The sequence below is a fragment of the Anabrus simplex genome, chromosome 10 (genome assembly GCF_040414725.1).
Source record: "Anabrus simplex isolate iqAnaSimp1 chromosome 10, ASM4041472v1, whole genome shotgun sequence".
Taxonomy (NCBI): Eukaryota; Metazoa; Arthropoda; class Insecta; order Orthoptera; family Tettigoniidae; genus Anabrus; species Anabrus simplex.
This window is the reverse complement of record NC_090274.1, coordinates 117,983,264-118,055,352: the sequence shown is the minus strand read 5'-3', so window position 1 is coordinate 118,055,352 and position 72,089 is coordinate 117,983,264. Positions and strand designations below refer to the sequence as shown.

The following is a 72,089-nucleotide window of genomic DNA, read 5'->3' as shown; positions in this document are numbered from 1 at the left end:
TTATTTAAAATTTTAACTTCATGAACATTCGAGATCTTATGTCACTCTCACTATAAGAATCATGTTCGAATAACTAGAAGAACGATCACTTTAGGACATTAAGAATTTTTTAAAATCTATCTTCACACATTATGGAAGACAGACTAATAATGGTTTAAAATTTGCTTTAATTAGATACGTTCTTTAATTAGAAAAGCTCTGGGTTGTTGTGTGAACACTGAGAGTGATTATTATGTTAAACTGCTGTTGTTGCCACATATGCTCAGTGTTAGGAAAAATATTAGAAAACTATTAATTGATCGAGTTATGTTCCACCTCCACAGTAACAATCTTTTAAAGGACAACCAGTTTGGGTTCACAGCACAGAAGTCAACAGAGGATGCAATACGACTGGTAGTCGAATGGATAGAAGAGGTATTTGCAGAAAAGAAGACCGCTCTGCTGATCTCGCTAGATATTTCAGGAGCGTTTGACAATGCCTGGTGGCCAAAAATATTACATCAATTGAAGAAAAAATCCTGTCCTAGAAACTTTTATATAATAATCAGAAACTACTTTAATAATCGAATGGCAAAGCTCACAGTGGGCAGTACTACATTTACCAAAACTGTCACAAAAGGCTGTTCTCAAGGTTCTGCATGTAGTCCAGGATTTTGATTTACTGACTTTGGAATTACTTACTGACTGTCACATAATTGCTTATGCAGATGATGCCCTTCTCTTACTTAAAAGTGATGATGTTCCAAATTTGGCTTTTCGAGCTAATACAGCGCTGAATATAATTTACAACTGGGGATTTGAAAATAAATTGGAGTTCAACCATCAAAAAACGTGCGGCATGTTCATTACGAGGAAGAGGAAAGCTGAAACACCTGTAGTACACATGAATGGACAAGTTATAAAATTGGTGGACCAAATGTCATACGTAGGTAACTAACACTTAGAGCTCATTTCAATGCTCTGTCTACCAAAGCTAGCAAGTTGCTCTCTGGCTTCACTATTGCTACCGGACTGACATGGGGTCTTAATCCAGAACTATTATTATTGTATGGCTCATCTGCTTATCGTAATGTATTGAAAAGGAAGTGGGTTCAAGCCAAACTAGCCCAAATTCAAAGAGGTTTTGTACTCAGAATTATTCGTGCGTACCGCACACTATCCACGGAAGCAGCCCTTGTCGTGGCGGGAATCCCACCTCTGTATTTAACAGCCATTGCCAAAGCTGAGCTCACATTAACAAAAAAAGATGTTTTGTATCCTGATAGGATATTAACGGTCACTCCTGAACTGCAAGCTAATGCATTGACAGCAGGTCACCCAAGTAAATTTGCCAATAAACTTGTGCAAGAAGTGTGCAACACACAACATCATTACAAGATTTATACGGATGGAACCCGGATTAGCAAAGAAAAAGTTGGCTGGCGTGTAGGATGTCCTTTTGTAGTGTTACAGAATAACAGTGAGGTGCATGCTGAAAAATTTAGACTACCTTCTTCATGTTCAGTCTTTCAAGCCGAATTGTGCGCTATACAACAGGCAGTTATGTATGTGGATTAAAAAACACAGTTGTGATGCGCAAATATTGAGTGACTCTCAGGCAGCTTTGAGAGCAATCCAAGAAAAACATAACTTTCATCCGGTAGCTGTTAATATAAGATCACACATATTAGGCTACAGTAACCATACCTGCATGAAATGGGTCCGAGGTCATGACGGAGTAGAAGGAAATGAGAGAGCTGATGAACTTGCCAAAGCAGCTACTACTTCTTCTGACACCTTGTTGATATATGAAAATTCCCCTATGTCTCATGTACAAAAGGAACTGAGGGAGTATACACAAGATATTTGGAACAACCAATGGATCACCAGCACTAATGGCCGGCTAACAAGAGAGTTGTTCTTTCCAAATATTCAAGACAGACTACAAAGTAGGTTTTTGCAACATGAACATATCATAACTCAGTTTTTGACAGGACATGGAAAGTTTGGATCATACTTCGAGAGGTTTGGAATCAGTATTCTGAAGCCCTACACTTGTACCTGTGAAATGCAACAAACTGTTCCTCATCTTTTATTTGAGTGTCCGATTTTTAACAGGAGTAGGTATAGATTATTAATGTATTTAAACATGTGTAATATAGAATACCAAGCACCTCTCACTATGGTATTTCAGAGAAGATGCTGTTGTTAAATTTCTCCATCTCATTTATAAGTCATCTCTATTTTAATTCAATTGTCATGTATTAACTTAGTCTCACTATCTATAGCCCTAATATGCTACTTGTAAAATAGGGTTTGCAATGGGAAATTCAATTATAATAATATACTCTCCATAATGCAGTATTCGTTGCTACTTCCTCAGTGAACATAAATATGACCTATGGCACCATTCTGTCACTTGACGAGGCTAGGCTATTTACATTGAGCACTATCTGCCTTCATAAATAGAGCATCCTAGGTCATTAAGGCCTATTATTAACACTCGATCATTTACATCCACGGTTGCTACTTTCAACATAACTTATTTTTATATCATAAGTTTAGTCCTTAATATACATGAATAAAATTTAGGTGACAATTTATACTTCATTGATGAAATTATGTAAGATGAGGTGTCATATTCTATAAACATTCACAAATAAATACATCGTATCCATCCCAATTAGTCTTTTAGGTTCTAAGTTAAACAAATTGGTTTATGATTTCTAACACTTGATTGCTAGTGCACTACACTGTTAATGAAATGCAAATAATTGATGTCTTACAATTTTAACACATTTTATCTTATAGAACTACACTCATGTTCGTACAAAGCAGAACACCTTGAAAGACTAGAACAGGAAGTTCTTATTCACAAGACATGTCCATTAGTATGTTCTGCTGAAACGATTAGCGTTTCAGTCACCCAGAGTCGGCATATGTCCCGTTGCCTAGTAGGCACTGGGTCCTCCAAGGGCACTGATAACTTATTCCATGTGTGATGGCATCGACAGGTATAAGGCGCGAATGGCGTCCTGGGGTATAGCCATCCATGCTGCATTACCTCGTTCCATAGCTCATCTGTGGTGGCTGGCATCAAGTCACAGCGAGGCACCCGTCCTTTCACCATACCCCACACGTTTTCAGTTGGCGACAAGTCCAATGATAAGGTGGGCCAGGACAACAGTCTGACATTGTCAAAACAAGAAAGCACCTGTTCGTGCAGCGATATGTGTCCTCCAGAAATAAGGTGTCTGGGGTGTCGTGCAGAAAGGGTATGTCATTCACGTAGGTCAAACTGGTAACAGTGACCTGGACACGCACCAACTGTGATTTGTGGTTGTTCCCAATAACACCCCACACCATAATGCTTTGAGTTGGCGCTGTATGTCTTGTGTGAATGCAGTCAGTGTGATGTCTCACCCCAGTCTGCGGCGAACGAAATTGCGGCCATCATTTTCAAACAGACAGAACCTGGATTCGTCCGAAAACACTCTCTGCTGCCATTGCTGTCCCCAGAGACGTCGCTCCATACACCATTGCAGTCTAGCATGTTTATGCACATTAGTCAAAGGTAGGGGGAGGCGTGGACAATGCGCCGGTAACCCAATTCGTAATAAACTGGGACGGACTGTCACTCCTGAAAGTACGATATGTTACACTGTTCCACTGTTGTGCCAGAGCCGAGGAGGACGCGTATTCTTGCTGCAATGCCATTCGGATTAGGTTTCGATCTTCTTGGGGTTTGGGGAGGGTTCTGGGCGGTGCGACCAGACCCATCTGGTCGTGTTCTATAGCCTTCTGTGAACGTTCTGTACACACTTGTTGCACTGCCGACACACTTCTTCGTATACGAGCTACAATTTCCCAGATAAATGTATCACGTTCTCTCATACCTCTTTTAAAATCACTCATCTGACAGTACTTTTCTTGCATACGTCTGCGAGGCATCCTGCACATTTGCTCAAGTCACACTGATCCAGTACCTTCGGTTTACTGCGACAATGAGAGCCGCAGGCAAAATTTACCAGTCAGTGGTGGTGCACACATATATCGATGTGGACCTTGTACCTGAGGTTCGACGTGGTTCAAATGCTAATTATTTCTTCAGAACATACTAGTCCACATGTCCTGTGAATATGAACTTCCTATCTCTAGTCTTTCAAGCTTTCCTGGATATTAAGGACATGAGTGTATTTCAGTCACCCATAAAATTTACCAACACCAATAAGTAGATGAGAAGCGATAAGAATCTGTAACAACACAAAATAATAGAAAACATTACTTCAAGAATGAAGTCCTTCTGAAAAGAAATTTAACATTTAAAAAAGGTATTTACATTTTTATGATGGAAGTTGATTCAGTCCTGGCTGGCGACGTCTCATGATTGGTCCCTTTACCACCCTTCAGGTTGTGGTGGGATCTCCCCTTTTAGTAGCACATTCCAGAAGGAATATCCCTTGCAAGGTGCACTGTGACGGATGTAGAGATTTCTGTTGCCAACAGCATGATGATTCCCCTTGTTCCTTGTGTTGCAGGCTTCCTTTAACAGTAGGCTTCCTCACACACATGCACATACACCCTCACACACACTGAAACTAAAACAGCACATTAATAGGTTCTCCAACCACACCTATTTAAATGTCAGTCTACACTTAACTTGCGGGTTCAGATGATTTAAGCATACCACACTTGTTCCGGAATTAATATTGTAGTGGTTATGTCTTGCAGAAGACGAAATAAAGTGTTCCCTTTGTAAGACATAATGGCTAATAAATGTCTGTTGGCGTAGAATATCTTGTAGGATTGTAGTGGGAAAGCGAAGCGAAGTTTTTGTCTAAAGTAGAGCAGTATGAAAGCAGTGGAGTAAGAACTGAGTAAATTGATCATCGATTACACTCAGCTTAGAACGTGTGATTAGTTGGAAACAAACCATTAAATTTATTCACGTCTTCTTTAAAAATCATGGTTCGAAACTGCTCTTGTGAAGAGTTTTGAAAACTTGCTGGCAGTGCTAGCCTTGAAAATGTTAGGTATTCATATCTGTCGCATGCAAAGCTCCTGACCAGTACGAGAAAAGGAACGGATCGCCACGCGGTCATGCAGCTAATGAGCTTAAAGGAGACTTGCTCTAAAGTTATCAGATCCTGGTCTTCACCGCAGATGTTATAAATGGCCCACTGACCGAATTAAATTTGGCTTTTGCGGCAGTCTCAATGTTAATGTAATTATGCCATATTCTGATACAATATGTTGTAGATGAAGAATTTCTTTCCACAGTATATACTAGTGTTTAAATGATACAGGAGTATTAAAATTGTATTATTTTGATATTTTGATGCGTTGATATTTTGTAGAAATCCTATGTGTGATGTGATAATTGCATTTTTGGATTAAGCTGTTGTGTAGAACTTTAAAGTGAAACTATCTGTAGATTTTTACAGTGCTTACGCAGTGTCAGTCTACATTATTAACAGTTTCTGAGATGCCCAGCTATCTTTTAGCTGTTAATTTTAATACGATAGTTGTTTTACAGTAAAATAGTGATAATCATTTCATTTACTATTTGTTAATTGATAATTCACCCAAGTGTCATTGAGATAAACTGACCCATGAGCGTTTCCTGTGCCTAGATACCTTTGATCCATGATTTCCATTTACAGCATATACCCTGCAATTTACTAGTGTTTTCTTACACTTCGCTGAGTGTCAGCTTCCAAATATTGCATGGAATAATTCTGGACGACGGTTTATCTTCAAACAAGTGTGTACATTGTTTCTTAATATGGATAGATCTGTGGTGATATAGGACAGTCAAAGTTCATAGAACTATTGTGATAAACCTATTTCTTGATTGTTGTCTCTTTTTCTCTGTACCTCAGAGGGAGAATTTGTTTGTTGTATCTTGTGGTACTCAATGTTCAAATTGTCCACTAATGTTAGTTGAATTGAATTGTTTGTGAGTGTTTCACTCTAACTGAAGTTCTGTTAGGTTCAACTTGCGTTAGTTTGATCACCTCAAGAATAATGTCTTCGCAGTTTTTTCTGAGTAGAGTTCTTTCATGCGGTTTTCTTCCGACTGACCTGCAAGAATATAAACATAAACTTGGAAGCGTGGTCTATCGTAATTACAATGCCGATATGCTTGACAAGACTCGTAAAGGGATTCTTGGTGAATGGCGTACAGAGGATCTGCGAAGAAGTAAGGGCTACCTCGATCGTAGAAACGAAGAACATAGGTAGCCAGCCCATCTTGACTTCAAGGGAGGAAAGCTCTGTATAGAATTTTGAAAGATGTGCACTTGGGTTTCTACTTTACTCTTTAGTTTACCAAGGTAACCCCATGTATCGTAAAATTTTGGACGTGCATATGAAAACTTATGTTCAAATGTGCATGTAAATATGGGGAACTCTAAACACCGATTTTTTAAAATAGAAACTTACTTTTAACATATTGTTTGACATTACATATAAAGATACTCTCACAATAAGTATTGGAAGAGAAGGAATTCAAGCAATTGCTTCTTTGTGGTACTGATCAACTGGCCGTTTAGCTATCGGCCTGCATTTGGGTGATGCTGGGTTCGAACCCACTGTCGACAGCCCTGAAGTGCATGTTTTCCATGGTATCACATTTTACAGCAAAGAAATGGTGCGACTGTACTTTAATTAAGGCCACATTTGCTTCTTTCCCACGCCTAGCCCTTTTTTACCTCATAATCGCCATACGGCCTATCTCTATCGGTGTCAAAGGGAAATGGTAGAAACCATCAAATAAACAAAATGCCGTAGGTTATGTTCAATTAACTTTCATTAATAAGGCTTAAATTTATGATAATAACTGGCCACTGTTCTTTGACTGATAATTTCATTCAAATTTTTCACCTTTTGTCCCTTTCATAAACCAAGAAAACTAAATGTTATGTACATAGTCAATGAAAAGTTACATTCTCATTAGTTCCATAGATGCATAGTTTAGGAATATTTGTTGCGTCGTTAAACTATTGTAAATAGGATACATCTAAATGTGGCTTAGAATTATTGTACGATATTTATTTTATTAAATATCATTCTTCTTCTTATTACTAAATTTTTCATTGTAGGGGAGAATTCTCCCGAGAAATTTAGTTCTCACTAAAATGCTATTATTCCTGTTAACCTTTTGTAATTAGGATAATGTAAGTCCGGTTTAGAATTGAATAGTAGCTATGTTAATTAGATAGTAAGTTGCTTGTTTTGGAAAGGCCAGAAATCTCATGACATCAGAGATGTCTATGAACGTATCTACCAGGTTACATCCGGCAAAAATGGTATTGACTTCATTGTGTGCGCAAGCCTACAAGATTCAGTTGCTGATCTTCAGCGCTATTCAGACAGCCTTATGTCAATTACACTCGACAGTGCATCCTCTCGAACTTGTATTTTCTCTGTCACAATCTGGCTGTGATGACCTGGATAAGGAACAACTTTGGCAGGAGCTACGAGATCATGTTGCAGCGTGTCCTGAAGATGTGTTTCTACTTCTCTGTGGTGATCTTAATGCGCATGTTGGTCACATTAAGAATTTTTATAGCTGCCACGGTGGTAATACCTTCGGTATCTGATATGATGATGGAACTCATATTTTATGTTTCGCTTGTGGTGACTGCAGCAACCAAATTGACCTTATCGTTGTTTAGCACCGTGATCTCGGACTAACAAGGGATGTGAATGTCATATCATCTGACTGTGTACCACCTCTGCATAAGGTAGGCATAGCGGATTTAAGGACCTCTATGCATCGTAGAAGTGAAGGGATAACTGTCCCCGAGAAGATCAAGTGGTGGAAGCTTAAAGACTAGGAGACCCTTGCACACAGCATAAATTTTCCTCTCGTTGATCTGAATGCAATTGACGACATGTGGACACATTCTACAGATATTTCACTGCAACCGTCACAGTAAACTTGGGTGCGATATAACCTAGTACCTAGTGTATTGAAAATCAAACGTTCTTTTGGATGATTCCAGTCCAAGAAGAGGTGTCTAAAAAGACAAAGACATACTCTATATAAATTGGCTTTCACAAAAGACTCCAGAACACAGAGAAAGAATTGTCTTTGCCGAATGTGTGGCTAAGAAACCTGTCGCTGAATCGAGGCGCACTCACTCTAATGACCTGTGTACAAGGTGTATCAGAACTGAACTGACAAAGAAATCAGGGATGCTCTTCGTGTAATGTTGAGGATGATGGTGCAGTTGGATTGTCGGGGAAATGTTTCTTTTTTAGGAAATGAAGTATTTACTGTATTTGCTATACCGGAGAGTCAGCCGCTGCCTGTTGTGCGTCAGAATAAGGAAGGGATGGGAAGTGAAAAATGGGAGGCAGAGGTAATGCTCGGTGCGAATGCACAAGTTTTTCGTTCGTATAGTCACTTCAGAGCTCCGGTAGGCAGTGTACAATTTGTTCTACACAAATTGACTACTATGTGGTCCCCATAGAAAGGGAAGACAAACTTGTACCAAGAATACAGGCAGCTTTATAAACCGTTCGCCACGCACTTCACATCCTTGGTAGAGTCCAAAGGGCACTCACTACTGCACTATTGTGAACTATGCACCAAAATAGAACGTCTACTGTAATCAAACCGTTGGGCGTGTTGATTCCCTTGTTCAGTATTTCATTGAATTTACAATGTTATGAGTGAACGAATACACAGCTGCGACGCATCTTCGAGCATGTTAATCAGTATAGAATATTACTGCGACAAACAGACGAGAAGAGAAACACTCTGGTGCTTTCCTTGTTTAACATGTGTGTCTTAAATACAGTGTGCTCTGTAACTGTGTGCGCGGTTACGGCTATTTAATAAATGAACTGTGGATATTGCCTGTTAGAGACAATCCTATTGAAGTCGTATGAGGATTTTTTGCATACGCACGAAGCATTATCTTTGTCTGCATCATGCACTCCACAACTCCTCCCTACCCTTGTCTTCCCTGAAACACGGCAGCAGCTCGTCAGTTTGAATCGCGCACCCGGAAGTAACAAAAACTGTTTTCTCAAAAAGTATAATTTTCCCCGCCAGTCGGATTGAACCATTATTCTTAACATAAACGAGGAGCATCCTTAATTTTTTGTCGGTATAGTTCTGATAAACACTGTACAGAACTATTTTCCATCTGAACAAAATTGACACAAGTATTGAGCACTCTGTGTACTGTACCAGGAAAGCCTAGGTCCTGGTCCATATTAATTGAAAGAAACATTACTTCAGCATAAAAGATCCGACCGACGTACGAACATCTATGTAAAGAATGTTCCAGTATGTGCCAGACCCTACGAGTGCACTAGGCGGAGTCAAGTGACGTCACCTGTCGCTTGAAGCTCACCTCCCCTAGAGATATTTCTCGAAAGAATTTTTCTTTTACCAGCTTTTTAACACCTTAACCAATTTCAACGGGACAAACGCTGAATTATAGCGGACGTCATAAAAGTTAATCCCTGTGAATTTCGAATTAATTCATCCCATGGTTGTTGAGTTATAATAATTTAAAGTTTCAACGAAATTACGTAATCACGGTCACATGCCCGAGAGAGATGCTACCCCTCCCAGCGCTGGTATCTATATATGCCAAGGCCAGCCAGCCAGCAGGCAGTACAAGGACGAGTAGACAGCTGTGTGATTGAGACAGAGGAGAGACCGGCCCGCGTACAGTATGTTCGCGCAGTCACGGTGAAAGTACTTTCCGTCGTATTTCCGGAACGCGAAATTATATCGCCGACAGAATTATAAAAGACGTCGCACTATATTTAGTATATCGCGTCGCGACTATAGTCTAATCCTAAAGACATTTAAGAATGTAATACGAGTGAACTTATTGAAGTGCACACATTAACTATTTAACGTTCACAGAATATGTCATTACGTGTAGACTTATGATATTGAACTTCTGCAGAAACTAATGTGTAGAATCACCAGAACTCGTTTCTTTCCGAGTATTGAACTGTATTCCTTTATTCATGCCACGTCAGTATACGATTTACAGTAATTTGAGTGAAAATTAAGAACTTTTCTGAGGTAATATAACATTATAATAACAGGATAAGCAGAAAATAATTCTTAGTGACTTAATGACTGTGTTCAAAGACTGTGATTATCGACTTGCCTTTTCAAGTGTGAACTGTGCATTTATGAACGTTTCAATAACGACTGTAAATAGTAATTCATACAGGAAGGACTGTGATTCTTTCAATTACGCCATAAATAGTGTTCAACAGTCAATGACAGTGTCAGTGTTAACTACTCGCACTAAGTGAATTTTTCGTGTGCGAAAAATCACCCTAACGAGCTGCAATTCTACATGATCCAGTTCCAGCCGTCATCACCTCATCGGGAACGTCAAAATGGTGTGTCAAGGGAACATCGCCGATCCTGATTCTCCACGGAACATTCCAGATGTCCATCCTTCGACATTTTGTAGCAACATTTCTTGCCATAAGTGAGTAGTAACAAACTGACTAAAATTTTTTTTCTCATTAATTTGTGAACAGTGGAAACTTCAGTGCCGCGTGTGAACAAATATTTCAGAGTTCTCATAATTTCTCAGAAGTGATTAATTTAATTTCAAATTTCAGTTTCATATCTCGTAGAAAGACTTTAGGCTTTTCAAGTGTGCTATATATCAAGGGTGACGAACTGAGAACTGAAAACTATTAACCAAAATTTAATTTCTCATATCAACTTACAATTATAAGTGTGCTTAGGTTTAGAAAGACTTTAGGTGGAAATTCAATACCTCATATTCTTACATATGAGAGACTTTGAAATCAGTAGTATTTATGCCATTTTCATGAACAGAATTCAGGAAGATTACTTTCAAACTTTTAATTTCAATGCCAGATTTGAATCAAAAATCATATCGCAGGGTGAAGAATTAATAAATTGTTTTGAAAAAGATTTTTAACCATCTATTATTCGCTCTGCGAGTCTATCCTACTCTGTATCAGCTCCAAAACCAAGTTCCACTCCCTGAGGTCCTACTCATGCCCTTTGCCCACAACTTTTCCTGGTACAGTACATTAGAGGCAAAGATGGCCAGTGATACAGGACAAACAATAAATCCTCAAACATTGGCAACAAAATTTGTAGATATTTCCTGCAAGGAATTACCACATCACCCTATTCCAGATGGCAAGTCCCATCTTATGCATCACATCAAAGGAAGTGGAGTAACTTTAGGAGTGTGAAGAACCAAAAAGCGCCAGGACCAGATGACTTTCCAACAAACTTCTGGAAATTATAGCTATTTAAAGCACTCATTATCAACTGGCTGACAACCTTGTTCATTGAAAATGTTGACTCTGGCTCTGTTCCCAGTCATTGGGCTGTATACATCTTTGTGCCTATTTTGAAGCAAAATGACGATTCAGCAGAATGTGCAAATTACCGTCCAAATTATCCCCAATTGTACATGGGAACATCTTTGAGACTATCCTTCATTATTGACTAGGTGAAATCGTCGGCATTATTGCTAACCAGTGCATCTTCATTAAGGGTGCTGGAACAACTCATACAATTTGCACTGCCAGAATGCTAATTGAAAAGCAGTGAGAGCATCAGCAGGCAGTGTACATTACCTTCCTTGATACTGAAATAACTTTCGACCGTATTCGACACCGTGTGGTCTGGTCTGCACTCGTGACCATGGTGTACCAGAAATGCTTATAATTTGGATCAAGATGCTACACACGAATACCAGAGGTTATGTATGTTGCGTTGTCAACGTCTCGGGGAGCTTCTCAGTGAAAATTGGTGTGTACACCAATGTACACTCTGTCCCCGTTTCTCTTTGTCCTCAGCATGGACACTACCAAATGGGACCTGAAAGGAGTGTTTGTAGGACTCTCCTATATGCAGATGATGTTGCACTTGCTGATAAACCCAGAATGGGACTGCGGCATCAAGTTGAATATTGAATACCTGTTTTTCACAATACAACCTTAGAATAAACAAAAGAAATAGTGAATACTTGGAGTCATCCGAACCATCCAATGCCTCCGTCCAAATTGTTTCACGTACCTAGGATCTTGCCTACAGACTGGTAGTGGGGTAGTTGTTGAAGTGCGAATTATGATAAAGGCAGCATGGATGAGATGAAGGGAATTCACAGGCACACACTGTGACTGATGGATAACACTACGTCTGAAGTTCAGAATATAATGCATGTTACTACGTGTTGTTGAATGTCGACGGACTGAGAAAGGTATGGAGTAGCAATTACACAACATGGAAATGTGTACACGCCTTTAGGCACACGACCACGTGCGCCACGTAAAAAAGACACCGTTCACCAGCAGATGAGCATCGCAGCCATCGCATAGGATATGTCACCAATGTATGTTCGTGTCCTTTTGCAGCACCTGACGCAGTTGGCAATTTCATCCAAACTTTTGAAATTACTTTGCAATGTCCACGTGGACCCACTCTAAAAAGGCATTAAAATAATATACAAAATGTTTAAAACTAGAAACGCTGCTGGGATTGGTAAAATTTCTGGGCATATACGAAAGTCAATTCTTTGAGTTATTGATTAGTGTATGTGTGAAGCAGCTATACCAGATAAATGAATAATTAGTATATTAGCACCCTTTGTGTAAAGAAAATGTGCTAAACATGAAGCCAATAACTACACACTAGTCGTCTTGACTGGTGTTGCATGTAAGCTCTTGGAATGCATTATTTCTGATTATATTATACACATTTGCGAAATTACCAACTAGTTCGATAGTTCAGGTTTCGGAAACATTATTCCACTGAAGCTCATCTTGTAGATTCCAGCAGGATATGGCAGATATATTAGATTCATGTAGTCTAATGTATCACGATTGACATATCTATAAGGATTTTCATAGGGTAGATCTTGGGAAACTACTGACAAAAATGGGTGTGGTTGGGATAGATAAAATAGTGGCTAAATGGGTGACTATAAAGACGAGGCCAAATTATTAAACATTAAAAATTGAGAATTGAACACATAAAATGTTACCCATTTTTAAGTTGATGACTTTAGTACTTGGTAAGCACCCCCTTAGCTTTCATGAGTGACTTGATTAGACTGGGCATACCCTCAAACAGTATTTTACCCTGCCTCTTTAAATCGTCGTTATGACACCAGATCTGAACGAGCTTCTCAATGAAGCCAATTTCTGTCGTTATATTCGTTTTTCGGACTTTCTTTGCTATCGCCCAAGGATGTTCTATGGATTTCATGTCTGGACTGTTTCTAGGCATTGTGGCAAGGAGGCCCATCTTGCATAAGAATAAATTCACTTTGGCAAAACCACTCTTGCATCTGAGCTACCAAACGGGTTCTTAATTCTCTATAGTTCACGTCTCATAGCTCCTTCTACAATATATAATCGTCCACATCCGTACCAAGAAAACACACTCCAGACCATCACTGAAGTTGGATGCTTCACTCTGTCTGGATGGAATGCTTCTCTTCCTCTTCTTCTGACACATGGACTTGTCTCTTCTTTAACAGGAAATACCGATTCGTCACTAAAAAAGCTGAAATAAATAAAACAAGCCTAGCATTAAATGCAATAAGCTGTACGGTTTGAAAGAAAAACTTCATACGTTTACTGTACTGTACGGTTACATCTCTTAGATTGGGTTATTATGGAATAATGAATGATAATTTAGGAGTTACAGTAATTGTCATGGACTTGCCTGTTTCCATTCATCAGATGACCAACTCTGGGGAGTCTTGACACACTGGAACCTCTTTGCAGCCATAGTAGAAGAAATCCTCGCTTATCTTTGAGGGGGTCTTGCTCTCATTCTAGCATTAAACAGCTCTCGTACCAATGGCCCATACTCTTCTAATTTCTTACGTAAATCCAAACTATTAACCTTGCGGTTGTTTACTGACAAATTAATCAGTTTCGCTTCCTCCTAGGGGTTGATTTCTACTTTTGACCACAGTTTCCTACACGTTGTTGACATTTTGTCTTCCTCTTATCTTCACATTTTAAAATTCAACTTACAGATTGCTGTGATATTTGCAACCTAGAATCTGTATCTTGCTGTGAATAATGTTTCCCAACAAGTATCTCTCTGACAATGCCTTTCTTGGCAAAAGGTCCTTTCGTCTCCCCATAACCTCAAAATTTGACAGTTCTCTAGAACCACTCTTAAGAAATATCAACTGAACTCGTGAATAGTATCAATAATATGTGTAACTTACAGAATGCACAGTCTTAACAATAGGTCACATTATTTACTTCCATACACTATGCAAATATAGACGATAAACAACAGAACATGTTCACTAACAAATGTGACACAAAACCATGTGAATAAAGAAATTACATTGTGGTTCTCACTGTAGCCACTATATGAAAAAATACAATAGTGTGGACAGGGATATCGCAAGTGGTAACTTTACCACCAAACATGTTCAAGGATTAGGCTATAAAGGTCAATAATTTGCATAAGGATAGAAATATACCTTTTACCATTAAAGTTTGGTCACGTCTGGTGTATTTCTAGAAAATAGAACTCAGAGCATTAGAGTAGGTGAAGCTTTATTTAATACTGTAACAATCATGGGATTGGGTCCCACAGGGCAGTACTATGAGACCTTTATTTATTTTGATATATATATATAAAAATTGAATAATGAACTGAAAAAAGTGATGAGGCTCTGTGTAATAAATAAGTTTGAGGATTGTGAGTAACTGCAAAATGACCTTGACAATATTGTAAAATGGACATTGGTAAACGTGGTGAAAGTCAGGTTCTGTGTTTCACAAATTGAAAGATTCCTCTCTGGTTTAATTATTGTATTGATGGGATGAAAGTTCTTCATGGGGATCTCTGTAAGTACCTAGTTCTTCATAATAAGGATATATCTTCATTGTTGTAAACATATTAACATATTGAAAATAAAATTTACAGGTCTCTTAATATGATTATGAGGTTATTTGGGGTTGTAAAGGAGAGGGCATGTAAATCTCCAGCAAATCAGCAATGAGAGTGTGAGACCATCACTAGTATTATTTGAGTAGAGAACAGGAAATAATCCACAGAAACAGCTCCATTTCTTGCAAGGGATTTCTAACAAAAGAGTTGTGTTACAGAGATGTTGCAATGTTGCAAAGTTTCAGCTGGGAAGACTTGGAGAAAGGAGACAAGTTGTTTCATTAAAGAGTATATTCTGAGATGTCATTGGAGAGATGGCTTGGAATGACATTAGTTGATGAATACATTTAAGACTTGTTCTTTAAGTTTAGGAAAGGTCACAACATGAAGATCAGTTGGAATTCATGGGGACAAATTTTGGCAAATGTTCACATATAGGAAAATGATTTAGTGATTAAAATAATTTACCATGGGAGTTGTTTCATATATTTCCACAATCTTTTTCTACATCAACAACCAACAGCCCTAAATGCTGTTGTTTGATTGATTCATTCATTGATTGGTACATTGATTTATGTTTCTTGGTCTTAATGTGATGTACAGAGATGATGATGAATATTTCTGTGCTTATGATTTAAGCATTGTCCACTTGTTGGGAAAGTGGTGGGAATACTTTGGGATTATTTCATATCACAGTGAAGTGTTTTTGGAAAGAAAGTATATAAGAACATGGAAATGAACAAATAAGTGACAGGTCAAGTCATATGTAGAAGGATGGGAACAGGTGAATGTGAATATAATAGGATGAAGAAATTAGCAAGTCATTGTGGAATTACGGATCAACAGAAAGAGAAACAGAAGCAAGGAATGGTATTGGGTTATGATTTGGAGATAGTGTTTATTATTTATTATTATTATTATTATTTTGCTTAAATTGTTCATGTACACATACACGGAACTGCCTTCACCCACACATGTATGTGTACATATACTCTGCTGAATATTCAGAAATATGTAGGCAATTTTAAATTTACAAATGTTCCTCCTTTTTTATGCTACCATGTCTACTGCCATCCATCAGTGTGTTCCTTTTCATGTTTGTATCTATCTTATCAGTTGTCTGAAAAGCAGTGGCAATAGGGACTTGGGTTAAAACGCAGCAGGTCATTATGCAAGTTAGGTTCCAAAAGGGGATAAAAAATAAAATAAATAAATGCAATGCAAATTTTAATCTAATATAAGTTGTATAGTATTATTTGAAGTAGTTGCACAAGTTGTATATGAGTTGATTATGCTTGTAATACAGAAGATATTATGAGTAAAATTTTGTAAATTATATACATTTATTAATGATGAGCTGTGTGCTTAATAGAAAAAAATTGCGTAAATTGTGAAATACTGCATTTTTGGAAATTGTCTTCTTCTCTGTTCTTTTAAAATTTAGTGCTTGATAATAATGTATTTTTGTGTACCATTTGCCACCAAGGTAGACACCTCTCTTGCATTTGAAGTGATTTTGATTTGATTGTTCCTTTCCATTATATATTTTTGAAATGGGAGAGAAATTAGTTATACTCTTATTGTGCCACTATGAAATTTATTTTTTCAGCTGTTGCTTGTTTAGGCCTATATATTTGTATTCCCTTACTTCTTTATTCTGCTTTTCTTATTTCTTACTTATAGCCTTCAGAAGATACTAAGGAGGAAATATTCATAGAGGAACAAACTGATGATCAGCTCTTGCCTTACATCAAAGAAGAAACAAAGTACGTACACTAGAAATCCTATACAATTTGGAATATCTTGTAACTATTCACAGCTGTGTTCAGTAGTGGTTGGTTTATCACCAAAAACTGGCCATTTTCATCAGTTTAATCCTTTCTTTACAAGGTTACATTTAAACGCAAATATCTTAAAATTCTGTTGGTTAAAATTATCTAAAATATTCAGGAACTTTAAGATCATATTTAATGTTCCATCATGTACTCGTAGTTTTATTCAATATATATCCACAAAAGGAATCTCTGTTAAAGCTAGATATCTTGAAGTATATTTGTTATAATACCTTTAAGCAACTGTGGTAAAATTGTTCTTTCTTTCACTGTCTCTGCATCATTTGTTCATCACATTATCATCTGAAATGCCATCTGGAACTATTGCCTCCAGATATTCTGAGTAAGTTATTTTATACGTTCATGCCAACAGTGACACACAGAAAAAGTGATGTTTGTAGATTATAAATTAAATCTACAAGTTCAAAATTCTTTTCTTTATGTACATTGTAAACAATAAAATTATTCCTAACTAACATAATCAGTTTAATTAATCAATATAATGATGGCTGAGTTCAATAATGTGATAACTCAGAGAATGCCATTTTTAAATTAATTGGTTAAATTCCTTTTTTATTATCATTTCTCTTCTCTTGTGTGTTATGACAGATTTCTCCATTTGTGGACGCCAAAGCAGAAAATGTGTTGTAGAAATGAAATGTTCAGATCAGTAATGCTACATCTTCGATATCATAGTTTTCAAATAAAACTTCTGCATTTTGAAAGCATAAAAAAATTGTGGTATTGAATTTATGTTCGTTCCAGTGTTGTGGTCGCACTTGCTGATTCATTTTGGTATTCATTGTCAGTCAGGTGCGTGTAGTGTGTTGATTGTAAACATACTTACACAGTTAGTATAAACTAATAAAAAGGACAGCTACAAGTGGAGTTTAAAATTTTTGCAGGTTGCCTAAAAAATTCAGAATTCTTCAAGTAAGTGAATTTATTATCTCGTAAAAGTAGATAAATAGGGGTTACATTATTGCTTCACGTCCGTAGGTTTAATCTCAAAGTGCCCTACATGTGACCCCCGGGTGGTCCTAAGAAAGCAATAACTGTGGCTGCTGGACCTATCTTTTAAAGATCACCCAGCAATGACTAAAGTATTTCATGAAAATAACTCTTCTCAGAGCTACCAGACAAGAAGCATTGGACCTTTCATCCATGTCTTCCAGCTTAACATAGATGTGACTACCTATCTAAAGTTATCCTGGATAATAAGATAGATTTTGTGGCTATACAGGAAACCCATACAGCCAATGAAGAAGAGTTTCGGAAAAGGGGCCGCATTAGTGGTTACACAGTCTTGGTGCAACATATCACAGTGCACATGGTATAGCTACTTATGTTCTTAATAATATCCAAGATGCCTCACTGCTCTTTAAAAATGAACACAAAGACATCCATTGTGTTGCTGTGCGAGTGGCAGATGTTACTATTTTTAATATTTATAAACCCCCAAGCGCCAAGTGGCCAAGTACCATTCTACATACAGCTCAACACCCTGCAGTTTATATAGACGACTTCAACAGCCATCACAAACTGTGGAAGTACTCGAATAACAGTGAATGTGGGACGAAACTCGTAGAATGGACAGAAATGAACAATCTCCATCTGATTTTTGACCCAAAAGATCTTGGTACTCTCCAATCAGCTGCATGGAATAGGGATTCCAATCCTGACCTGTGTTTTGTTAGCTGCAATGAGGGAGGACAGCCCTTACATACCAGTTGTATGTCAACACAGTCAACATGGCCCCATTGTAGTGGATATTGACATCATATCTTGACCTGTGTTTTGTTGGCTGCAATGAGGGAGGACAGCCCTTACACACCAGTCGTAAAGTGTCAACACAGTCAACATGGCCTCATTGTAGTGGACTTTGGCATCATATCTTGACCTGTGTTTTGTTGGCTGCAATGAGGGGGGACAGCCCTTACACACCAGTCGTAAAGTGTCAACACAGTCAACATGGACTCATTGTAGTGGACATTGGCATCATATCTTGACCTGTGTTTTGTTAGCTGCAATGAGGGAGGACAGCCCTTACATACCAGTCGTAAAGTGTCAACACAGTCAACATGGCCCCATTGTAGTGGATATTGACATCATATCTTGACCTGTGTTTTGTTAGCTGCAATGAGGGAGGACAGCCCTTACACACCAGTCGTAAAGTGTCAACACAGTCAACATGGCCTCATTGTAGTGGACTTTGGCATCATATCTTGACCTGTGTTTTGTTGGCTGCAATGAGGGAGGACAGCCCTTACACACCAGTCGTGAAGTGTCAACACAGTCAACATGGCCCCATTGTAGTGGATATTGGCATCAACATTCCTGTTGTACGGTCAATACCGCATGCTCGGTGGAACTCCAGAAAAGCAAAATGGTCATCATTCACCACTGAACGGGATAAATGTGTTCGGTGGTTTGCTCCCAAGCACAACAATTACAAGCGTTTCGTAGGTGCAGTTATGATGGCGGCTAAGAAGAGTATGCCTGGAGGCCATAAAAAGAATACATCCCTGGTTGGAATGTTGAGACTGATGCGCTCTATAACGAATATCTGCAGACTGGTGATGAAGACATAGCTGATGAACTTCTTTCCAGCATTGATACTACCCGGAGAGAACGGTGAATTGAAACAGTGGAGAATATCGACTTAACTCATTCCAGGTGAAGAGCTTAGGGTCTCCTCAGAAAACTTAGAGGAAGGACACCTTTGGTGAAGCAAGAGCCTGGAGTTATTCCGGATGAAGTAGCATCTCACATCGTCACAACTTCCCAAACTCAGTCAGATAAGAAACATACCAAATACATACGGCGCCAGCTCCAAACTCTGAAATCAAGAACACTACGCACATCAAGGTATTCACAACCCCTTACGGTGCAAGACATCAATGCTGCTCTCAAAGACGTTAAACCAAATAAAGCTCCAGATTTTGATGACATTCATCCAGAATTTCGCATTCATTTAAGGAAGAATGCAAGAAGTTGGCTGGCAAGTTTTTTACCGACTTTCTACAGAACAGACATCTCCCGGCAGACTTCAAACGAACGAAATTGATTTCCATCTTGAAACCAGGTAAGCCTGCCAATGACCCAAGCAGTTATAGACCATTTGCCCTTCTTTTTGAGAGGCTAATCTACAACAGAATCAGCGCAACTATTTTCCAGCATATTCCACTTGATCAAGCCGGATTCAGGCCAAATCGCAGCTGCTGCGATCAAGTGCTTTCAGTGACATTCCACATGGAAGCAGGTTTCCGGAAACAACTCAAGACCTCAGCTGTATTCATTGATCTAACAGCAGAATTTGACACAGTGTGGAGGGAAGGATTAATTTACAAGTTTCTCCGAATTGTTCCCTGTAGGACCATCGTGCAGGTTATAAGCAATATGCTCAATGACTGAAGATTTCGAGTGTGTATGGGAAATAGTATGAGTAGAGAAAGGAAGCTCAAAATGGATTACCTCAAGGATCGGTACTGCCTCCCCTACTGTTCAATTTGTATATCTCCGATCTCCCAGAAACATCATCATGAAAATGTAGTGATGCTGATGACATAACACTAGCCACTCAATATCGAGACCTTCGTGTGATAGAAGATGTGCTACAAAGAGACCTGATTTCACTTGAAACGTACTTCAAGAATTGGCAACTGAATCCTAACAAAACAGAAGTGTCATGTTTTCACCTGAATAATCGCCAGGCTGGCATTAAACTTCACATACGTTTTTGTCACCAAGAACTTCGGCATAGCAGCTATCCCAAATATTTTGGGATTACACTTTATCGCACACTGTCTTACAAACAACATCGTATGAATCTGTCCAAAAAGCTCAAAACACGTAATATTATCCTTCAGAAATAGTATGGCTCAAGTTGGGGTTCATTAGCAAAGACTTTATGATCTGCTTTGGGACTGGTTTTCTCTTGTGCTAAGTACTGTGCACCAGTTTGGCTGGATAGCCCATATACAAGACTCACTGATACTCAACTGAATGCTAGCTTGTTGTTAATATCTGGTACTATCCAGTCCACATCCCTTTGTTGGCTCCCTATTCTGTCAGGTATAATGCTGCCTGATTTAAGAAGATCAAATGCTCCCATCCGAGAGTTCATGAAGATAGAAATGAACCCTCAACTGCCTGTTTTGGATGATATTCCTGTTCTCAAGGTCACAGGTTCAAGTCACGACATCCATCTTTGCATGATGCTGTCGCATTGGCTGATGGGAATTTTCACCCTTTAGAAGAATGGAGAAGTCGCTGAAAAGTTGCCACAGACAGTTCCTTACACAACATCTTTTTACTGGTGAACATCTTCCTGGTGAACATCATCTACCGCGTAAGATTTGGACCACTCTTGAATCGGGTGAGAACAAATGTATCTAACTTGTTGCCCTATGCTATTAATAATAATAATAATAATAATAATAATAATAATAATAATAATAATAATAATAATAATAATAATAATAATAATAATAATAGATAAATAACGTAGAGATATAATATTCATTCAAAATTGTAATTATTGTCACTGACTTCACAAAGTAGCACAAGTGTATATCCTGTTTTAAAACATTTAATGCAGTAGTTTTTTTGAACTGTAGTTGTGACATTGCTAATTAATTTTTTTGCTGTCATGCCTTTATTGGTTACGGTGTGAAATGATCTTTGATAATCCCTGGGAAATGATTGTATAGTCTCGGTTTGGTGCTCTTAACCAAGCCCTTGTATCGGCAGGTCATGCAATGGCTAGTCATAGCCTAAGGTTTGACTTCAAACCAGATTTGTGATGGAAACTACGAATTCTGAATGGTTTATTTGATTTTGTGTGTGGTTAGAATCTTCTCGACTCTTATGTGATGCATTGACTTGTTCCTACTGTACATTCACAACTAGTGGCAAGAAATATTCATGTCGGTCCTCAGAACTAGCCAGTACCAGCTCACACTCTCTGTTTAGTCAGAGTAGAACCATGCACACAACTGAAGATCGACCAAATAGTCAATTCTTCGAGGTTTAAATCCTGCAGTTTCTTTGTAATTCATGTGTAACAGGACACAATAGGCTACATTAGAGAACAATCTTGTATTATGACCACCAGTAAAAATATTGCTTATGAATGCTTTTCACACACAAAAGGCATATTTCTATTTTTTGATGGAGTCTAAATTAGCTTTCTACTTTCTGAACATATTTTGTGCAAAGGCACTCTCGGACCAGCAAAGCGACATGCATTTTATGTGTCTTCTTTGTCCTTGGTATATATGTCAGAGGACAGTCCATGATCTACGTAGCTTAGTCCATTTTACATCATAGATTTTAGATGCTTCTGAAAGATTCAGTCGACCGGATCTTATCTGCTACTTCCCACTTTGTTTTATATCTCACCTCAGGCGCTATTGTTTCCGCACTCTCATTTCAGCAGTCTACAAATGTCATGCCGCAACTTAAATGACTTCCTTTAAAATGTCTAAAATATTTGCCATGCCAGTTTGGTATTGAATTAGATAAGAAAATATTTTAAGATTCATAAAATATCCTAATTGCTGACTTGTGGAAATACGTGTATTTCTGAGGTTGCCAATTAGTGACGAGATTACCTTTCATTTATGGAGACACACATCGCCGTGAGCTAAATAGTGATGAGGCTTACTTCCGTTTGTGTAGGGACACATGGTCCTGAACTAACCACTTAGTTATGTGGTTTCCTTCCAGCTTTAGAGCGTCGAGTGTCACATGGCCCTGAGCTGTCCACTTTGTGCCACTCCTCCATGGTTTTCGTATTTATAGGCGTGATCGGAGTGAAAATAACAAACTGATTAACATGATCGTCTGCTGTCTATGACGTATGCAAGCAGAAATATGAATTGCAAAATTCTATTCAGGCTAGAATACACTGACGGACTCCCCTCTTGTAGGTACTCATAGAATTTCACCGGATATTCAAACTGTCCTTCCCATTTAACACAGATATACCCATTTTTTATTTTGTTGATTTATAAGTTTTTCTTCACAATGCAGTTATAGGAGTCACTTAAACACGAAATCCAGAAGCGTTAAGCCAATCAAACACTATTTTGTGAAAATAAGTTTTTATAGATATTAGACATAGGCTTTAGGGGAGAAAATTTGAACATACAATAAACTAATTTGAATGTTAGGATGTGTAAAATATCCATTGCATCCCATTTTTGTAACAGAGTATTCATCAGTCTGCTTCTGGTGGCAGGGTCCGGTGTTGTGGTTCATTGACTCCAGTTAGTTCGGTCTCGGGCCATGTCTGCATGTAGTCTTCCAACTTTCAGGCCATTGTGCACTTAGCTGTCCTATGCTGTCTGGTTCGTCCCTAGCGCCTCCTTTCACCGACTTTCTGTGTATAATCAGACTTTCCCAATATATCGTCCTCTGCACGCAACACATGCCCAAACCAGCGCACACGCCTTTTCCCAATTTTCTTCTGGATCGGTGCATTGCCGGAACGTTTTCTAATAACATCATTTGAAATGTGATCTCGTCTAGTAAAGCCAGCCTTCCACATAAGCAACTTCGTATCCATGATGCTTAGTTGGCGTTCTCCCCTTTTAGCTGACCAGCATTCGTTGTCGTAGAAAACGACAGGACGTATAACATTTCGGTAGATCTTATATTTCAGATGGTCCTACATCCGACGGTCGCAAGGGCGCCCGTTGTCATTCTTCACTTCAGTGGCTTTGTATATCCTTAAGTTGACTTCATCAGTAAGTCGGCCATCATCAGAGATTGTGGAGCCAATATACTTAAATTTCGCTACTCGTGCTACATCTTGAACGTCAACATGCATGGTTCCAACTTCTCGACGATGTAATGCAATGTATTCTGTCTTGCTTTTGTTGAGGCGCGGGGCTTATTGCGCTAGTCGATTGTTCCAGTCTTCTGCTTGACGCTAGAGATCAAGCTTATTCTCTATATCCAAAATGATGTAATTTGCTTTGAGAAGTGTCCATGGTATTGGACTGTGCAGGTTTGTGGTAATTGGGTCCATCACAAGAATGAACAGCAGTGAAATAAGGCAGGGCCTTAGTGGACTCCTACAGTTATGCGCAAGTCATCAGACGCTCCTGCAGCAGCTTGAACATAACTCACCTGTTCTTTGTAGAGCAATTATACCCTCTCTGGAATGCCATGTTCGTGTAGGGCTGACTGATTAGGTCATGAAGTACCCGATGGAAGGCCTTCTCAGGGTCCAGAAATTTGTGATCAAGCCTCTTATTCTTTTCACAGTGTCTCTCAAGTAACAGCCCTGCAGCGTGGGTTTCTCCTATTGCGCCACAATTTTACACAACTCCAGCTTGGCTTGTTGTGTGTTTGGCTAAATCCCTAATCCTTTTGTCGAAGATTTGTTCTCTGTCATTGCGTGGCTCAGAAGTATGATCGGGTGGTGTTTAGAAAAATCGGCAGGGCTTCCCTTATTTATGAATAAATACTCCGTCGCCAGTCTGTTTGTTTTCGACCTTCTTTGATGATCTGGTTGAAAAGCTTTCTTTAGCCACACTGTTGCATCCCCCCATTGAGAGAGACAAAACTCTGCCTGAAGATAATCGGGACATATGGTTTTCCCTGGTTTCATTTCCTTCATCACAGCCTCGATTTTGGTGACGTCATTTTCCTACATTGGACCTTCAACAGTGGAGGTGATTAGGATTGGTGGATACGGAAATTCCATGATTGAAATTTTGTTAAAGTAGTTGCGCCCGTGTACTCGCGCTTCCCGCCAGTCCAGTAGCAAATCGTCTGTTTCCCCATTGATGCCGTAAAAACGTTGGAATTCTGCCGTTTTGCGATGCCTCGATTGGACTAGTCGTTAAATATTGCGCTCGCCTTACTACTAGTGGCTGCTTTGTAGTCATTCCAACGAGCAAGAAACTCGTGGTACAGCTGCTTCTTCAACCGTACTGCATACCTAACATCTTCATTCCTTAGTCATATGTCATGGTTAATGCTTCGTTGTCGCCCTGACTTAGTTGTTCCAAGAATAGAGCGTGCGGCGTCTTTCAGTTTAGTCCGGCTCGCTTCTACAGTGGTGATTTGTGGATCTGTAACTTTTGCAGCAACGTTAGTCTCCTTCTTCAGGCGCAACCATTTGATCCCAATTGGTCCATATCCTGCGAAGTATTGGCCTCTTGGTGACTTTATCCGCAGCTTACAGATGACTGGTCGATGTTGCATCGGAACGATTTAATAAGGGACAATTGTTGTCTCTAGAACATCTTCGAGATTTCTTCCTCTCACAAGGGTGTAGTCAGTGTGATTTGGATGGGAGCGACTGTAGTACGTGACTAGAAAAATATCACTCCTTTTGAACCGTGTGTTCGCGAGGATCAGTTTCTGAATAATCGCGAATTTGTTGTTCATCGTCGTTCTTTTGTCCATGTTCATGAATGCCATGGACTGTTTGTTCTTCTTTCCTCCGTCCGACACGTCCATTCAGATCATCGGCAGCGATGAGGTAGTCAGCGGCCTTCTTGTCAGGCAGTGCCCAGAACACATCTTTGGTTTCCGTGCGCACGCTAGTTTGTGGAGCGTTGTGCTGAAAAATTGAATTTCCTTCTCTCCCCAATGCGGACGAGTTTCATCAAGCGATTGTGAAACTTTTGCACCTCGGAGACTGAACCGTCAAATTTTGCTGATATGACAATATCAACACCATGAACTGTTCTTCGGCATCCGTTGTACATCAGTTAGTAATCACACCTCTTTTCCTATGACTTTTCTCCACTCCATCCTTTTTCCTGCACCTCACAGATGCCTACAAGCCTTCTCTCAACTGCTGTGGCTTATTTGCTACTTCATCCAGACATAGTTCAGTGATGCGATACAGAATGGTGGTACTCGCTTTGTTAGCCGTCACAACCCGTGCGACGGTAACCCTTGCATACTTTTCATGCTGACTGGGCCCTGCCAACGCGCGTCCCTTCCAGAGGCCGCCCTAACCTTGGTTCCTATACCATGAGGCATATTTCTATAACCATGTGACAGTATTACTTTACGACCGGCTTGTCTTGAAGCATTTTAGAGCTCATGGCAGCAGGTAGTAACGCAGCTCCGGACATGGGGAACAGATGTCTTTTTCAGCCACTCCTCTAGAGAAGAAACGCTACGCTCTTTTCTGCAATAACATCCAGAAACATAGGGTACCTCTTCTGCCAACTGCTCCGTACCGGCCGTCTCCATCTGCGCCAAAATTGCCATTAAAGACTTTGTACGTGTTTTGTACACGAGAGTTATACTTTGCTCAGGTTCTTCGACAGGCCAGTGGAGAACCCGTATCCGTCACCTGGGACGTGCCACGTGTTACTGCAATATAGCTGGTTCGTGGAGAATATTCATCAATGCAAAATGAAACACCATCTTACTGAAAAACTAATTGTGAACCAGATAAACCACTCGTCACGAAAATCACGTAATCACGTAAAGAAGAACGGTTACAGAATTTTGCTCCTTTTCCTTGCCGTGATATGCCACAAAACGAATGACATGCAATCCAGTGTCGTATATTTTGCCCCCTGTTGTCTAGTGTTGTCAACATCAATATCTTGTGAGATGATCAAGAGGTTTAGTTTGTCATATCTGGAATCAATGTTCCCCTTTTTGTCAACTTATTTTCTCCTAAGGGTGCAGTAACAACACGCGGGCGAGCCTCCCATTACATTGCTTGTGAGCCAGTCATGGATTCGACTGTGCCATGTGAATTCAGTGCATACAGCATGAATTGTGAATTTTATGATATATTTTCGCCTGCGTGATCGACTTTTCCCATGTCCCACTTGTAAGCGGATCTCACCTTTGACGAAGAAATTTTTATTTCTCACCCTTCTTTCCTATAGTATGTAGAACCACTCTGCGGTGGGGAGACAGGCACAGAATTGGGTGCTATCCAACTATGTTATCAATCCACTAAAAATAATCACGTTGTCCGTGATCTTTTGAAGTACATGGTATCTCATTCCTTCTTTTTCATAGCAGGAATATCGAATACGGTGCAATTCAACGCCTTGTCATCTCTAATTTCGGCTCAGGCCTTGATTTTCATGCTGCTTATAGCCGTATTGTTAAAGTAATACTTGTAAGAATATTCAAGGGCATGATAGGTTGCATTTGGTTTAAAATTGAGGATATCAGAATATTGTAATAAAACGCTACCACCAAAGGCATATTCAGTGTTGCCTTTATTATGTCTATAACAGGAGTATCTGGAGGTTAGGAAGAGGGCTGTCGTATACTTGTTATATTTCAGGATTTCATCAGTAGTAGTGGTTACAATGTTGCATACGGCTTGTGTTTAAGACAGCAATTAAGACCTAGACTGATGTAATACATGGTAGTAAGTATGAACGACCTTGTATAAACCTACTGTCCTATATGAAGTTTGGCTCTGTTTTAATGCACATCAAAGCTGCATATTTAGGAATAACCACACTGTGACATAATAGAATGCTACACTGATATGATAACAATGTAAAAATACAATATGTATTTTTTTTTTGACAAAGTAACATTCATAAAACGTTAGCCATGGTTCAGCAGATCTTGCTGACTGTCAGCATACAATGTTCTCAACTTTATTAATATCTACAACACTGACATTATCTCAAAAAACCTCAATAACAAGGCCTTTTACAACAATTATTACTTGCCTGCCACAAAGCGCAGAGTGGTACAACAAGATGGAAACACCAAAGCCTATGCCGCCCTTTATGTAGGAGAACAGACATATACGGATTTCAATAGATTTTTGTGTGCCGGATTAATGAGCGTGTATTTATCCTTTTAGGCTGGACCATTTCTCATGCACTCCTTAAACGAGGTTGTCTATTAACTCGTACAGTCCTAAATCGTAACGAGTTTCTTGCGCTTGATATTGTAATTGGAGAAAAGAGACGCAGCACATCCTCGTAACCAGTGAGAGGTTTTGAAATTTAAGTCTACACTCTGAATTTGACCTCAGTTGATGTTTACTCTCAGGAGTGGTGTTTGTGCGATATATCAGTGATTGGAATGTCCAGTAGCAATTCCTTTGTGTGAGAGTTGCAGTGGAGTTGGCTGTGGAACTATTGGTCACATGGTTTTAATTTGTCACTGTAGATCGAGACCCGAGGTGAGCTATAGACATCATCAACCTCCGGATGGCGCAGCATCTCGTTTTAGATGCAGTGTGTGCAGTAAAGTCCTGGCTGGGAAGTTGGGCCTGTTGCGGCATCTGAAGGGACACAAAGATGATCGTCCCTTCAAGTGCGATGACTGCGGAGAGCTGTTCGGTAGCGGAAACAGCTTGTCAGAAGACTGTTGCAATGTCTGTGGGAAGTCATTTAGACGTACATCCGATCAAGGACGTCACATGCTAATACACACTGGCTTCAAGCGATACTGTTGCGATGTTTGCGGCAAATCATACATGCAAAAAGCTGGTCTAACTTACCACATGCTGTCTCACACATGCGAGAAGCCCTATATCTGCACTGTCTGTAGCAAGTCATTCAGCAGTAAATCCGCCCAAGCACGTCATATGGGGACACACAAGGACGCTAAGCAATATTTTTGTAATGTCTGTGGAAAATCGTTTATCACAAAATCCTACCTGGCTTGTCACATGCGGAGACACACAGGCGATCAGCTATACTGTTGTAATATCTGTGGTAAATCATACTTATATAAAAGCGGACTAGCCTATCACATGCTGTCTCACACAGGCGTGAAGCCATACTGCTGCAATGTCTGTGCCAAATCCTTTGGTACGAAATCCTGTCTGAATTATCACATGCGGATTCACACAGGCGATAAGCCGGATAAGGCGTACTGTTGCAATGCCTGTGGCAAATTATTCTTAAACAAAAGCGGTTTAGCTTACCACATATTGTCTCACACAGGCGAGAAGCCATATTGGTGCAATGTCTGTGGCAAATCTTTCAGCACGAAATCCTACCATGCTATTCACATGCGGTCTCACACAGGCGAAAAGCCAGATAAGGCGTACTGTTGCAATGCCTGTGGCAAATCATTCTTAAAGAAAAGTGGTTTAGCTTACCACATTTTGTCTCACACAGGCGAGAAGCCATATTGTTGCAATGTCTGTGGCAAATCATTCGGCACGAAATCCTACCATGCTATTCACATGCGGTCTCACACAGGCGAGAAGCCATTCTCGTGTAAGGTCTGTCGGAAGTTATTCAGTAGGAAATCCACCCTAACACGTCACATGCAGTCCGAGACTTGCGAAAGGCGCTCTGCTGCCATGTCTGTGGTAAATCATACTTCCAGAAAGGCGACCTAGCAGCTCACACGTGCGATAAGTCTTACTGCAGCAATACCTGTTTCAAATCACTCATCCTGGAAAGTGACCTACTTGTTCATATGCGTACTCACACAACCGAGAAGCTATGCTGCGGTATTATCTGTGGCTAATATTCAGCCAGGAAGTCATTCTAACAGTTCAGATCCAAATACACACGAGTGCTCAGTAGTGCGATAAAATGTTCAGAGAATCATGTAACTTCACCATTCACATGTGAACCACACTCGAGATATGCCGCACAGCTCCGTGTTTTGTGGCAAAGCGTTCGCATGCACGACCACGCAGTCGATGCACACGGACGAGCGTAATGAAGCCGCGCGTGAATAAATAATAATGCTATTTTTCTTTTTGTCCCACTAACTAGTGCACATGTGTTCGGAGTTCCACAAGACCTTCTCCAATTCTGGAGATGTAACGAGGCACATGCGATCGCACACAGCAGAGAAGTAATAATTTCTCCAGCCAGATCGGCACACCTCAGGATATACACCGGAGAGCGGTCCATCCCATTGTGCCATTTTCTCTGGGATAGATTCTTTAGGTAACATAATGCCAGGTCCTTGTGCTAAAAGAACACAGGACATTTCATGAATTATCTACTCTCGAATTACAGATATATGCAACCTCTTGTTCTCAGCCGTGGACGACCCTTTTTCTGTTTTCGGACTAAACCAGAAGAGTGCTCATTAACACTCATTGGGGAGCCGTCCACGTGCGAGGGTAAGAAGTAATCCGGATGAACAGGGAAGAATCATACGGCAAGGACTTGTGGTAAAAGACTAGATGCGCAGGGAAACATATTCAAACGTTTGAATAAACAATGCAAGGGAATAAACAAGTGCCGAATCAAGTCATAACTAGGTATCCAACTGAAGAAATGTTGCCGAATACTGAGCACATCTGTGCTCCCCCTTCCTACATGTCATGTGTTACTTTAATTATGAGTAGACCAGTAGCTCAGAACTGTACATATTCCCTCGGCAATTGTACGATATTGTGTCTGTCAACCGGTTCTGAATGCAAATTGAAAGTTCAAGTTCAGTGTTCGTAGCTATTCGTGAAGGTCACGTAGTTCTCAAGGGAGGTTTTAAGTAAGGACTTGTATGTAGACAGCTGCAGTATACTCGCCCTTAAGTTTCTCCAGTTTTGTTTACCTGGTGGCAGAGAATTGGCCACTCGCTTTTCTCTAATGAAGCCACGAGAAAGTCACTACAAATCTCTTATATCTCAACGTTGAAGGGACATACTGAGTTATGAACTCTTTTCCTCATATCAAACTGATGTTTGCCTGTTCCGGGTCTTCAGCATGAATTGTTAACTCTTGTGTCTCAGGTGCTGTTAATGGCTCTTCGTCACTTCCAGACATGACTATTTGGTATGAAGGAAGACCTACATGAATTAAAAGCTTACATAATCTGACTATATTCTTTCATTGAGAAACAATGAAATACGATGGCGGGTGTGTTTACATATATGGCCTTAAACAGTGGTCTGCAGTCAGTAATTTTAATATAACGTTGCGGCTGGATGATTTCAGGTTGAAATTAATATCCACAAGGAAAAACTAAAGGGCTATTTACAGAAAACCACATGTGGTTAAATACAAAACAACAACATGACATTCAACCTGTTCGCCTCAGTAAACAACTGTGCGTTATGCTTCCGATTTTTTGATCGTCTAAATATCAGGAAGTGATCTCCAGACTTTTTAATTTAGGCCGTCCACTAACTGACCATCTGCATGGGATGAGATACCTGGACCCTCAATTGAATCTGAGTAACCTCGAATTCACATCACTGAGCTATCATGGTCACCCACTGCATTAATGTTTAAAGATGAGGAAACGTCCCTGATGACCAAAGTGACCTCTCATTGAAGTTAATTGAATGTGCCTGATGACCAAAGGGACCTTCCAGAACAAGAGGACTGCAAGTGCCAGTGAATTAAGGGCGTAAAATTACACAATGTAAAATAGTGTTATTTAAATTAAATGAATGATGTTTCATGAACCAAAACAACAGATTGAAGTCGGTGATTGGAATAAATTCATGAAAAACTGTGAAAGGAAATCCTGTTAACATTTAGTTATAACGTTCAATCAAATCCCAAAATAAACGCGACTCATGGGTAACTCTTACATATTATAGGTCACGGAGTTCAACTACATCCACTTATGTAGTCTTACTAAAATATAAACGCACACTATATTACAACATGGCCATAAATCATGGTTAGCCCATGGACTAATGGCAGAGTGCTACTACCATGTGGTACCAACTCTGCGTCAAACCTCTCATCTAGGAGAAGTTGGCTAATTACATAATTTCACGGTCCTAGCACGGCCGAGCAATCCCAAGAATTCCATCCATGCACTTCAACCACCATCCTGCTTTCCACTGAAGGACACGCCATCGGCAATCATTAACACCTAACTACGAATATATTAAGAATTGGAAATCCTAAATATCTAAGGACATCCTTCTGACACCAAAATAATTATTTAAATGCTCGGTGGCAATACGAACTATGACTGTTTTAAGGAAACATCGAAACTAAAATACATAGTCAAATGTTCGGGAATGTTACTGAGAATCCACTCTATCATTTGCCTATGCAATAGAATTGAAATTCAAATAACTCGGCATTTATTTTTTACATCAATAATGTTGTAACACGGCCCTCTATTTCCGAACAGGTTTACAAGTGAGCAAACAAATCTCGCCACGGACGGCCTTTTACTACAGCACAAATCTACGTCCAAATCCTTGTATTATCAGACAATTTATCGGTCAACATTATTGCCATCAGAAATGAACTCTTGTCTAGTGGGATCTGTGGAATATGATATGGGTTTCACTGGTATTAATGGAGTTATTAGATGAACAAGGGATCCCTCTGGATATAGGATCCTATTCAGTGCTCTAACCATGGACCTTACCATATTTCAAAACGTTCTGTCCTGACGAGTTTCCGTCGGGCCTTTTTACAAAGAAACCTTGGCATTATCTACCCTGTTACCTCTGGAGTATCTACTAGGAACATATCTCACTAAGTCGCATGCTTTCATAACTACATGGTTATATAGAACAAATCTACCTCCGGCAGTTATGGACAGTTACGAAGTTTCTCACTTCACTTGGAAATACAATACTCCTGACGCATATGACACTGACTTCAACATCGTCCCAAACCTCAGTAGACAGAACCCCGTGCTATCACCACCACCTGACAAATTTATCGCAGACTGACCTTTCATAACACGAAGCATACCACACGGAGAGTAAACTCATTACTTATTAATATTATTTCAAAATGTTTTGCCCAACTAAGGAGTGTGATTGTACTTATTTTGCAGATGAGTGTGCTTTCTTCTCTTCCCAGATTCTCTTCTTCCCTCACTGTGTCTTTCATCTGTTCTTCCGTCCATGCAGTAGTGTTCTCATCATGAGTTTTTGCAAAATTATGTTTGTTCAGCAACATTCTAACGCTAGGCCTGTCCCATATAATTTCATGTACTATGCTGATTTCTTGAAGTTCTTTTTTCAATTTCGATTATCCAGTTATTCCTGACTTTTAGTGAGGAGGCATTTTTAAATATCTTTTAGTGGGTCTTTCGTCATCCATTCTTTGAATAGGGCCATCAAAATTTAATCGCCTTTTTCCAATTGTATCTGATATTTTCTCAGTACGTTGGTGCAATTCCGTAGACCTCCTATTCATCCAAACTCCATCTATGAATACTAGGCCAAAGATTTCCCTGAAGACTTCTCTTTCTTACTTTTTGATAATTTTTCATAGTGATCATTCTCCAATGATTAAGTTTTCGGACGTGTGTAATACCTCACGCTTAATTACGGTGTTATAATGTTTTAATTTAGCGTTCCGGGATAATGAGTTTTTGTTGTACCTTTTCCATGTGATTCTATGGACTGTTTGTAATATAGCAACCTCTCCCTGTTTGTCTCATGATTTAATGCAGATGGTTGGATGATTTTTCCACGTATTTAAAATTATTTACCTGAGTAATTTTGCCAAACTGAGTTACCAGATTTCGTTTGTGTAAGTATCGAGTAGATCCTTCCATGTATCAGGTTTTCTTATATGAGATTTGGATTCGTTTTAGATGCAATTGTATGAAGTTTTTCCAGGAACTGAATTCGTTCTCGACTATTGTCGGATGGAGTATAAAAGTTAGAACATCATGAAGGCCAAACATTTAATATGAATTTTATGATTAACCATCTTGCCAGAAAATGTCTTGAGGCAACTGCTAATGTTATACTGCGTAGATAGATTAAAATCGAACTCTCCCCCTGTCTTCAACTGACTAGCGTGATGACATAAGATATTACTGTTATTATCGTTATTAGTACGAGATTATTATTGTAAATATTAATTGTTTCAGCGATGTAGCCGTACGCCAAATAAATAATAATTATTGACATTCACAAATTACTTTCCAATTTGCATACATAACTGATTTTACGTATGTAGACGTGAAATATTGCAAATTACCGTACTTAAAATTCCTTTAAACTTCACTGCTCTACTGCAAACATGTTTCCCATTACGTCTGATGAAATTCGATGAGAATTGCACTAAATATAACGTCCCATCCTGAAGAAAAATATGACAAATTTCTGTTAAAAATGACACTTTTAACACACGCAAGCATTGTATATTTCGCCTCATGTCTTCTCAGCAAAAAATTAATAGTTCAAACTCTGATAAACTTCCACTAAAATAATACAAGGTCACATTAGCCCTACACATAGCAAAATACACCGGAATACGTTCTAGAAATTACTGGAATGCACAGACCTTATTTAACTCTTATAACCTCCCATTTTCTGCTCATCGTCTTCCTCTGCAAGTATGGGTTTACTGGTTTATTTTACGCAAGTTTGCATAATAATAGTTTGCATATTGATTATTTTATTTCTAATATTAACTTAATTCTAAGAATCTGAAAGACGACGCAGAATATATACCCTCACAATTTTCTCCACATGCTAATAATATGCATTCAGGAAACTCAACGAAACTAGAATCTTCGACGTCCAAAAATCAATAGCATGCATTTAATGATTGAACACACTCAGTGCTATCCAACGTCCAGAATCTCTTCCGTGATGTCATTGAAACTCTCACAGTAGAGCTCAATTAATTAGCAAACCAGGTACTATTTTTTAGATTTGTGGAGCCTTCCAGCGTCATTATGTATAATTTGTGTTTGGTGATTTCAACAGTCATAATACAACATGGGGCTACCCAGGTACCGACAGAAGCGGAGAGGATGGAGTAGAATGGGAAGATTCCTGTGATTTAATTCTAGAGCATGATAACAAACTTCCAGCATCATTCAAGAGTGCCAGGTGGACGCATGAACATAATCCAGATATCATCTTACAGTATCTGCGTAAGCAAACATATCTCAGTTATCGACGCAATCCTTCATCGTCCTGTTATATGCCAGATATATGCTACAATCTGACCGCAGACAGTTCCTTTTCATACATACATCTTTATTATAGACTGTTATGCCTTTCGGCGTTCAGTCTGCGACCATCTGTGAATATACTAAACGCCAGCACAATCCTATATTTGCAACTAGTTCTGTGGCCTCGTCTTAGTTCTATACGTCTTATCTTCAAATCCTTAGAATCTAAATTCCTCTTCGAAGAAGATATCATTTTAAGAAGGCCGATTGGGAGAAATGTACCATTTCACGGGACGAGGACATTCTGAATACAGAGCCTTTTCTTGGATCATATGATGATTATGTAAATATCGTGAAGTATTGTACTCGTTTCTTGCTTCCCTGAGACTGCACACTATATACAGAAACTAAGGAGACATTGAGAAACTATCGTGATCTCTTAGACAACGATCCTTTGAGCTTCGGTACTGTCCAAGCTGGGGAAGATCTCTTAGAAGCGATATCTAATAACAGGAGCGATTGAGGAGACTGGTCTAAGGAAGAGTAGCCAGAAAGCGTTGAAGTTTCTTAAGCTTCTGAGTTGTGACCCAACAAGTAGAGGGGGTCATGCGAATGTAACAGCTAAACAGATTTGCCGCCAGTTCGTGGAAAATGGTAAACCTTACCATCAGACTTGAAAACTTTACGGCTAGAAAGTTAGAGTATAGTCACCTTATGCGGCTTTTGTGCATGGCAGCCAATGACAGTTGTGAGAACAGGTAAGCCAGGAGGAACAGATGACATGAGATTACAGCTGATTAACCACGAACCTACTACGCTGTTGCGTCCCAGGTCGCGGGTAGGTGGGTCCTACTTAATTTACCGGCCGACTTGAGAGAAATAAAATAGCTTTCGCGGACCAATCACACAAACCTCTGAGGGTGGGGTACAAGACCCAGGGATGCTGAATTTTGAACCAAATTACCTGTGTTTAGTTCCATCATCCTTGTGATTAGTACCACAAACTGAGGAATATCATGTGTCCGAGGATCGCTATGGGTTTTCAGTACCCATGTATAGTACCCACCACTATGACGCAGACTAACCCTTTACCCATATTCGGTTGGAGGATCCCAGGGAGATATAAATGGACTAACCTCGCTCGGGTGTTTCATCATCTGGTTGTGGACATCCTGCGTCTGAGTTCCGAGGAACACCACGGGATAGTATGGGTCCCTGAGATTTGTACAACTATGTGTGGAGCACTATGGGTTTGCGTTCGAGGAATATAACGGGATAATACGGGTCCCAGAGACTTAAAAACTATGTGAGAAATACCACGGGATAGTACGGGGCCCTTAGATTAGCACCACTTTAAATGCGGAACACTACGTGTTCTGTGTTCTGAGGAACATCACAGATCTACATTTTACCTGTCATTAGTACCCGTATGTGAGAAACACCACGGGACAGTACGCGTCCCTGAGATCTGTACAAGTATGTGAAGAACACGTGAAGATTACGTGTCGGGTTTACCTGTCATTAGTACCCCTCTATCTGAGGAACACCACAGGAGTGTACGGGTCCCTGAGATTTGTACAACTATTGAGGAACAGCACGGGATAGTACGTGTCCCTGTGATTAGTGCCACTATGGGTGGCACACCGTGGGTTTGCGTTCCGAAGAACGCGACGGGTCTGGATTTCACCTGTCGTTAGTACCCACAATGTGAGGAACACCACGGGATAGTATGAGTCCCTGTGATAAGTACCATTATGTGAGGAACACCATGGTAGAGTACGGGCCCCTGTGATTTGTACGACTATGTGAGTAACACCTTGGGTTTGAGTTCCGAGGAACACCACAGTATAGTACGGGTGCCTGTGATTATTACCACTATGTGAGGAATACCATGGGTTTGCGTTTCGACTAAAACCACGGTTCTGGGTTTTACCTGTCATTAGTACCACTATATGAGGAACACCACGGGATAGTACGGGTTTCTGTGATTAGTACCACTATGTGAGGAACACCATGGTTTTGCGTTCAGAATAACACATCGGGATAGTGCAGGGCCCTGTGATTAGTACCACTATGTGAGGAACACAATGGGTTTGCGTTCAGAATAACACCACGGGATAGTGCAGGTCCCTGCGATTAGAACCACCACGTGAAGAATATCATGGGTCCGCGCTCCGAGGAACACCACGGGTCTGGGTTTTACCTGTGATTAGTACCCACTATGCGAGGAAAACCATGGGTCTGGGGTTTACCTGTGATTAGTACCAATATGTGCAGAGCAGAATGGGATAGAACGGGTCCCTGCGATTATTTCCCGCTATGTGAGAAACACCATGGGTCCGTGTTCCATGGAACACCACGGATCTGGGGTTTACCTGTCATTAGTACCCACTATGCGAGGAACTCCACGGTATAGTATGGGTCCCTTAGATTTGTAGAAAGATGTGAGGAACACCGTAGGTTTGCGTTCCGAGGAACACCACGGGATAGAACGGATGCCTGTAATTAGTACCACTATGTGAATAATACCATGGGTCTGGGGTTTACCTGTAATTAGTACCAATATGTGCAGAGCAGCATGGGATAGAACGGGTCCCTGCAATTATTTCCCACTATGTGAGGAACAACACGGGTTTGCGTTCCGGAGAACATCACGGGTCTGGGGGTTTACCTGTCATTAGTACCCACTATGTGAGGAATACCAAGGGATAGTACGGGTCCCTGTGATTAGTGCCACTATGTGAGGAACACCATGGGTTTGCGTTCCGGAGAACAGCACGGGTCTGGGGTTTACCTGTCATTAGTACCCACTATGTGAGGAATACCAAGGGATAGTACGGGTCCCTGTGATTAGTGCCACTATGTGAGGAACACCATGGGTTTGCGTTCCGGAGAACATCACGGGTCTGGGGGTTTACCTGTGATTAGTACTCACTATGTGAGGAACACCATGGGTTTGCGTTCCGGAGAACATCATGGGTCTGGGGGTTTACCTGTGATTAGTACTCACTATGTGAGGAACACCACGGGATAGTACGGGTCCCTGTGATTAGTACCCTCTATGTGTGGAACACCACGGGATGATTCGGGTCAATGAGATTAGTACCACTATGTGAGGAACATCATGGAATGCGTTCCGAGGAACAGTACGGGTCTGGGGTTTATATCTCATTATTATTTCAGGGATTGTGTGGATCACAGAGGTGAAAGAAGGTGTGGGGATGGCTGGATATGCGAAAATCGAAAGATAGATTTAAAACTTCAAAATTGCCTTTGTTATTTGTTTTCTTAATTTTCCTTTTTTTTTAAAAAAAAAATCTTAATACTTTGCCAAGTAATTAACAGTAGATCAGGTACAATTCTACCTCTAGGGTTTGCGTAACAGAATTAGAGAGAATAACAGTTGAAATCATGAGCCAGAAGCCCCTTATTTACTAATTTTACATCAGCACAACTGCTCCATTTAACAAACAATCAAGGAGATGGATCTCCCAAGGAAGAGCATCCTTGCTCTACAACTTTAACCTTGGAAATCCATTTCCAAAATTTCTCATCTTCCAGGCCTATTAAAGGCAAAACCTAATTTAACAATATCCAGCAGTAGTCACTGTCGTAAAAGCTCAACACTCTAAAACCTTTAACATGAAAAGAATTAAGATCAACAGGGGTAACACGTACCCATTCTACAAGACCTTTGGGTAAAAACATAAGTTTGAGGTTGTGTTGTTGTTTGAGTCGTCAGTCCATAGACTGGTTTGATGCAGCCCACCATGCCACCCTCTCCTGTGCTAAACTTTTCATTTCCACGTAACTATTACCGAGCTCGATAGCTGTAGTCGCTCAAGTGCGGCCATTATCCAGTAATCGGGAGGTAGTGGGTTCGAGCCCCACTGTCGGCAGCCCTGAAGATGGTTTTCCGTGATTTCCCATTTTCACACCAGGCAAATGCCGGGGCTGTACCCTATTTAAGGCCACGGCCGCTTCCTTCCACTTCCTAGGCCTTTCCTATCCCATCGTCGCCATAAGACATATCTGTGTCGGTGCGACGTAAAGCAACTAGCAAAAAAACGTTACTATTGCATCTTACATCTGCTTTAATCTGCTTGTCATATTCATACCTTGGTCTAACCCTACCGTTCTTACCTCCTACACTTCCTTCAAAAACCAACTGAACAAGTCCTGGGTGTCTTAAGATGTGTCCTATCATTATATCTCTTCTTCTCGTTAAATTTAGCCAAATCGATCTCTTCTCACCAATTCGATTCAGTATCTCTTCATTCGTGACTCGATCTATCCATCTCACCATCAGCATTCTTCTGTAACACTACATTTCGAAAGCTTCTATTCTATTTCCTTCTGAGCTAGTTATCGTCCATATTTCACTTCCATACAATGCCACTCTCCACACGAACGCCTTCAGAAATATCTTTCTGATCCCTATATCAATGTTTGAAGTGAGCAAATTTCTTTTCCTAAGAAAGCTCTTCCTTGCTTGTGCTAGTCTGCATTTTATGTCCTCCTCACTTCCGCCATTGTTAGTTTTTTACTACCCAAGTAACAATATTCATCTACTTCCTTTAAGACTTCATTTCCTAATCTAATATGCCCTGCATCACCTGCACTGCACTCCGTTACTTTTGTTTTGAACGTATTTATTTTCATCTTGTACTCCTTACCCAAGACTTCGTCCACACCATGCGGCAGCTTCTCGAGATCCTCTGCAGTCTCAGACAAAATAACAGTATCATCGGCAAATCTCAAGGTTTTGATTTTCTCCCCTTGGATGGGATTCCCTTTCCAAATTCCTCTTTGATTTCCTTTTACTGGCTGTTCAATGTAAACATTGAAAAGGAGGGTGGACAAATTTCGGCCTTCTTTTTCAAAGCCGTCGATTCTTATCACTGCAGACTGATTTTTATACAGATTGTAGATTATTCTTCGTTCTCGGTATCTGATCCAAATCACCTTCAGAATCTTAAATAGCTTGGTCCAATAAACATTATCGAATGCCTTTTCTAGATCTACGACTGACATGTACGTGGGCTTGTCCTTCTTGATTCGATCCTCTAAGACCAGACGTAAAGTCAGGATTGCTTCACGTGTTTATAAATTTCTTCTAAAGCCAAATTGATCTTCTCCCAACTCAGCTTCAAAATATTTTTCCATTATTCTGTAAATAATACGTGTTAAAATTTTGCAGACATGAGATACTAAACTAATGGTTTGGCTTTCTTGGGAATAGGTATAACAACATTCTGCCGAAAATCGGATGGGACTTCTCCTAACCTTGCCATGCTGGTTTCTCCTAAGGCAGTAAGTAATTCAGAGGGAATGTCATCAATTCCGGGTGCCTTGTCCCTATTTAGGTCTATCACAGCTCTGTCAAACTCTGACCACATAATTTGGTCTCCCATTTCATCAGCATCAATAGACTCTTCTTGTTCCAGAACCAAATTATCTACATCTTTACCTTGATACAATTGTTGGATATGTTCTTGCCATCTTTCTGCTTTGTCTTCTTTCCCTAGATGTGGCTTTCCAACTGAGCTCTTAATATGCATACACCTAGAGTTCCTTTCTCCAAAAGTTTCCTTGATTTTCCTGCATGCAGCGTCCACCTTCCCCGGAACCATACAACCTGCGACATCCTTGCACATTTCTTTTAGCCATTCTTCCTTAGCTACCTTGCACTCTCTATCCACTTGATTCTTTAATCGCCTGTATTATTTTCTGCCCTCTTCATTTCTAGCATTTTTGTATTTTCGTCGTTCATCAATCAGGTGATGTAGCTCCTGAGTTATCCAATGATTCCTAGTTGATCTTTTCTTCCTTCCCAACATTTCTTCAGCAGCCCTACTTACTTCATTTTTCATGACTATACACTCTTCCTCTATTGTGTTTCCTTCAGCCTTTTCATTTAGCCCTTGTGCAACATGTTCTTTGTAACAATCCCTCACAATCTTTTCTTTCAACTTGTCTAGGTCCCTCTGTTTGCATTCTTTCCCTTCTTCAATTTCTTCAACTTCAAATGGCATTTCATGACCAGCAAGTTGTGGTCAGAGTCCACGTCTGCTCCTGGGAAAGTTTTGAAATCCAACACCTGGTTTCTGAATCTCTGCCTAATCATAATGAAGTCTATTTGATACCTTCCAGTATCTCCAGGTCTTGTCCACGTATACAGCCGTCGTTTGTGGTGTTTGAACCAAGTATTGGCAAGGACTAAATTATGATCAGTGCAGAATTCAACCAACCTATTTCCTCTTTCGTTCCTTTGTCCCAATCCGAATTCTCCTACTGTATAACCTTCTCTTCCTTGGCCTACCACTGCATTCCAGTCTCCCATCACAATTAGATTCTCGTCACCTTTTACATATTGCATTAACCCTTCATATATTCATTCGATTTCCTCATCATCCGCTGATGAGGTTACTGGCCTAAGAGCCAAAATGGTGAGGAGGCGAACCCTTGCACCCCTTGGAATTTACATTTAATGCATAAACGCCTACTTGGGCTTATGGCGCGACGTTACAGAGTTACGGAGATGACTAGATGGAGAAAAATGTTTAAGTTAGAAATTACAAGATAGATGTTAAAGTTTACCAAAATCATAGTCACCTCAAGATCAAGTTGAGAAGGAAAACGAGAGGGTACCTCACTCTCTATTCCATGATATCGTCTTAAGTTCTTCCGGCTTGTTTTTAATGTATATTTAAGTTCGAAATTTATATTTTAGGAAATTAAAGATATATACTAAAGATTGGGAACTTTCCCCTCGAGCTGGCTTTCAAAGACTGTCACATAGTTAAGCTTTAACTGCCATTACCTTAAGCTGGTGAACCTCTCGAAGATGGACGAGGCACCACCGTCTCCTTTATCAATACCCACTCTAGACTAGAGCGATGAATGAGACAACATGGTCGGAAAATGTGCCAGCATTTATATCCAAGGGGAAAGTACCAGAAAACTCTGGAGTAATTCCCAACATACCCACAATTCTTAATGGACAATCAAATAAATACCAGAAAATTTCTGATTGGTAGAAAAATAAATGAACAAAATGTTTCATTGGCTCACATCTTCGTTTAGTGGGAAGAGATGGTAGTGTTGTGAACATTAACAGACCGAAAACAAAGAATAAACAATGAAGTTTAGTAAATCTTAACATAAAAAATTACTCTACAATTGTAACAGTTCATCGTCACACCAGAGGGCATAACATAAGTTTATAGTAGCGACATCTGGTGAGGAAAGTCCAGACTTCATGCGCTAGTTGTTGCAAGTTTCATATTACAGATAGCATTCTCCAAGGCGCTTCATTTAAATATGCGAGGCAAGTGTATCTCCGGTCGAGACGCCCCCCCCCCCAAAGTTCTTCCTCGGTGACAGTTTGAAATTTTGCTTTTTAGAAAAAAATAAGTTGAAATTTACACACATGAAACTTCTTCATGAAAGTTCATTTGAAAATAATCATGTCAAAAACATGTCTTTAAGTCTTCCTGAGTCGTAGTAGTCCGTGATGTACCGTTCAATTTATCTGCAAGAGCGGCCGCCACAGCCGAAACCCGGGTGGGGTCCCCCGGACCCTCCAAATACCCTCAGATACATCTCTCCCGCTACATGAGAGGGGGTAGCCATGGTGATGGTCCCCAGAGACCAGATAATTAGACACTGCTCCAATATTATGTAGGCGGTTGAGTTACAGCACCTCAGTCCTTGCCGGAAAGAATGGTGCTTGAGCACGTCTTTATGAATGAGACTGGGCCAGAGCAGGGTGAGCCCTTACCCCACACCAGCTTGATTCGCCAGATGTTGAGACACGGCCGCTGAATAAACTAATTTACTGGACGACAGTGGTGTTTTTATGGACAGAGCGAGTTTTTTATATTTATATTTATATTTATATTTATATTTATATTTATATTTATATTTATATTTATATTTATATTTATATTTATATTTATATTTATATTTATATTTATATTGCATGTGCGGATGAGTGCAAGAAATGCAGACCTCGTTTTGGAGGCGGGGGAAATGTAACGCCTCGAAGGGTAGCACAGAACCCCGTTCCTCAACACATAAGGGACAACATGTTTCCCAGAAGAAAGGGTTTCCATTACGGGAGCCAGCACTGGATCTTCCCTTTGAAATTTTTCGATATCATGAAACAACATAAGGGCTTCCTTCAAAATAGCACTAACACAAGAACGTATGGATATGGAAAGAGAAGAACTTTCCTCCTGTTCACTGGTCTCAACATCACTAGAAAATGTGACATGAATTAAAGCTACCCTAAATAATTGGACATATTTATTGTGTATGGGGAGTTTATCTCCAAGTATCATTCATTGTTTGAATTGCCGATAATTAGTGTGACCAAGCACGTCTGCATATCTAAGACTTTTATCTGCTATTGTTACGTCAATAGCTTCGATTTTTCTCATTCAGTCAATAAGCAAGTCGATTGTGCGCGCGTGCACAGATCTCTCTTGAACTCGGCGCTGTGCTCTTTACTCCTTCGCCGCGAAGCGAATCGTGAAGTTGCCGTGGGTCTGCTCGCCACTGTCAGTCCTTGATCCGAGCTTCAACATGGTGGACGTTTGCCATCTCGTGAAAAAGACCGTTAAAATAAAAGAACTTGTTGTGGGAAGTCCTTGATCCCGGAATTACCTAGGTGTTATAAAGGGTTTACCTACAAATTGATGTTTGCTGTGCTCACCATATATGCATGTGAATGTAAGTGAACTGTGAATTAGCAAGTCGCCTAGGAACTGCATTTGTAAGCAGTCTACTTTTATTTCTGTATTTAGCTGACGGTTACGGGATCGACATTTACTATCTCCATCCTAGCATCGCATTGCGTATATTAAAATCTACATTTAATAGAATTTGAAGCCTCGTCATGTGAATTATGTTAGTGTAGTGTGCCATGAATATATTCTTTCGTGGCCTTGTCATATTGTATCCAATGTTGTGATGCACACAGCATTGTTTCACTATATCTAGACACATGATAATTCTTCCTTGTAAACAACTACAGCTGAGGAAAATGATTTTAAAACCCAAGAATTATTCACTGTTAAAACTAATATCCAAGTAACTGCAATTAATTTTATTTCATTATAGTTGGCATATTTTAATGTTGCTGTGTCTTATACATAGAATTGATCATTTGATCGGCCGATATTAATTCTAGGATAGATTAAGATTCTAATTTTCTTTCTACGATGTAAAGTTTCTCTAGAAGTCACATAATCAGGGAAATTACTTGCATTTAAGTTTTATTTCACCGGCATAAGGTTAATTGTCAGTTACGCAATTCACGCATTGTTATGAACAAGTTACCGCTTCTCTTATCTCACAATCTTGATAGTGACAGATCGTGCCGCCCGTCTTATCTTTTGCCGATTGTTACTCGTTGCATTCCGTTGTCTTCTTTACGCCTTCCTGGTTCGTGGCGGCTTTGATTTGGAGCGTATCGAGCCTTTTTGCTCTGCCTTCCGCAGTTATGTAACGTTCTGTTGTGTTTTGACCTACTGTATTATTATATTTGACATTCTCCTGCCTCACTGTTATGTATGTGGTTTTACGCCTTATTTATTCTGTTCATCCGTTTGGAATTGTTTAGATTTCCGATGTGTCTCCCGAGTACCGGCGTCATGTTGTTTGGGATTTTAGAGGAAGTATACCTTTAAAGAGATTACTTTATCGTTTGGTAAACAAGTATGACTTTGTGAGATCCTGTTTTGACTGCACTGGATATGAAAGAGGTACATAAACTCCAATTAGAAAACGGGATATTATATCCAAATGAGTTATGCCATAGCAGACGTGAAGTTCTTACAAGTAGAATACTTTATGATATTAATCATAATCGAAGTGACATGTTAATATCTATGTAGGTGACATATGTAGATGAGACACACAGGTGTTACGCTGTCATAATAAGTTAGGGTATCACGAGGTATGGAAACGACTGCAAACAGAAGAAATGTTGATATGATGTAAGAAGATACGTCTTGAGAAATGGTTTAAGAATATACAAGGATAAGATTAACTGTGCGTCAAGAGAGGTTAATATCTGAAGAGTTTAGAGTAATAAGAAGAGATATGATTTGAAATGAGTAATGAATGAGGTATAATGCTGTTATATGAAAGAAATAAAAAATGAATTGAATGGACATATGTGCCAAGATAAAATAAAAGATGGAATAGAATATATGAAGTGAAGAAATTAGATCATTGACACTAATTAGGATCATATATGTTCATGAATGAATTACATTACATGTTGTCGAGAATCCATACACTACGGTAATGGTGACCTTCGTGGAATATTATTGTAGGATTGAGCCATCAAAGGATATCCTTATAAGAATGAGTGTTCATTTACTTGGACATGTTAACTTGGGATATCTTCTGAAAAGTTGCATTCCAACGCACTAATTATGGCATACTTAGATTAATATGGATGATCATTGCTACTTTTTATAGGAATATACACCTAGGTCAGTTGATATCACAAAGTCAACGGCCGTAGCCGTGTTGAAACCACCGGATCCCGTCAGATCTCGGAAGTTAAGCAACATTGGGCGTGGTCAAGCCTGGGATTGGTTGCCACGCGCTGTTGGTGGGGCTAAGGGAATGGAGGAGCGAAAACGAACTGGCCACCCTACCGTACGTAAACTCCGGCTCAGGCACACCTCTGTGGGGATTCGGACCTGCCTTTGGGCAGAATACACCTTTACCTTACTATATCAAAAATTGTCTTAAGAATTATGTTTCCCAAATGATTTAAATTGATTCGCACGAGGTCAAATATTCATATTTAAGCTCACTAAAGGTTCTGAATACCCCGTGACATTTAATGATTAATTCATGTTGTATAGGGAAGTTAATTTTAGGCATGACTTTGAGTAATACGGTAATTTTAATTGATAAAGACCGGATCTTTATAATGAAAAAGGAAACATCGCTTTTCTGAATGCTTATATTGAGAAATGTCATATATATATATATATCCTGAGATAGTCCACCTTAAAATTAATAAACCTTTTTCTAATACAGTGTCCTAAGAACAATTAAGAACAATGACGTGGACAGAGAATGGTATCTACAACTAATACCTTAACGAAACCATAATTTTCCCATGCTGATTTTGCACACGTTATCAATTTTATCTATGAGTGTTGTAATACGACAAACCATTAGCACATTTCAATTGTGATTGAAAGATGAGAATGAAGACTGTCATCACTAACAGCTATTTTAACTAACCAAATGTTAACTGTTCATTTAATTTCGAATTTTAATTTCATAATTTCAATTTTTTTTACTAAGATTACTATTTTTCAATAAATAGTACTTGTTAAGATTTTATATGAGGTATTATTTATGATTTTCTGTAATAATGTAAGGCAGCTTAGAGTAATGGCGATGAATTTTAGGGTATTCATGCGGTCAATTGATACGTCGGATTGAGACGTCCATCAAGTTAATGGTAAATAATATATTACTCGACATATTGGCATTCCTTCTGATCCCACGTAAAACAACTATATATTCAAGAACCCTGAATTCTTTTACGTGAGCCATCCTGGACGCGGGAAGCGGGTAAATGCATACTCCTGTATGGAAAAGATATTGACTTTGATTGCCGATTTATAGTTATTTAGAGGTATGGAGTATGTTACATAGGTTTATACTTTTAAGATGATTAATTCTAAAGGATAATTCTTTGATATTTGCCAAAATAATGTCGTGAAATGAAACTGCGGAAAGATGGAGTAGTCCAGCTGTCGTTCTGATGTTGACTTTGATTGCCGATTTAACTTAATTGAGAAGAATATAGGAGTAAAACTGTTAAAATGATTAATAGTAATGGCTACTTTCTTCGGTAATTGTCAGAATAACGTCGTGAAATTAAACTGCGGAGGAATGGAGTTGTCCAACGGACGTTCCGTAACTGTGAGGAATAATCACTGTTATTATCCATAGCATTTAGATAAATAACAGAACCTTCCAAAATATGTTTGTTTGTGTTCTGGTGTTAATCCTGAGGTTGAGAGTCATTGTTCAGTTAACTTTTAAAACTCTTCAAATGCTGCTGCCAGGAACGGAGCGTCGTCAAAACATAAAAGTCTAATTTTTTGTACTGAAATTTTCGGTGTATGGGCAACATAATTATTTTGACTCAAACCTGTTTAAATTATAATTTCAATGTATATAGTTTCACACTACATTTCATTCGTACATTGCACTAGAAATTGAAATAAATATTTAGTGGGAGAGAAGTTTTTTTAAGTAAATACTTCGTGAACTGTTCATCGCACAGGTAACACTTAGCTTCATGCGTTGGCCTTGTTATCATAACGGTAATGGTTCCTACTGATCTGTGTTTAAATTTTAAACAGATTATCTTGGACATGTAGCAAATATGACTCCGCCTCAAGAATGATTAAATGAAGGAAAATTTAGGGGTAATAAATACCCGAAAATAGAAGCGGAAAACAAAGATGAAATAACTAATTCAAAGGTGATTTTAGGAAGTCATAATACAAACTTACGTGTTTCAGTCATCCTTTTGCTTCTAATGACATTTCTGCTTCAGGCATATCTTCACTCAATGCGAGTTATTCTACAGTGAAAATGACATTTGAAAAATTGCCTTTAACTTCGTTATTGGCTGTTGAATAGCCTGCATCAGGATTTTGAAAATGATAAGCAGATTCAACTCGTTCTAGTGATTTTTCTTCTGGACTCTTGGTATTAGTCACTTACAACTAGGATATTTAGGGAACTCCGATGGTGCAGAACAATTCTTTAGTACTCTCCTACACATGAGTACAAATGAATAATCTTTATATCTTTGAAATGAAGGCTACAGACAACAGAATAAGCATTATTAGTGTTAAAGACAAATTTATCGCGAGAAATTGCTGTGAGCCACTCCTTAGTTTTGTCCTGGTATACGGGGAATTCGTGAAATGATAGTGTCCCTTTGCTCTTTTTCCTGTTCGAAGTACAAAAAGGCACATAGCAATACATGTTAGAATATTTCCGAACACAGTAAAGAAACAAATCACTACACTGCACAATTTAAACAAGTAATTGGCGTATAAATTAGAATTCTTTTCTAGGACAATGTTACGGCAAGAAATCACTCTGAGCCACTTATTACATTATTTGTTCTTGTTTGCAGAACATTTCTGTTTGAAGTACGAAAAGGGGCATAACAATATCGCATATTCCCAGATTTGTAAACACAATTTAAAAAATCAAATCACCACCCTGCACAATAAAATAAAATATTTAGCGCATAACCATCAACTGTCAATAACAACCCAACCAACCCCTCATTCCGAACACATTACCAACACTTGCGACAGCAAGACAATATAAATGGAACTGGAAATTGGTCATTTGCGGTATACAGTGACTTAGGTGGCCAGCGCTCCAGCGGCATTATGGTGAAACATTATGCTGGGCTTCACAAGCGATTGTCAAGGTCGGTATAAGATGCATAGCGAGGGAGCCAGTTCGCCGTGCTCAAACGAACCTCTCCTGGGCCCACTCCCTAAGGATAACACTTTGACTTCGTTTTCCTTGACCTTAAGATATTTGCCCACCTGCCTTTCCTTCCCTTTTGCCTACCTACCTGCTCTCAGAGGATCGGATGAGTCAACCTGGGAGTGTCTGTTACGGGCACAAAGACGGCCAGGAAACAAGACGAAGACTTACTCCATAGATTAAGTGTGGAGACTTGAGCATTACCGACAATATGTAATATCTTCGGCTTAACCCGGTTATATCTGAGGTCGCTGGAGCCACATAATTCTTGAGAAGAAAATCCCAACCCGGTATTGACGGGGATTCGATCCTCAGCTTTCCAGGTAGGAAGCCGGCAGCTAACCCACCGATCTAATCACACCCCCAATAATAATAATAATAATAATAATAATAATAATAATAATTGTTACGGAGATTTCCGTGGTAGGTAGAGGTGAAAGAAGGTGCGGGTGTGAATAGGTCTCCAACTACGTAATTAAAATTAAATGTAAAATTTAACAAGGTTATATTTTCTTTCCAAAATTCAGAAATAACAAGAATGGCAGGTACGGAGTAGCAAGACAACAAAGTACAATTACAGTATTTACAGGATTTGAGCTTCGAGCCCTGAAAACACAATTCTTGAGCAACTAGCCCAACTTTACGATATACAAATTTCAACAACGGGGCAGAAGACCCCAATCAAACCCTGGAGCACTTGCTCCAAATTACACCGTAAAGCCTCCTCGAGGCATACAAGACTCAGTTTCCGGAAAAGAGCTACTCGCTCTCAAATTTAAGCCTCTCCCAGGCCACACCAAACTCTACCTTCAAGCTGTCCTCAACGGACATAAACACAGGGGTAAAATACCCAATCTACTGAGGCCTATTAAGTGAGAAAAGGTTAATTATATGGCCTCTAAAATACCAACTTGAAAGGAGGCTCTCCGCACTCCTGATACACTTTATTTGAAACCTACTTGGCACTAGGCCGTTAATGCAAGGGCTAATCCCATACTACAGAGGTGACTTCAGAAAAGAACAATTTACAATATATTAACGAAGAATAGGTTGAGAAAAATAAGTTCACCTCAAAACAGTATGATTGGGAGCTCGAGAGGGTTAAGCACTCTCTACCCCGATATGCAGTTTAAAAGATGAAAAGAGATACAAGTTTCTTTACATTTTAAGGAAGGTTACATAATGGAAAAAGCTTCGGACCCGCCCCGAGAGTTAAACTGCTGAGCTAGCAAAGAAAGAAGTTATTAATTGGCCATTACCTTGTTGTTGACCGCTGCCGAAGAAAGAGGCGCTTCCCGCCCCCTGCTATGTACTTAACACACTGAAAGATGGAACAGAAGTGGCCCAGAGACCCTAAAATCAGCAGTTTATATACTCTCGCGGAAGGTTCTAGGCGTTAGGGGAATGAGAACACCCGCCCACAATCACTTTATTGGAGAATAAAGAGAAACCCCTACACAAGATGAAGAAGAAACACATTATTGGTGGAAAATTAATTTCAGAAATTAGGGATTGGCTAGATTTAAAACAAGGGGAAAGAAAGGGGTAATATTGCCAACTTAACCAATGACTGAAATAAATTTAACAAAGAACAAACTTTTGAAATAAAATTTTCTCGAAAGAACAGTTCTTTTTCTTCGCACTAGGGTGCACTATTGTAGTTCTTCAGTAGTGTCCTCTAGAAGAAAAAGTTCACACTTCTTACTTCAAGCAAAACAAAAACACATCAAAAATGACACAGTTCTAAAACTCCAAAATTTACAGGTAGTGACATCTTCTGAGAAAGTAGAAAATTAATACCGTCAATAAAGTTCAGACTTCCTCCAGCAGAGAAGTTTCAACTGGCGCACCTTTTGAATTAGCGGCGTGGAGGTGTACCGCCCGGTACAGACCTCCCCCCCCCCCCCAAATGTTCCTCCAGGGGTGACACATGAAATTTGTTTGAAAACTAGGTCCAAGTTTTGATGTAGATGTGGAGATCAATTGCAGAAATATTTTTAAGATTTTCTTAATATGGTTTGATTCGGTTTAAAAATTTTTGTTGTTGCAGGTGAAGTAAAGTCTTTATGCTTGTGGAAGTTGAATTCAGAAGATAAGCTTTAGTTTTTAAAGTTGAGAAGAAAAAATTTCTAAGTCCACCAGGTATTGCAGAAAAATCCAAGAGAAGGTAGTAATGTCGAACTGGAATGTCCATGTAGTTGAGGTAGACTAAGTTGAATGGCCAGATAGGCCGTTGCTGCTTGCGTCCAGGAGAGGCCGCTCGGACCCCTCAAGTACCCTGAGATACCGCTCGCCCGCACTATGAGGGGAGCAGTGGTGTTGAAGCACGCCGCGCCCGCGGTGAACATATACAGGCTGCGGGCAAGTAGCAGGTCGTGCGCCACACATCAGCCTTGGCCGGGAGGAGAGCTCCGGCTCGCCGTGCACATGTCGTCCTCGCTGGGGTCGAGGGGGCCCATCCTCAAACCCAGACGCGGCACAGCGCCGCGCGGCTGCGGGGCACTGAAACATTAAAGCTAGGCGGCAGAATATTGTTGGACCATCATCTTTTTGAGGGCACAGACTTTGTGGAGAGGTTGAGGGGCCAGCGGCGTGCAGATATCCATGGCATTTAATATAAGCAAGCCACAGTGTGTATAGCAGGAGACGGGAGCGTGGTAATGGCCATGGTAAGGACAAAATGGCAGTTTAACGAATCGGGGGAGGTTTACAAAAATGCTTAAATATAGAAAATATTATAGAAGGGGCAGAATGCCTTAAAAGTGAAAACTCAAAAAATATATAACCTTCATATTCCTTTCAAGATAATATGAAGCACGTTAACACAGAAATTACACCGGTTTCACCTGGGACAGGTGAACCCTAAATATCCTCTCGGTGGCTGGATTACTTAATAATAATGTGACCGGCGTAAGGGAATCGAGAATGATACAAGGCCCAAGGAATCTGGGGGCAAGCTTGACCGCAGGAACAAAATTCTTGACCATAACTTGGTCACCTACTTTCAAAGGGGTGGGTCTCCGTCCACGATCATACCTTTCCCTAACCTTTTCATGAGAGACTTTAAGATTGGCTTTAGCCTTCTTCCAAAGATCTTTGATGTTGTCCGGATCTATTGTCTCGGGTAGAATGTCACTCAGAGACCAGAGGTTAGAGAGCGGCGTGTTGGGAACAAACTTGAACATCAAAGAGGCTGGAGTAAACTTATGTGATTCATGAACCGCCGAATTCAAAGCAAAAGCTAACCAATGCAAGGACGTGTCGCACCTGGAATGATCTTCATGATGATAGGCAATAAGCGCGGACCTGAGATTATGGTTAACCCGTTCAGCCAGAGATGGTTGAGGGTAATAAGCAGAAGTAGTTACATGAGAGATGGACAAGTCAAAACAGAATTTACGAAATAAATTTGATGTAAACGCCTTAGCATTATCAGACACAATATATTGGCACGGACCAAAAGAAGCAAAAATAGAATTTAGGCAAGTAATGGTGGACTGAGCGGTAGCCAGCTTAGTCGGAAATAACCAAGAGAATCTGGTAAAACCATCTACGCATACAAAGATGAACTTGTTGGCATTTCCCTTCGACTGGGGGAAGGGTCCTACATAATCAATATACAGGCGTTCCATGGGGCGCGACGCTTGATGGGAAGACAAAAGGCCTACCTTGGTGGACATGGTTGGTTTACTAATCAAACAGGATTTACAAGCCTTTACAAGTTCACGGATTTCACCGTCCATACCTTTCCAGATGAACATTTCACGAATCTTTTCACGGGTTTTAAAGATTCCAAGATGCCCCCCTAATGGGGTCTCATGATAGTATTTGAAGATCATAGGCACAAGAACAGCTGGAACGACAACCTTCATCATCTTGTCATGCCTCGAAGGGCAACGTAAAACACCATTCCTCAGAACATAAGGGACGACATGTTCCCCAGAAGAAAGGGTTTCCATTATCGGAGCCAGCGTCGGATCTTCACGTTGGTATTTCTCAATATCCCTAAAAAGCATGGGAGCATCTGTTAAGATGGCATTAACACCAGATAGTATGGACTCGGGAGGTGATGAAATGTCGACCGGTTCATGGGTCTCGACATCGTTAGAAAACATACGACTGAGTCCATCAGCAACAACATTTTCGGTACCTCTGATATGCCTGACATCGAATTGGAAGGCAGAAATACAGATGGCCCAACGGGCTATACGACCAGTACGACGCGGCCTACCTAAGACCCAGCTTAAGGCTTGATTATCTGTCTCCAGGTCGAATTTGACATGTTCCAGATAGAGACGGAACTTCTCTAAGGCAAATAAAACTGCCAAACTTTCGAGCTCATAGATGGAATACTTGGCTTCTTGAGCCGACAAGGTCCTAGATGCATAGGCGATGAGTCGCCTCCCTAGTTCAGTCTCTTGAAGAAGGACTGCAGCTACTGCTGACGACGACGCGTCAGTTTGGACGATGAATTTCTTCGAGAAATCAGGCATAGCAAGTACAGGGGCATTACAGAGAGCTAATTTAAGATCTTCAAAAGCGGCTTGTTGAGAAGGTCCCCACTCGAATTTGATGCCTTTCCTACGAAGAAGGTTCAAGGGCGCCGCTCTATTAGCAAAGTTAGGAATGAACTTCCTGAAGAAATTCACCATACCAATAAACCTGGCGATACCTTTAATGTCCTTGGGAGGTTTAAAATCACGGATGGCCTGTGTTCTGGAATGATCGACGGCAACACCATCAGGTGACACAATATGCCCTAGGAATGACATAGAGGGCTTAGCAAAGGCAACCTTGGACAACTTGACAGTTAACCCAGCCTTACGAAGGCGATCGAGAACTTCTCGCAGATGATCTAGATGTTCTTCAAAAGTTTCTGAAAATACGACGACATCATCCAAGTAGTGGTACAAGTATTCAAATTTGATGTCGGAGAAGACCCTATCTAGCAGCCTAGTGAGTACAGCTGCTCCCATGGGGAGCCCGAAAGGCACGCGGTTGTATTCATATAAATTCCAGTCCGTGGCAAACGCTGTAAGGTGTTTAGACTCTTCGGCAAGGGGAATTTGATTATAGGCCTGATTCAAGTCCAAGATAGTAAAGAACTTGGCCTTACGAAACCATGAAAAACAAGAATGAAGGTCGGGAAGGGGCACAGATTGTAACACCACCTTCCGATTGAGAGCCCTGTAATCAATGACAGGCCTGAAGCCCCCTTGGGGTTTCGGGACTAGAAAAATAGGTGAAGAATACGCTGACTTAGAGGGCCTAATAATACCATCCTTCAACATCTGATCGATAATTTCTTTCAGAGCCTTCATTTTAGGTGGAGATAGCCTATAAGGTGGAAAACGGACAGGAATCGAATCCGTGACCTCAATTTTGTATTCAATAAGGTCAGTAACACCAAGAGTATCAGAGAACACCTCTGGAAAGGACTGACACAATTTGCGAATACTATCAGCCTGCTCCTCAGGTAGATGTCTAAGGTCTAACAACATCTCATCCTGGGTAGGCGAAATAGATGAACATGATACAGAATTACACTTTAACAAGGGAATGTTACAATTGGACGCAAATTTGAATGTGCACGACTTACTCTGAAGATCGAGCACAAGACCAGTGTGAGAAATGAAGTCCGCTCCCAGTATGATGGGGCAAGACAAGTGCTTAGCCACAAACAGTTTGGTTTTCCATGTAAATTTAAAAATACGAATTTTGACCAGTAAGGAACCTAGAATTTCTAATGGAGATGAATTAGCCGAAACATATAGAACAGGAGATGAGACATAGTCAGGTAGTTTACAAACAGATTTCAATTTAGAATACCATTCAGCCGAAATAATCGAACAGGCACTGCCTGAATCTAATAGAGCGGTTATAGGCTAATTATTTAACTCAATCTTAAGAAAAGGAATAGGTGCGGGGGAATCCGCCGCAATCCTAAGACACTCTTTGGGGCATTCAAAAGATGAATTTGAAAATTGCTCGTTCCCTGAATTTACAACCTGTTTACTAGGGGCTGAGTCTCGGGAAGATGGATTAGTCGACTCAGCCGAAGCCACTAGTCACTTTTTATTATTGGCATAGGTGGAATTTGCACCAGAAGTTGAACAGGAGGGTGTGCTATTCGAATTTGGGCAATTCTTGGCGATATGTGAGAAAGCCCCACATTTAAAACAGCCTTGTGATGAACCAGCCCCATTACTTGTCCCACTCGACTTGATCAGTGGACACTTATTGCGCAGGTGGTCAGGCGACCCACAAGCATAACATTTACGAGGGGTGACTGATCGGCGAGGTGGAGGCCGAGTATTACTAAAGGAAGGCGGGGGTTCTTTCGCTACACGCAAAGAATCGGCGTATCTAACTCCTTCCGCTGAGACGGCCAATGCTTCAAGTTCCGAGAAGGTTTGCGGGCACGCCGCGAAACACAAATATGACCTGTAGGGTGGTGAGATCCCTTCCACAATAGCTTGTACAATCTGATCCTCAGGGAAATGAAGAGCAAACACCCTAGTATAAAACTTAATATCTTGGATGAAGTCTGCCAAGTTTTCATCCAAGCGCTGTACCCGATAATAGTACTTCTGAATAAGGGAGGACCTGGCCCTAGCAGGGATGAAGTTAGCTAGCAAGTGGGCAAGGAAATCCTCAATAGATGATTGCTCGGCAATGGCTCTTACGATCTTATCAGAGAGAATACCAATAGCATACGGATAAATAATTTGCAAAATTTGACATGGAGAAAGAGAAAAAACAAGGGCGTGATCCTGAAATTCAACTAGAAATCTTAAAAATGAAATTACGTCACTGGTGGTATTAACGGAAAACTTAGAGATACCTCTGAGCAACATTGCCAATGGATGAGGCAAGCTACTAAACCCGGGTGACATAGTAGGTAAAGGTTTCAATGGCAAGGTAGTTAATTCAGAACGTACATTATTTAATGAGTTACGGCGTTCAGACTCGTCCAATGGGGCAGAGGTTGTTTGAGCAGCAATGGTTTTCCTATTGACTTCTCCCTTATGAGGCTCTTCCTCGCTACCTACATTCACCGTGACGGGTTGATCAGTTTTGGGAGGAACCTCCCCAGTTAACAATTGAGTGACCTTGCCGGATAATTCAGAAATATTTTCAAGCAGCGTACTAGCTTCCTTCCTCTGAACGTCATTCAACTTCAGAGACAACAGATCGTTAACTCTATTTGAAAAGTGATATAGCCTGGCTTGCACACGCTTAATTTGATTAGGAGAAGGATCATTTTCATCAAAAAAAACTAACTACAGATGCTAGCCCAGTAATATTCTCGACGATCGTGGAAAGAGAGTCGTCAACTTCTTTCTCTCCCAAGGTGGGGATTGAAATGGGCAATTCAAGGGACTCTCTAAGCTTGTTTGTGTCTACTGCAACCGTGCCTCCAGATTGCACATTTCTAATAGTTAATTCGTAGATTAACTCCTCTTTGCGCAAATAGTTAAGATGGAGAACATCGCGAGGGCCGGGCATGATGACAGAACAATTTTGAAAAAATCGAAAAAATTCCAGCAACTGAGAAAATAGTTAAAGTTGTAATTAAAGTAATGTTTAGCCGTCAAAAGGGGCTAAATTGAGACCCATTCAACCACGCTCTGCTACCACTTGTTACGGAGATTTCCGTGGTAGGTAGAGGTGAAAAAGGTGCGGGTGTGAATAGGTCTCCAACTACGGAATTAAAATTAAATGTAAAATTTAACAAGGTTATATTTTCTTTCCAAAATTCAGAAATAACAAGAATGGCAGGTACGGAGTAGCAAGACAACAAATTACAATTACAGTATTTACAGGATTTGGGCTTCGAGCCCTGAAAACACAATTCTTGAGCAACTAGCCCAACTTTACGATATATAAATTTCAACAACGGGGCAGAAGACCCCAATCAAACCCTGGAGCACTTGCTCCAAATTACACCGTAAAGCCTCCTCGAGGCATACAAGACTCAGTTTCCGGAAAAGAGCTACTCGCTCTCAAATTTAAGCCTCTCCCAGGCCACACCAAACTCCACCTTCAAGCTGTCCTCAACGGACATAAACACAGGGGTAAAATACCCAATCTACTGAGGCCTATTAAGTGAGAAAAGGTTAATTATATGGCCTCTAAAATACCAACTTGAAAGGAGGCTCTCCGCACTCCTGATACACTTTATTTGAAACCTACTTGGCACTAGGCCGTTAATGCAAGGGCTAATCTCATACTACAGAGGTGACTTCAGAAAAGAACAATTTACATTTTATTAACGAAGAATAGGTTGAGAAAAATAAGTTCACCTCAAAACAATATGATTGGGAGCTCGAGAGGGTTAAGCACTCTACCCCGATATGCAGTTTAAAAGATGAAAAGAGATACAAGTTTCTTTACATTTTAAGGAAGGTTACATAATGGAAAAAGCTTCGGACCCGCCCCGAGAGTTAAACTGCTGAGCTAGCAAAGAAAGAAGTTATTAATTGGCCATTACCTTGTTGTTGACCGCTGCCGAAGAAAAAGGCGCTTCCCGCCCCCTGCTATGTACTTTACACACTGAAAGATAGAACAGAAGTGGCCCAAAGACCCTAAAATCAGCAGTTTATATACTCTCGCGGAAGGTTCTAGGCGTTAGGGGAATGAGAACACCCGCCCACAATCACTTTATTGGAGAATAAAGAGAAACCCCTACACAAGATGAAGAAGAAACACATTATTGGTGGAAAATTAATTTCAGAAATTAGGGATTGGCTAGATTTAAAACAAGGGGAAAGAAAGGGGTAATATTGCCAACTTAACCAATGACTGAAATAAATTTAACAAAGAACAAACTTTTGAAATAAAATTTTCTCGAAAGAACAGTTCTTTTTCTTCGCACTAGGGTGCACTATTGTAGTTCTTCAGTAGTGTCCTCTAGAAGAAAAAGTTCACACTTCTTACTTCAAGCAAAACAAAAACACATCAAAAATGACACAGTTCTAAAACTCCAAAATTTACAGGTAGTGACATCTTCTGAGAAAGTAGAAAATTAATACCGTCAATAAAGTTCAGACTTCCTCCAGCAGAGGAGATTCAACTGGCGCACCTTTTGAATTAGCGGCGTGGAGGTGTACTGCCCGGTACAATAATAATAATATTGTGTACGATTTCATTTCTATTATATGAAGAATGGGATCGTAAATTTCAGTCAGCGCAAACAGCTGCGAGTGACGTGTGGGCAGGAGCGAGATATGCTACCCGTCCGCCAGCCACTTGCCACACGACATTGACTAGTGTTCCAGAATAAACGTCACGCCTTCCGGAATCTTCGGTTCGGAAAATGTTAAAAACTTCTGTAAGAATGGTTGTATCAGTTCGAGAGGTACGTCATTTTTCAGGGAATTGCGTGAACGTCCACAATAGCACAGAGGGATTTTCGCGTAATTCCACTTCACGACATGTAGTGACGTATGAGATCCATGAGCCAGCTAGGCAGCAGATTCCAGAAGGACGAGGTGAAAGGACGTACGTGCCTCTCGCTGCGCTCTCTCTCTCCTTGCCAGGCGCTCAGTACTTCTGGTGCTAACCAGGCAGCTGTACTTATTAGTACGACTTCGGAAGAGCATTTGGCTGAGCTGAGCACTTCTCAGTGCTCGCTCTTTCTCTTTCAGAGTTTGTTACAGGAGGACCAGGATGACAACCCAAGAACGGGCGGTGGCGATCGGGCACTTGCTCCGAGATCTCTTCACCGGCATGACACCGACACCGGAGAGCAACACGGAGCCGCAGACGCTGGAACCTGTGCCAAGCCGGAGCCTTACAGGGACGGGTGTGACCCCCATAACGGCTTCTTCTTCTCCGAAGGCTACACCGACCCGGCGCACGAAGCGCTGCTCGTGTACTACAGGCCGGGGCGCCCTGTAACTTCTGAACGGGGCCTCGTCCTGGACAGAATGCGGCGCCCTCGCCGAGGAGGCAGGATCATGTCGACAACCATGGCCGTCGAGAGCTTCCTACCAGGAGGCCTCATTATCCGGCATCACGACCAGGAGCGGATGCGCGACGCAGAGAGGGAGCTTTCTTCTCTGTTCCAGGTCATCCGTCTACCAGGGAGGGACGGAGTGCCAGGGATGAACACCGGCGCAGTCAGGGCCGCGACGGAGACCAGGGAGACGCCGAGGAGGCTAAGGAATAGGGCGGTTAACACCGACCTAGTCCTGGCCACCCAGCCGGCGACCAGCGACGCCACCACGGAGGTGGGGCATGACGCCCTCTGGCGCCGCGACTGTGCGACTTCAGTGGAGGAGGACGCCCCCTGGCGTTCTGAGGCTGCTGTCCAGGCCCAGCCTGCCAGCACGTCTATCGAGCTGCAGACCTCGATGTGCGCCCCACAGGACAGGGAACGCAGTCAAGCGTTAGCACCGACCGACGCCGCCGCCGCCAGCCAGGAGAAGGATGAAGACGGCGACGCAGCGGAGCCATCAGCTACCCTGGGGTCACCAGGCCGGGAGGAGCGTCACCAGGACGAGGCCTCTTCCCCTGCCGAGAAGACACGCTCGGGAAGAAGAAGAAGACGACGCCGGACCACGAAGCAGAAGGCGACGCCGGCCCACCAGGAGAGGGCCGCCCAGCCGCAACCCAAGACTGCTCCCAGGACAGCAGTCAACCGAGGAGCCAATCAGGAGAGGACCTCAGCGGGTAGCGGCAGTCAGGTGAGAGTAAAACGTCCCCCTCAGCAGCTCTTGCAGTGTTTCCGCTGTCTGAGGTGGGGCCTCCGCCAAGTTAGCTGTGGACTCCAAGTGAAGTGCAACCGCTGTGGTGGTGATCACCACTACACGGCCTGCGCAACACTTAAGGAGGCGCCGGTGTGCGCCAATTGCGCGGGGGGCCACCCGGCCTCCCACCGCAGTTGCCCAGTCTACAGGGCCATGGCGCGGGCAGAGAGGAGGGAGGCCCGGCGCCATGACCCACCCCATTCCAGGAGGCCCCCGCCTCGGCGGGCTTGGCCTCATTCTCCGGGATCGGAGACTGGGTACGAGGTACCCCAAGGAGGTGGAGCCGTGCGACAGGCCCTAGTGGTACTTGACGCATGGCTCCGCAGCCGGCAAGGACCGCGCTAGTCCCAGCAGTGCCCAGACGGACTGATCCCCAGGCGATGGAATGGCGAGGAATTGGTTTATGTTTTGTGCATGTTACCTGTTCCTAACTAACACAACCTCTGGTCTTTTTCCAGCCCACATCCTTGCATGTGCTATCAAAAGATGTCAGGTTTTACATGTAGGCTCTTTCTTCTTTCTGCCTATGTGGTTTTTCCCTGACCCTTCAATACCATATTTCAACACCATATACCTAACACAAACTCTTGCCGTGGTAGCGAGTCTGACTCGGAAACCGGCAGATACTCCTTGTATCACTTCCCACTCCTCCCTGCTATCTCTTTCTTCTTCTTAGAAATAATAGCATGTCGGAGGCCATGTAGATTGAGTCGTTGGTCACGCGGGGGGAGCGGGCTTCGGGGCCCCCTCCCCCCCACCCCGAAAACAAACAGCAGATTCCAGTCACTGCTGGGAGTTCTGATGTTTCGTAATTCTGCTCGTCGGAACGTAGTACAAAACTGTTCAAAATCTATCTTAAATTCTGCGAGTGAAATGAACTTAGTAAATCGGACCTAGAATTTGTGTGCAAGTAGGGACTTCGATATTTGTCAAGTCTATGAAATTTTTCAACGGATTGTGGAAATTAGATTCCTCACCATCAAGTGTTTTAAATGTGCTAATTACTTCAAAGTGACACTGCTACATTGTACCATTAACTGTGGTGTTTTTCTTAGAATGTCTCTAGTTTGAAACTCAGTTCATTTTATTTTATTTGCCATGCAAAGGTGATCTTGAAAGTGCTTAAACTGCTTCGCTATAATAATACGAGTGTTTGCGTATTGCACAATTCAATACTCGAATGCTCCGATACAGGTGATTGATTCTATGTTGAAGTAAACGGTAATCAACTCAAACTAGATAGAATTGATAACTGTACATAATAATTTCTAAACTTTATTATTTCATAAGAGTGATTAACAATTTATCTCTTCGTCGCTAATAGCTGTGCTCAATGGATAAACTCTTGATCAGCGATTTTTTTCTTTGTGTCAAGTGCTACATTATTTAATGTGGAAAGCAACCACGAACAGTGAACAAGCTTTAGTTTCATTATTTCCAGAAGTCAGTACCCATGAACTGTGATTTATTTCTTCTTTCTTAATTGCGATGCTACTCGCATCTTCATCTTTTAAACTCTGCTATCTACATGTGTCAAGTAAACTTCTGCGTATTATCTGCGCACTGTACTGTAACGGTCGACTTCAGTTATCTTCGAGATTCGTATTGGCAACCTTTGAAACACAAACTAAGAAACGCTTATGATCGCTCTGCGACATCTGGCGTACACATTACGTACCAGTACTGTTGTTGTTTACACAGCGAAGCCAAACTATATAATTCATGCTAGAAATACGTTTCGCATCGAGGAATGTTATATAGTATTAAATATTGCGTGTGTGACACAGTTGTTGGCGTAATATAATAAAGGTTTAGAAAATTCATTTCGATCGATCATATTATCGATTCAATTCAGATTTCATTTCCATTCATTTGGCAGTATTACCGGAACCGGCAGTGCTCCCTCCTTACTCCTCAACCGAGTAAAAATTCTATCACTAAAAAGTGCGCGTACAATACTCAAAACTTCCTGTTACGTCAATATTAAAGTCAATCGTTGGTGCCGAATGAATGTATCGGGGAACTGTGTAAAAATGGACACTCGTATAAGTAAATTACGAGTGATTGCCCCGCGGCAATAACGTCGTAGAGCTTCGAGATTGTCTAGGACTTGAGGTACGAGATAAGAGTTCGACCCCCATGTTGTACGGACCTGGGTGTTCCAGCTTCATTCCTTGATGACAAAAGGACCCTGCAGAACGAATTCGATTGCGTGGTGACGAGGAGACCTGGGAGTACGAGGTTACCTGGTAGGCGATTCTGAAGATGACTGATATCAGCATCAAGATGATATGCAATTCAACCTGCATTTAATTGAAATAAGCTAATTTCTTTAAACAAACGCCTCGGACTGAACTATTGGAATATATGGGGTATTATACTTATATGTCAATTTATACGCTTTTGAAACTCTGGAAACAATGTAAAATAATACGCTAATAAAATCGAAGACCACCACTGGGAGAAAGATGGACTGTGTAAAAATGTCCCCCGTTTCCAACGGGTCGTAATCAACACGAATGACAGCAGTTCTGATTCATCGGAACATAGTGATTTTTTCAGACAGAATTAAACAATAAATAAACTAAATACCTTCTAACACTGTGGCATTTCTAAATTAGGGAGAGAACATTTCTAAACCTGCATTTGAACGCCCAAAGTCCGTATGAGAAAAGGTGATGGGAGTTGGAATTCGTACGAGGAAATAAAATCAAAGATTGAAAGTAATCAAAAATCTGTGTTCCTTGCGCGCGATTTCACCACCCCGCCTGCTGTTAATCGCACAGTCCAGCGCTCGCACGATTTCCCTTTAATATTACTCTTCATAAATTCAGTACCACACTGTACGGTTAGAGAGGTTATAGTTATAGACTTAGTGCTTCAAGACGAGCCCAAGTTTCCTGTCGTACGTTTATCCTGGGCTGAGAAAACGTTGCTGTAGAAAATTGATAAGAACATTCTTTGAGGCTGCTGAAGAAAATGTACCTGCAGTATTACACTGCGAATAACATATGATGGTGTCATTGCCGTGCTTTGCATGCATATACAGTATTTTTATGTAAGCGGTTCCTAAGGAGAAGCCAAAAAATCCGACAGTAGTCGGCATGTTTTTGACCTGGAAAGAGCTTACCACACGACCTGACGATATGGGGTTATACTAACACCAGTAGCTTTTCTAGTCCGAGTAGGGACTGTACTGAGTAGCACACGACCTGACGATATGGGGTTATACTAACACCAGTAGCCTTTCTAGTCCGAGTGGGGACTGTACTGAGTAGCACACGACCTGACGATATGGGGTTATACTAACACCAGTAGCCTTTCTAGTCCGAGTAGGGACTGTACTGAGTAGCACACTGACGGCATAGTTGCTGCTGCTGCGGCCGCAGTACGTAGACATTTTAGATGGTTTCTGCTGCGAGACACAGATGAGCCCTGTCGACGCGCATCCTGAATCAGAGCTCACCTTGTGCGATGTTGCTCTGCTACGGGAGATTTCCCAGCCTGAGTTCCCCCGTTACGAATAACATACCTCACACGTACGCTGAAATGCCGCAGTAATCAAGCGATCAATGCATCTTTAGTACCCAATACCACCAGAGGTACCGAAACCGGCCAAAGGTCGTGAGTTAGATGTGGCTGTCGGTGGTTGTCTTGAATGGTCCGCTCGCGAGGTACTCTGTGGTTAATTCTGCGACTGGATATTTATGCTATTGGCTTTACGTCGAACCGACACAGATAGGTCTTACGGCGACGATGGGACAGGAAACGGCTAGGACTGGGAAGGAAGCGGCCGTGGCCTTAATTAAGTTACAGCCCCAGTATTTGCCTGGTGTGAAAATGGGAAACCACGGAACACCATCTTGAGGGCTGCCGATGGCGACTGGATATAGGACTACGTCGAGACGTCTTGGCGTCCTGGGAATTGGAGTTCCACTGCAGGTGGAGGACGGTAGAATAAAACCGACGGTATCTCCTGCCTGACGTAAGAGGTGACTAAAAGGGGCACAAATGCTCTGAACTTTGCAGCATGAGTTGGCCACCACGTGACCCTTAGCTGAGTTCTGGCGTTGCTTCACTTACTTGTGCGAGGCTCCCACTTTCATCTACCCTATCTGACATGGTTCTTTTCCGATCCCGACGCTATTAGGTTTCCCGATTGCTAGGGATTCTTTCATTTTACGCCCTTTGTGGCCCTTGTCGGTCTTTGGCCGACACCATCATTTTTCGAAGTGTCGTATTTCTTCCACTTTTCCCTCTGATTAGTGTTACATAGAGGATGGTTGCCCAGTTGTACTTCCTCTTAAAACAATAATCACAACCACCACGTCCTCTACCATTTGTTTATTTCTCCGTTGCCACTGTTGAGTCTGTAACACCCATGACATTATTAATTATTGTTTTTGAACATGTTGGCAACAGTGGATACGGCTTATCTAACATTACTGTTAGTAAGAGTTTGCTAGTGACTTTACACTCCAGCTTTGTTTTAATCGTTTAGGGCTCAGGTAATAAAACACGGATTTGCTAGTCCCAGGGTAGGAATACTGGCATTTTGAGTATCTCCACCGCAGCACGAACACAAATCACGGCCCATAACCTCGGTCTATACAGGAAGCGTGCATGAAACGGAACGTCAACATATTCTTGAGATGCTAAGGGTTCCTACCTTATGAAATCAGATGAAGATTCTGAAGCAAATATGCACTGAACGTGAAACACAGAGAGGAGATATTGCAGCAGAAAGTAGTGCTGGGAAGGACAGGGTAATGGAGGGGAAGAAGGAGATGCCCAGATCACATACGGTAATATTATCTCGCATATTCCTGGCGTAAAAGGAATTTTAAAACAGTGAATTCCCCGTATGTCTCAGGAAACATGCCAAGTTTATTTGGAGAGAGCGCCTACTGTAAGAATTCTGACAGCGATTCATTCTTTAGATTCTCATCGGTGATATTATGTTTTCTGATGTCCTTGGGACTGAAAAGTCATAAAAAGTCATAAATAAATAAAAAATAGCTTAAGTCTAGGCTACATGGAACTTCAAAAAACTTTACAATGGACAGCTGGTTTACGAGCTTCACGTTATTTGACACGTTGTTGACCGGCTACAAACTGACTGAAAGAAGGAACAAGAAATAAATCACACCCAAATTCAGCAACAATACACGGCGACAATACTTTAGTATTCCTAAAAGACTGCACAATATTCAGTTATATGCCGAAGAAGAGAACCATGCACCACGAGGCAATCTGACGAGGGCACAGGCAGAGAACGATCCGTGCATACTTTATGTGACGTAGTGTGACATTTTCCTCAGATCGACGTCTTTGCTTCACGGAGAACGGAATCGGCATCTTTAATTATCTTTGAAATACGTCGGGAAAACGACATTTCAATATGGTAATTTATTTAAATGAAAGATTTAATTATAAAACTTGAGAAAATTGAGCAATAATTGTAAATTGACGCGGCCCATCACTCACTCTCTTGTCTTGGACGTGGAAGGAAGCAATCGTATAAGCTGAGCATTTATTAATATTATTAAGGATTGTCACCGATATTCACGACAGACGCGACCGGTATTCTGTCGTACGGTCCGAGTTATGGAATTTAATATTAATCTGAACTGCTTGCTGTTAATTTTAAGATTGGAATTACAGTTCCTCGATCTATAAATACTGAGTTTATTAACTGTGATTTATGCTTGCTTGGCCAATAAGCTCCAGGGGCTCTGAACTTTTGAGCCTGGGTTGGCGAACACGGGGCCCTTAGCTGAGTCCTGACATTCCTTCCACTTACTCGTGTCAGGCTCCTCACTTTCATCTATTCTATCCGACCTCTCTTGGTCAACTCTTGCTCTTTTCTGACCCCGTCGCTATTAGGTTTGCGAGGCCCCTTCGGGGCCCTTGTATTCCCTTGGCCGATACCTTCATTTTTCGATGTGTCGGATCCCTTCCATTTTCCCCCCCTGATTAGTGTTATATAGAGGATGGTTGCCCAGTTTTACTTCCTCTTAAAACAATAATCACCACCACCACTATCACTCCACAGGCAATACGGCGCACTCGTGAGAGCTCCACCATCTTCGGCTATGCCTGCACACAGCGTGACCAGACGTTCTCGACCAGCGGTGGACTTCGGAATCATCTACAGTGGCACCGTGACCAACAAATTCCCAGTCAGAGTGATGTAGTTTTCCCGAAGCCGGCCACGAGGAAGACTCGCAGAACGAGGGGTGGTGGTCTTCAAAATTCAGATCTAGCTGAGGTACGAGCTGTGCCTGCAACGGAACGGCTGTATTCCTAGCTCTGCCTGCAACGGAACGGCTGTATTCCTAGCTCTGCCTGCAACGGAACGGCTGTATTCCTAGCTGTGCCCACACCAATCCCGAGCCCATCCAAACTTGTGGGCATCGGGTCGGGTGACGTTCCTGGTGACTAGCTAACACAGAAGGTTTGTGATAAGACAGCCATCTGATGCCAACAACGTCTGGACCGGCCACGGCTCCCTCGAGTAACTCTGCTGACATCATTATCGGTCATGACGGCGATCTGATTCCAAATCAATCTCCTGACGTTGACGTCATTCTCAATAATTCAGAAAATACCACCATTTCTGAAGATGACCTGACCTTGAGGGAGTTGCGTAGTACACCTCCCGATTCTCTGACGCTCTCATCTTCTAGCGCCCCCCGAGGAGAACGCCTTACCTCGAGAGGGTTCAGACCCTATTGCTGCTAATGATGACATTCAAGATCTGAACGGTGACAATCAGCCTGGCCAAGAAGATTTTATTCCTATTGACGTGGATGACAAGTCACCTCTCCACGTCCATGTTCCTGCTTTGGATTCTACACTTCGGGAAGGAATCTCTGACACCAACTGGCGGAGAATTGAAGGGATTCTTCAAAAAATCACCGAGGAAGCTCAGAACATGTTTAAAATCCCAGTCCACCAAGGCGACTCATCAGAGAATAAAAAGACCCAGAAGACCCGAAGAATATTCAATCTCTATATAGGAACAACAGAAGGAAAGCCATGCGACTAATCCATGGAGACGAAGGGCGGAGATGTAACATAGATAATGAGACTGTGACTCAGCACTTTAAGGAGACTGTTAAGGAAAAAACAAGCAACTTATCTGATTTCAATTCTCGACCACCAGAGAGTATCCCATGCGTGAATACCGCCAGAATCACGCACATGAAGTACAAAGTCACCCACAAAGATATGAAAACAAAGCTCCAGGTGACGACTGCCTTACTTTCAAACACTGGAAGGTGGTCAATCCTGCCTGTACACTGCTCGCCAGAATATATAACATCTGTCTGAAATACGAAAATATCCCCAGTGATTGGAAGCAGCCAGTCAAAATCTTATTATTCAAGAAACGTAATCCACGTGACATCACCAACTGGCGACCCATTGCCATCATGCGGACCATTTATAAGCTATACTCAGGTGGGTTAGCCAAGAGAATAACCACCTGGATGATAGACAACAATGTTTTAGCGCCAGCACAGAAAGGTTTTCTGCCACATTACGGAGTTTTTGAGCATAACTTCACACTCAAAACTAAATTTGATAAGGCAAGATGTGAGATAGGCCAGTTCCTAGCAGCTTGGCTGAATGTTTCTGATGTCTTCGGCTACGTGCCGCATGACGCTATCTTTGCGGCCTTGAAAGAAGTGGAGCTGGCATTGAACTGAAGAAGATTAGTAAAGATATGTATACGGATTTTTCCGCCCATATACAAACTGGAAATCGGGTCACACACAACATTTACATCGAATGTGGAGTAAGGCAAGGTTGTCCTATGAATGGACTTATCTTTAACCCTGTTATTGACCCCGCAGTTAGAGCTATTCAGAGCATAAGATTCTCGTCTATGCTGATGACATCGTACTCGATAAAGCTACAAAACAACATTAATGTCAAATAAGTCTTACAGCTTCGAAGTTCTTCTGTCTGGTGAGACCTCTGTAGGGACAAGAAACTGACAATTAAGATATAAAGGCTTTGAAAGGTAGAGAGTTTGAGAAGTTCTTTGAGAAGCCTGTTGAATTCCGCATCTCATCCGACACGAAAAAATTAGCTGGCCTCATCTTCATGGCACAGAAGATCTTACATTCCAAGTTAGATTTATAATATAAAGGCTGAGGTTAAGAAGAACCTATACCTATCCCAGGAGGCCTCTAACGACTATTTATATGGCCCTACAAGGGCAGGTTGTCTTGGATTGCCTGCTGCAGAGAATGTTTCAGACTATCACCTTCAAGGTTCTGACTTCAACTTACATCTCTACTGCAGAGCTTGCCTCTGAGGACCTGAAGACCTTAGTCCAGAAGAGACTTTGAAGACTTGTCCTTTATGAAGACGTATCAGCTTTCCTGAATGGCCACAACGAGGGCGAGTTCAGATGGAACTCTAATCCATTACAATCTGTCTGGACTCAAGCTCGCGAGGCCTCGAGAAGAAACCAGATTATATGGAAAATGGAGGACTTCGTACAATCGGTTACCATATATGAAAAGACCATGTTAAGCAATGATCGTCATAAGGCGCTAAGACACTCAGAATAAACCTTCAGTCTAAGCACCTTAATAGATTGATCAGCCTGCCCAATAAAGGTAAAGTAATGGAATGCGTAGCCGCAGACACAGCTAGCTCCCACTTCTGTTTACCAGATTTGCAGACTGGAGATTTATTCGCCGAGCTAGGCTGGATTTACTACCGCTCAATGGGAGTCGCCGTTCTGCATCTGATGGCTACGGGAATGAGACTCTGCCTCATATAGCTAATCATTGCATGAGATACTCTGCATTTTATCTGCGCAGACACAATGCTTTAGTCTCTATGGTCAGAAGGCAGCTGCTACATGATACGGTATCTTCAGCGATAACAAGGTCGTGCATGACAACCTACGCCCAAACCTGGTTATTGTCAAGGATGGTAAAGCCTTAGTGCTGGACATTTCAATTCCATTTCAGAACAGTCAATATGCTTTCGAAGATGTCAGACTGGCCAAAAGACCTTGACGACGGCTCTTCGTACACGTTTTACATCGGTGGAGTTAACTGCCGTCTTAGTTGGGTTATTGGTATCTCGGGACCCAGCTAATGACAAATTGCTACGTTCCATCTGTAGCAAGAAATACCTTAACTTATTCAAGAAACTGTGCGTGTCGGACACAATTAGCTTCACGCGCGACATTTATGTGTAGCACATCACTAGTGTCCGACAGAGATGACCAAGTGCCCTGGCTGGGGTTTTCCCCAGTCTCTCAAGGTAAATACCGGGGTAGTGAGGTCATATACGGTCGTGGTTATGACAGTGAAGCAGAAACAGACTGCTTACCCGATCATGTGGACTGCAGAAATGTAGTGAGTTACGTGGTGTTTTTGTGTGTAGTGTAGTGTCCACGAATATCAAAAGACAATTCGGGGCGTTTTATGCCAGTTTTCTGATGTGAAGTGTAGGGTTTTTAATATTACTTTTTTAATTTGCCTTAAACATTACTTATGTTACAGTGCGCGACATCCAAGATGTGTATTTTCTTTAGTGTGTGTTACATCACGGTGAATTAATATGTGAGGGACTAGGATAACGTCAAGATGGACTTAATATGTCGCAGTAGCGAGGACACTTGTTCTTGCCGCCGTCAGTAGCCTGATGATATGTAAATCTAACAATCAGCAAAATAATAAACATTCTCTCGAAAAGGAACTATTGAGAAACCATTTGCAGAAGAGAGCTGACAGCAAACACATTGCTTCAACAACTAGGAAGCGAGGTAGAAGAAGAACGCGAAAAGGAGAAAGTGGTAAGCACTTGCTACCTTTGTACGGACAGTAAGGGCCGGTTGCAGAAACGATGACTAGTTTTAAGCCTTAGACATCGTCTACCTAAGCAACGTCTAAATCAAACATGATCTTCCATTGCATAAACATTGTTCAATCGATTTTTAACTAGACATCGCTTAAAGTTTCAATTTTGGTTTGAAAATGGAGACAGAAGTATCTTTCATGGAACTCTTTGCTTGTTGCAACCAATGAAATTCGTCGGTGCGCGCCGAACGCCAGTCAGCTGTTTGTCTTCCTACACATTACTCAAATATGGCTGAGCATGACTTGCCCACAGATAAGAGTATCGCTTTCGGTGGAAATTAAATCTCACAATATTATCGACACTAAAGCGACACTCCATCGTACGGGGAAGTGTAGCTTTGATATAACGCTGTAACAGTGAGTGTAATCTACTCATAAATACGGTAGCTTCGACGAAGGGAAGATGAAGCAACAGTAATGTGTAACCGAGTGTATTGTACAGGCCATATAGATGTAGCTTGTATTCTGGAGATCGTAGGTTCGAAACGCATTATCGGCAGCCCTGAAAATTGTTTTCCGTAGTTTCCCTATTTTTACACCAGGCAAATACTAGGGCTCTTCTTACCCACTACTCTTTAAACAATATTCACCACCACTTGCCATTTCCTAACTGATAGTTGCCGAAAACTTATACGATTATATGTATATAAACCCCACACAACCTACTTGTTAGTTTTCACTATTATATGTGTTTAATTAGCAGTAAATATAAGTGAATCCCTCCCGGATGATGTATGTGACAGCCCTCTGATGATCGGGACACGTAATTCTGATATGTACCGTGAGTGGTCGAAATGACTTATAATTCCGTGGAAATTACCCCATGTATATAATAAAATACATCGGTTGCCAAGAACTGTATTCAAGTTGACAGCGGACTGTCACTTTGTCAGTCTCAAGAAACAAATCTCGAAAAGCGAAACCGTATTTTAAGATCTATCTCCGCGTGCATGTCAAACGAATTGCTGCGATTTAGCAGCGGGCGACCCACAGTCTTCCCGGAATCGTCTCAACATGATAATACAAATCACATATTTCATGATACATAACCTCTTATTGTGATTCAGTCCTCTCATTTGAGGTTAAAGAGTGCTCTCGGCAGTGTTTAAACATGACCGGTCGAACATCGGTTTTAGACAGTGTCTAAGTGATAAGTAACGCCTCTGCAATGCGGCAGCCATAATTAGGCATTGTTTAACCGTAAACATCGTCTAACTACCGTTTCTACAATCGGCCCTAAGTCTCAGCTCTCATGCGTTAAGTGCAAGAAGTTCATATGTCTGCAAAGTCATTTGTAGAGAGCGCCTACAGTAACACTTCTGACATCGTTTCACTCTTTACCTTGTTCTCACTGATATTTACTGTTTTCTGATGTCCTTAGGAGTGAGAAGTGTGAGAGACTAAATTGCAGACGCAGTGTGATAATAAATTTGTAGAAACGTATACGTTATGTTTAGCAGTGTAGATTAGCAATTTTATACTGTAAATTATAAATATAGAAGTAATAATAAACCATAACGAAATATTTCTAAAGTCCATATAAATACGTCATTTTTATATCCTGACCCGTAGTCCACCAGAAATAGTAGGGGGGGGGGCGGTGAACCACGAGGGTCTGAGAGTAGTAATGGCGCTGGCAGGGGATACCTAGCCCCCATCTACAGAGGGATAAGCTCTAGAACACAAGAAGGGGGTGCACCATGAGATTCTCAGAGTAGCAATGGCGCTGGCAGGGGATACCTAGCCCACATCTACAGAGGGATCAGCTCTAGAACACAAGATAACTTGTAACAAGTACTCACCAGCCCCTTCACCATCAAGTTTTCGCTTCATTTTTCTTCCAATTGTATTATTCCGTTTCCCAGCAACGATCGCTCTTTCTTGAATCTAACACATTGTTTTGTTACAGAAATATTTTGAGAATACGGTAATTCTGATGCTGTTTATTTACTAATAAGTCCCTCGATGTTGTTTTCCAGGTATGAAGACGCTACAAAATGAATTCTTTATGAAAAGTTCGATATCAAGATCATCGCAACTCGTAGATGATGACAAATTGACTTACTTCTTGAACTTTATTTTCGTGTCTTTCCCGATGCATGGGGACGTAGACTGATCCTTTCCCTCAGTATGTTCATTCTTTCTGTTCATTCTCTTGAGCCGACTCTATGTCATGCCACCTATACTACTTGAGCCTTCATTTCAGCTTCCAGATATATACAGTAGAGCTTGTGTAGATGTCTGTAGAAGTGTAAATGTGGGAGTTCTGACGCCACCTCCACCTCATTGACTGTGCTGACTTACACCTCACATGACCTCACTAGAGGGGCTGGCTACGTGTCCAGGCTTGACCTTACAGACATCGTTCTCGACCCTGGCCTTAATGGCCTAAGACCCCAGTTCGATGCCAAAAAGTGCAAGCTTAACCTAACAGCCACCGTGATTATGGTTAAGAGGTGAGCTTAACCTAACTGGCATGACGTGTCTGGACTTAAACTCGCAGATCCCTGGTTTGAATCCAGACCTAAGGGCGTTAACCGTACAGAGCCTAGTTCGATGCCTAAGAGTACAAGCTGTAAAATAAGAGACTCAAAGCTCAACACACGCGCTATCCGCATAAGAGAAGGAGCTTAACCTAACAGACTTCAAGTTCGATACCCGGGCTAACTGCAGGCTTAACGTCACGCTGACCACGAGTTAACCTAACTTAACCTCCTAGGACATGGAGTTGAACGTGCAACAAGATGGGTGCTCTAAAGCATCATACGTATGATTTTAGACATCAAGTTCTATACCCAGGCCAACTGCAGGCTTAACGTCACGCTGACCACGCGTTAACCTAATTTAACCTCCTACGACATAGAGTTGAACGTGGAACAAGATGGCTGCTATAAGGCTTCATATGTATGATTTTAGACATCAAGTTCTATACCCAGGCTATCTGGACATGGAGTTTAGTATTTAGCCCAACTTCTTACTGCTTGTAAACGGATGAAGATAAAAGGCAAACACAATGGGAGAAAAAACATTTAGGACTTCGGTGGGAAGAAGAAGTAATTCCATATCGGTTTCTACCTATGATAATGAACGCTTATTTGTCAAAAGAGCCGATTTTGTTTTTCTACTGGTGTTGAAAAGAAGGAATGGTTGCCCGAGTATCTACCATCAAAATGTGAAATTATGGACATGCGTGAATTAGGATGTCCACCATTTAAAACTCTTCTCAAGGAGCATATTGGAGAAACAATCTTCACGACATGTGTGTATGCTTTTGATTGGTTGTGTCGCAGTGCATGCTCGGAGGTGAACAACATTTGTAAATTGCAGTGTCGAAATGACGACAGTGTGAAAGAGGCATTTGAAGAGTAAAGAC

At 41.2% G+C, this 72,089-nt stretch overlaps 1 protein-coding gene across 1 annotated transcript; it reads left to right on the top strand.

Annotated features, from left to right (window-relative positions):
- The first annotated feature begins 16,611 nt into the window (after positions 1-16,611).
- Positions 16,612-30,292, top strand: LOC136881842 (zinc finger protein OZF-like). The gene is made up of 2 exons (XM_067154278.2): positions 16,612-16,653; positions 27,856-30,292. Exon 2 carries the CDS (start codon positions 28,109-28,111, stop codon positions 29,039-29,041), a length of 933 nt encoding a protein of 310 aa, XP_067010379.2. The 5' UTR covers positions 16,612-16,653; positions 27,856-28,108; the 3' UTR covers positions 29,042-30,292.
- Positions 30,293-72,089: the final 41,797 nt, after the last annotated feature.

Bases quoted from the DNA above. Each gene is read 5' to 3' on its own strand.
- LOC136881842 (XM_067154278.2), top strand. From the start codon at position 28,109: ATGCTAATACACACTGGCTTCAAGCGATACTGTTGCGATGTTTGCGGC.